The 72,089-nt window shown below is 33.7% G+C and overlaps 5 protein-coding genes and 1 long non-coding RNA gene across 12 annotated transcripts in view; 4 read left to right on the top strand and 2 right to left on the bottom strand.

Moving 5' to 3' along the window:
* Positions 1-486, top strand: part of LOC108319797 (nonsense-mediated mRNA decay factor SMG7) — a 6,602-nt gene extending 6,116 nt beyond the window's left edge. For both annotated transcript variants that reach the window (XM_017551052.2, XM_052879756.1), the window contains exon 8: positions 1-486. This exon is cut by the window's left edge and continues 111 nt beyond it. The gene's annotated coding sequence lies outside the window, so the exon portion shown is untranslated.
* Positions 487-16,465: 15,979 nt separating this feature from the next.
* LOC108319795 (non-specific phospholipase C2) lies at positions 16,466-29,146 on the top strand. Of its 4 annotated transcripts, XM_052879038.1 has the most exons (7): positions 16,468-17,042; positions 17,435-18,042; positions 20,952-21,128; positions 26,830-26,961; positions 28,186-28,343; positions 28,583-28,728; positions 28,847-29,146. In XM_052879038.1, the coding sequence occupies exons 1-5, from the start codon at positions 16,576-16,578 to the stop codon at positions 28,194-28,196; spliced, it is 1,395 nt and encodes a 464-aa protein (XP_052734998.1). In that variant the 5' UTR covers positions 16,468-16,575; the 3' UTR covers positions 28,197-28,343; positions 28,583-28,728; positions 28,847-29,146. The 4 variants fall into 4 exon arrangements, with proteins under 4 accessions (XP_052734999.1, XP_052734998.1, XP_052734997.1 ...); XM_052879037.1 differs by lacking the exon at positions 28,186-28,343; XM_052879039.1 differs by lacking the exons at positions 26,830-26,961; positions 28,186-28,343 and having other exon boundaries at positions 16,466-17,042.
* Positions 20,665-31,070, bottom strand: LOC108319796 (hydroxyproline O-arabinosyltransferase PLENTY-like). Of its 2 annotated transcripts, none has more exons than XM_017551051.2 (11): positions 29,935-31,070; positions 29,262-29,329; positions 28,976-29,177; positions 28,791-28,888; positions 28,619-28,688; positions 28,462-28,533; positions 28,209-28,322; positions 26,732-27,974; positions 26,176-26,284; positions 25,762-25,966; positions 20,665-21,078 (listed from the first exon to the last, which is right to left on the bottom strand). In XM_017551051.2, exons 1-8 carry the CDS (start codon positions 30,280-30,282, stop codon positions 27,903-27,905), a joined length of 1,044 nt encoding a protein of 347 aa, XP_017406540.1. In that variant the 5' UTR covers positions 30,283-31,070; the 3' UTR covers positions 20,665-21,078; positions 25,762-25,966; positions 26,176-26,284; positions 26,732-27,902. The 2 variants fall into 2 exon arrangements, with proteins under 2 accessions (XP_017406540.1, XP_052735000.1); XM_052879040.1 differs by having other exon boundaries at positions 26,176-26,279.
* A 21,145-nt stretch (positions 31,071-52,215) lies between these two features.
* Positions 52,216-55,847, top strand: LOC128197334 (uncharacterized). Of its 2 annotated transcripts, none has more exons than XR_008249741.1 (2): positions 52,216-52,634; positions 55,533-55,847. It is a non-coding gene; the product is annotated as an uncharacterized LOC128197334 (long non-coding RNA). The 2 variants fall into 2 exon arrangements; XR_008249742.1 differs by lacking the exon at positions 55,533-55,847 and adding an exon at positions 55,041-55,294.
* Positions 55,848-65,329: 9,482 nt separating this feature from the next.
* Positions 65,330-67,563, bottom strand: LOC108319779 (ABC transporter G family member 23). The gene has a single exon (XM_017551027.2). The coding sequence runs from the start codon at positions 67,509-67,511 to the stop codon at positions 65,538-65,540; it is 1,974 nt and encodes a 657-aa protein (XP_017406516.1). The 5' UTR covers positions 67,512-67,563; the 3' UTR covers positions 65,330-65,537.
* Positions 67,564-72,058: 4,495 nt separating this feature from the next.
* Positions 72,059-72,089, top strand: part of LOC108319762 (AT-hook motif nuclear-localized protein 19) — a 759-nt gene continuing 728 nt past the window's right edge. The window contains exon 1 of the mRNA XM_017551005.1: positions 72,059-72,089. This exon is cut by the window's right edge and continues 728 nt beyond it. Coding sequence (XP_017406494.1) covers positions 72,059-72,089 — 31 coding nt within the window.

Here is a 72,089-nt window from a genome sequence, read left to right as displayed (position 1 = left end):
GATAAATAAAAGACTACTCAGTTGTCTTGGAGCTATATATCTTCTGGGATTGGTGGTGTTGCAATGGTTTGTTCACTTTTATAGTGGAAACGTCATATAATGTTGCACCTGTAAAAATCGTTGTTACCGACATTTGGTTGCAAGTGGTCCATAGTGCTAGCCCTTTTTTCTGCCGCAGTGCCTCAGATTTTATGTAGTTGGAAAGGTTGGTAGATAAGAAGTGGGTGTCAAAGTTGGATAATGGTATATTGACATTATGGGGCTCACTTGTTGAGCGCATGTGTTTAATTGTCGCGTCTTCGTTAAGGTTCTTATTATGTGTTGAGTATGACGAGTGGTATAATGGTTCACTTTCTCTTTTTCTAAGTCGAAGGTTGACTCGAACTTCAAAATAAATTGGTGGATTGTGGAATGCATATCCATCTTGGTCTGTATGAATACTATGATATATCTATCTATCCTTAGTCGTATATTCCAGTTCTCTTATTTTTACTTGTTTCGTATTTTGGAGTTTTAAGTGTTTCTCATGTTCTTAATGTGTTGAAGGAAGGGAAGGGGGCATATTCTTTAAGCGAGTGATGCCTGAGTTTGTTGGTTTGTTAAAATCAAGTAATTACTTATTTTGTGGGAGCCTTTACGCGATGTTCGGTTAACTGCTTCCAATGTTCTTTTTAATAATTTATTGTTTCATAGCAAACGCTTTTTACTGGCTGGTTTTACAACAAAATATAAATGTAATCGCTAAATAGGGAAAATTTGTAGAAAGCTACAAAGATTTTTGTTATGCAGGGATGGCAGCGGTGGAGTTTGATTATACCTTGTTATTTAAGTAAAATGTTATTTTCATCATTGTTAGATATTGAATTTGTCATCTGTTTCCGTTTTTTGTCCTTGTCTTCGTTGAGTAGTAATTATGCTCAGACTCATGTAAATTAAACGATCTTTAAAAATGAATATCACTATTATGAATGTCAAAGTTGAAGAACATTAATGAATTTTAAAATATAATATCGAATACCAATTGTATGATTGAAACATCACATCATAAAAATAAAGAATTAAATTTGTTTTTTTTTCTCTCTTAATTAAATTATATATATATAGTCTCTGTAAAACATTTTCTCGTATTACATGTGTAAATATACTATAATTCATTATGATTTTCTCTTAATACTTGACATATTTGAAATGTTTTACATCATTTTCATAGTGTAGGGATAACATAAAAAGCAAGTAATATTTATATCCTTGTACATGTTAATATGAAAATTTATTATTAAAATGAGTATAAGTTCAAATAAAACTCACAAATGTTATTTATTTGTCACTTGTCATTCCAAAATGTGTTAAAGAAAAAGATAAAAAAAGATCCCAAACATTTTCACTTTGGAATAAACTAAAATAATTAATTTTCACGTATAGAAATTTCATAAGAGATATTGAAAAATTAGGTGAAAAATATTAATATTACAACTAAAATACATAAATTAGAATAGGTTAGAAAAATTATATATATATATATATATATATAAGAATTAAAATTTAAATTCTGTATAATTATAACTATAAAATTATATATTAGATGTTAGTTTAGCTGATATGTCATAATACGTAATAATACTTAAAAGAAAATTACAAAGTATTTAGTTTTAGAAGATGATAATGTTTTTTTTTAAAGTATTTTGTTTACTGATTATAACATAACAAAAGGTTTAACTATATTAGCTAACATAGTTTTTAAAAAAGAGGAGTATATTACAAAATTTATAATATATCGTTTTTTATTATACTAAAACTTATACCACCGACAATTACTTTTAATTAATTTGAATTAAGTTTTAAGTGTATGATAAATTTGGATATTTTTATTTTAGTTTTTATTAATATTTTTTTTATTAAATATTCAACATTTATATATTTTGAATATTAATTTCATCTTGTAAAGCATTTTATTTTCAGTTATTTTTACCGTCAATAACTGTGTGGACAATTAGGTTTGTGTACGCATAAAAGAAAAAATGAATATTTCATCTTCAAGATTGTAGACTCCCTTGTCCTTAAATCTTTTCTCTCTCCTTCATAAAAGAAAAAAAAAACTTCTTTTCTTTGTAAATTGAATTTTAATTTTTTGTTGATTTTTTGGTATTGTTTCTGTGTTATGTATTTAAAATATACTAATTTTGATGTTCTAAAATATATTAAACAAAAATAGTGTATTTTGAAGATACAATAGAGGATGACTTATCTCTCTAACTTCTCCCTATTTTCATTATTTTATTATTTTACACTTTTTCTTTTATTTTTATAATCTGATCACACTTTACAATAGTTATAAATATTATTTTCATTTGATGACTTTTGTAATCAGGATAAGTGTTTATTTACTATGAAGATTTTTTTTTAGTGTTTCATAAGTCTTGATGAGTTAGTTGAGATAAACGATTTTCTCAACTTGATTATGCTTATATTACATTTTTTTTTATGTTTGATTGCTTTGTTTTATGTTTTTTACATTTTGAGCAACTATCTATTGAGTTGGAAGTTTCTTTAAAGCAAGAAATTACAAAAAAAGAAAATTATTTATGTTTTTTTTTTCATAGTACCTTACGCTAAATGATTGCAATATGAAGGTGACTTGGTCATACTTTATTTCGTGACATGGATTATATTTTGTTTGAACACAATTTGAATGTTTGAAAGTGAGTGAGAATGTTATTTGCGTTTGGTGAATAAAGGATTGTTTCAAAATACTTTAAATTTAGTACATTTATTGAGATATTGATATGGTGAATAAATTAGACGTGCCAAGGTATAAAGTTTCTTAAATTGAATTTTGAATATGGTTTTAATGAGTAAAATTATCTTTCTATGGTCTTCTATATATCTTAATGTGAATGAAAATTATATATTCAGTTTGAATGAAAAAGGTTAAATTGAAATGAGTAAATGATGATATTTGAACGAATTATTATTCTTGTATTGATCATTTTGAATTTGTTTGAAGTTCTATTTGTTAAAATGGTTTTGGACAAAACTCTGGGAAACAAATTGGCCGTACAACTTAAAGTTGATATTATAATACTTTTGCTTATATAAACAAACTCAACATTTTATTTTGGACCTATTTTCACTCAATTGAAGGATTTGTTTTTTTCTTAAGTGAAAATTGAAACTCAACCTTTTCTCTTGCCTATTCTTCGTGAAGCAAAAGATTTTTCAGAGTTAAAACAGAGTTAAAACTTAACCTCTGAATCCTACTTTTTGTTCAAATGAAAATAAAACTAAAACTCAGACCTTTTCTTTCGGTCTTATTTTCACTTAAATGAAAGATTTTTCACTTAAGTGAAAATATAGTTAAAACTTAACCTTTATTCTCAACCATATTTTTGATTTAATGAAGAAATTCTTGTTATAATTTTTGAGTGACAAACACAAGATTGTTATCTGATTGGTTAAAATTATAAAGTGGTCTGTCATGGGCATCGTAAGATCTAGAAAAATAAGAATTTTAAAAATAAAGCAGTTTTGAGACTTTGAGTTTTTGTTTGGAAGTTAGAATTGATGAGTGTATATTTTTGATAGAACATAATTGTTATGTTATTTCTTTATTTTATATTTTTTTTCTAGAAAAAAAAGATCTTTTACTTTTATTTAATTGGTGTAGAAAGGAAAAGCATGCAAATTAAATAATCTGGTTATTTAGTAAAATGATATTATGTAAATCTTTTAGAAGATTTAGTTTTTGTTATTTTAAATATTAGTTAAATGAAAATAAGAGATATAATCTTGGTGGGTTTAAAGATTAAAAGAGATATTTTTATTAGAGAAAATCAATATTAGATATTGTTTGATATTTTAAAAGATTAGGTGGATTTTAAAAAGATTTGATGGTTGATGATATTTTAGAAAATAGTTAAGAGAGAATAATAGAGAAAATCTTAGTAGTTTTAGAGATAAATTGAGAGATTTTATTAAAACTAAAAAAGATAGAGATATAATAGAAGAAGATAAAAAGGAGAAGAGTAAAAAGGGATATGCATTTTGTTACCCTAAAATAAAAAAAACGAAAATTAGAAAGATAAGGGAGAGAAAAGACGTTTTCTAGGAGAAAAAGAGGAAGAGTTGCAGAAAAAACACCTCCATCATTTCTTTCTTAAACTTCTCGACAAGCCTGGTGTTGCTTCCTATTACAAAGAGGTCATCCACATAGAGTGAGATGATAAGAATGTCAGCTCTATCATGCTTAACATACAATGTTGATTCAGCTAAGATTTTGACAAATCCCAAGTTCAGCAAATGATCATCAATTCTGCTGTATCAGGATCTTGGGGCTTGTTTCAGCCCATAAAGAACCTTTTTGAGTAAATAAACCTTATCTTCATCTCCTTCCTTCACAAAGCCTTGGGGTTGTTCAACATATATGTCTTCTTGCAAAAAACCATTTAAAAAAGCTGATTTAACATCAAGTTGATAAATCTTCCAATTCCTTTAAGCAGCTATACCAAGTAACAACCTAATAGTGTCCAATCGAGCAAATGGTGCAAATGTATCTTAGTAGTTTATACCAAAAATCTATGCATAACCTTTCACTACTAGTCTTGTCTTGTGTTTGTTGATAGAACCGTCAACATTTAATTTAGTTTTATACACCCATTTGACCCCAATTACTTTTCTGCCTTGAGGTTTTTCCATAAGAATCCAGGTTTGGTTCTTCTCGATCATTGACAACTCCTCCTTCATTACACCCCTCCAATGTGGACTTTTCTTTGCTTCTTCAGAATCTACAGGTTCACACATAAAAATATTGCATCTTTCATAAATTTCAGATAGCAATCTGGTACCTCTTACTGGATCATCATCTAGTAATTCATTTTGCCAACTTTCATCTTCATTTTGTCTTGTGTTTAAGGTTGAAGATTTGAACTTCACATCTGTAGAAACCAGATTTGCCTTCCTTTTATCATCCTAATTCCATTCTTCATCTTCCAGAAAGTAAACATCCTTGCTAATAGTTATTTTTCCGGTTTGCGGCTGAAAGATTTTATAGGCTTTGATGACTATATTGTAGCCTATAAAGATACCCGGTCATGCTCTTTTATCTAGCTTATCTCACTTGCTCTGTGGAACATGAGTAAAGCACAAACAACCAAATATTTTAAGAAATTTCATAGATGGTTTTTAACCATGCCAAACCTCAAATGGTGTTTGATCGTTCAATGCTTTGGTGGGGAGTCTATTATGAAGAAAAACAACTGTACTTGCTCCCTCTGCCCAAAATTCTTTTGGTAAATTCTTTTCATACAGCATGCATCTCGTCATCTCCAAGATGTATCAGTTTCTCCTCTCACTAACCCTATTTTGTTGTAGGGTATAGGGAGCAGTTAGTTGATGTTCAATGCCAAAATCCTCACAAAATTGATTGAATCTTTCAGATGTGTACTCAATGCCATTGTTTAACCTTAAAATCTGAATTTTGAAACCAATTTCGTTCTCAACCTTGGCTTTGAACTTCCAAAAAATTTCATCCACCTCTGATTTGTTCTTGAACAAAAAGATCCAACACATTCTGGTAAAGTCATCAATGAAGAGAACATAATAAAGATTACCTTTCAATGAAGGTGTTCTTTGAGGCCCTGCAACATCTGTGTGAATTAATTGCAGCTTCCTTGATGCTCTCCATGTTGTCTTTGAAAAAGGTTTTTTGTTTAGCTTCCCAAATTGACAAGCTTTGTAGTTTGAAGTTTGATCCTCAAGCACCGGAATATCAAGTGCTAACTCTTTTCCACTCATTTGCAGTAGTCCTTGATGATGATAGTGCCAGAGTATCTTGTGCCAGATTTCTATGACATTTTCCTTCAAAGAAAAAGCAACCTGCTCCTCCTCCAATGGATTTAGAGCAAAGCTTTTTCCTTTTATTTTTACCTTAAACATATCTTGACCAGCTACATCTTTAATCAAGCAATATTTATCTTTAAAAATAACTTTAAATCCTTTTTCAATCAGTTGACCAACACTTAATAAGTTCTGGTCAATTTCAGAAACGAAAAAAACATTGTGAGTGAACTTTGTGCCTATACAACTTGTGATTGCAATTGTCCCATTTCCTTTGACTGAGATATGATCACCATTACCTATTTTGACTTTAGTGACATTAGTTGGCCTCAATTCTCTGAAAAGAGCCTTGTTAAAGGTCATGTGATTGGTACAACCACTATCTATCAGCCCATTTTCACTCGATTCACTGCTCAATAAACAAGTAGCTACAAATAGTTGGTCCTCCTCCTCCTGATCAACAACCTTAGCTTATTTCTCTTGTTGATTTTTTCTCTTGCATATGATTGCTTCATGTCCCATTTGATTGCACTTCTTGCATTTAGAATTAGGTCTTTGTCAACATCTGAATGGAGGGTGACCCATTTTGCCACAATGCTGACAAGGTGGGTAACTTTTCTTTCCACCTTTTCCTTTATTGTAATTATTTGTATTGCTCTGACTGCTGGCTGGATGATTCTTGTAGTTTTGGCTTGTTGGCTTTTGACTAGAAAAGCACCTTCAACAACATGATCTTCCCTCATCGAACTTCGTTGCTCTTGGGCTTGAAAGGCATGTAGCACTTATGTAAATGTGATTTTAGACAAATCCCTTGTGTTTGAAGCAATAGATGCTTCATACTTTTCTGGCACCGTTACCAGAATTTTCTCAACAATTTTGGAATCAAGAAAATTGCTGCCCAACAACCTTATCTTGTTGGCAATACCCAACAATTTGTCTGAGTATTCTTTGATTTTTTTTCAGACTCTTTCATCCTTTGCAACTCAAATTCCCTCATTAAATTAAGCACCTGCATGCTTCTTATTCTTTCATCTCTAGCATACTCTTCCTTTAGATAATCCCAAATTTCTTTAGCTGATTTAAGAGTCATAATTCTTGTAAAGATGGTTTGAGAAACACCAACAAATAGACATGTTTTTGCCTTTGTTATTCTGGTTTTTCTCTCCTTGTGAATTTTGATCTAGGCCATGGTAGGATTATTCGGCAGCGGAAGAACTTCATAATCTGCTTCTACAGCTTCCCAAAGATCTAGAGCCTCTAGATACGCCTCCATTTTGACAGTCCAAAGATCGTAATTTTCTCCATCAAAGACCGGAGGTGCAATTTGTGAGAAATTTGATTCGACATCCATTTTAACAAGTCCGTAAGAGAAGGGATCTAATACCAATTGTTGGTTTAAAAATGAGAAAACCAACAAAAACAGAGAGAATAAAATACTGAAAGAGGAAGAGTATATAAATTGGAATGAAAGATGAGTGGGAATTCATTTTATTTGATTGTCAATTGCAATACATTTATAATATTTGTAGTAACAAAAAAACTGACTAAGGTAAAACAGAAATGCTTTCTCCTAAAGTTTAGGAACATAAAAGACTTATTCAATCAACAAAAACTGTAAAGATAAACTAAATAAAGATGCCACATGCAACAACGTGCAGTTCAAAAACAAATACCTAATAGGTAGATCAGACAAACAACAAAAAGTAAAACAATAATATAGATTTTCCAGGAGTGCAATGCCATGATTATTAAGTTTCAAAGATCATTAAGCAGGATTCGATGGCATTTTCAGTGAAAAAGCTTTTATTACACGAAATGTATGTTAAGCTGTTACATGATCGTGTTGAAGAAAAGATGTCACCATGATATATATGAAGTATGTTAAACTGATTTTTGTAAAATCAGAACAAAACTCTGGTCCCCACTAATGTAGTATAGGGATGACCAGAATATCAATCCAAGGACTCAGTTTGTTAAGTTTCAAAATGTAGAGTCAAATCTTGTGTTATTTATTTACTATCTAAACTACTAACTAGGTGGGGACAAAGAAATGAAGTTGAAAGAAATGAAACTAAAAAGAAAATCTATTGAAAAGATAGAAAGAAAATTAAAATGAACTGAAATGAAATAAAAGCAATGAGTATTCTAAACTACCTAAAACAGATACGGAATCTTAAACTAAACTAGTATGATCTACCTAAACTAATAGTAAACAGAAGCAAAACTTTATTTAAAATGAAACATTCAAAATAACAGGAGATCACTACCTAAACTAAAACCAACATTCAAATCATTCAACAAATGTAAAGGAATTAAAGAGTAGAGCTAAAGACATACACAAAATTCACAATCATAGACAAATGCAAATTGATTTGGATGAAAAAGTCACAATTGCACTTCAGGAAGACATCCTGTAAAGATTTAAACTCACTTTGGAGTATTTTGGTTCATATTGCAGAACCTGTTTTGGCAATTCACACTCATTCACCAAACCAATGTACATAAACCTAATCATCAAACAATTTTATTTTCACATTCAATCAAAACCAGCAACAATAAAACCAAACCTATTCTATACTATAATGCAATGCTAAATCTATAAGGTAAACTAAACTAGCAATTCAACTCATCACAAACAGCAAATGAAATCAAGTAATAAAACCTAAACTATTATCAACTAATCAAAAGAATCTATAAAAGGAATCAGAATTGCATTAAACTTTGAAGATAAAAGTACATGATACCAGAAATCACCAAAAATCACAGCCTGTCACCCTCGCAACTCAATGAAATCTATAATCGAAGAAAAGCGCGCTATACCCTAGCCTTTGAAAGCGATAAACCTAGAACGTAGTGTCTATCACCCGCTACTCTCTACTCTATGAAACTAAAGAATGTAAAAGTTGTCTCTCGCTCTCGCTCTCGCGATCTCTAAGTCTCGTGAGTGGAGTCTGTCACCCTCCACCCTTCACACACACTCAAAAGCTATTTACATCCCTTTATATAGGGTCAAAAAATAGAAGGAAAATGAAAGAGAACCTTGACAACTTGGACGCTTTGCGCTTCCCATCAAACGGCCTCCGCTTCTCATCCTCTCCAAGCCCTTCGATCAACTTCAACCTCTGATTTAAGTGCTCACACGTGCATTGGGAAGTAACTCGAGCTTACTTAATCTTCTCATTTCTTCTTGCGTAAAGCCCTAACTCCTCTTCCTCTTTCATTCTTGCCAAACTTAGCTCGAGGGAGTGATTCTCTCAAAATGATATGCTCGAGAGAGACCCCAAAGCGAATTGCAATCCTTTGCTCACTAAAACGCTGTCTTCCACTAATTAGAGCCCAACCCAACAGCAACAGCCCAATTCTAGCATATCAGCAAATTCTCCAAGGGTATTGCTCCCTCCACCACCACCCTATACTTCCTCCACATCTCCATATTATTTTAAATACAATTATATCCTTAAGTTAAAAAGATTTTTACTTTTACCTTATTTTAAATAATTTGAAACCCTAATTTTACTTTCTCAGCACCCACCCACGAAACTCTCTTCCCCTTTCCCCATTTTCGTTTCACCTCCCCACCTCCCGCACTTCCATTCCTTTTTCTTCCCAGTTTTTTTTTTGGTTCGAAAGCTTTCATTGCCGCCGTGGTGTGAAGGAGCGTCGCCGCCGTGGTGTGAAGGAACATCGAGGAGCGTCCAGAGTATCAACTAGCGTGAGGAAGTACACATCAATGGATGTCCCATAATAAAACAAATTCTAAAATAAAAAACGTAACCTTTAAACGGAGGTGACATCTTCAACGGATGTCAACATCCGTTTAAGGTAAAATGGATGTCGACATCCGTTTTTCCTTAAACGGATGTTGACATCCGTTGAAGGATGTCACATCCGTTTAAAGGTTACGTTTTTTATTTTAGGGTTTTATTTCAAGGTTTATTCGAATACGAGGAAGCACGACACACACTGCACCACGAGAGCGACATTGCACCACGAGAGGGAGACTGCTTGATAATTCTTTTTACCACCACCAACCTTTGCAACTTGTAGTATCTCACAACGACGAAAGAAAGAGAGGAAGAAATATAATGTTAAAATGAAAGAAAAGTATTTTACTTATGTACGGGACTAGAATAGGTTATTAGTGAAATAGGCTGTGAATGGGTGAAATTAAAAAATAATAACCCTAAAAATAAAATTTTACCGAGGGACAAAATAGTAAAAGGAAGGTGGAGGGAGAAAGGTGCGGTGGTGGAGGAAGCAACACCCATTCTCCAAACGTGGCAGCAGCGCCAATTCCATTGCATAGCAGCCCAATCTACTACTCACAGATTCAACCTTGCAAAGAAAACAAATGCAATTTAATCAACCCAATCTTTCAATGTAGAGGCCCAATCCTAGAATTTCAATTCAACTATGAACAAAAAGAGCAATTAGCAATTAAAGTGAAAGAGGGCAAAAATTAAAAACCTATTGAAGCAAAAATAAAGAAAAGGATTTTTATTAAAATATTTTCCAAAAAATACTAATTTCCTATTTATTAACAAAGGCTAAAAAAATACTTCTAAAAACCTATTTTTAACTACAATTTTATAAAACTACAATTTTAAAGAAAAAACCTAAAACTAGCCTAATTCTAAACAATTAAAAAGAAAAACAAGCTAACCTAGACTCCTAAACACCTAAAAGAATGCAAATTTAGGGAGTTATCAAAGTACAATGGGATATTAACAAGATTTGCATTGAGAAAAAAAATGGTGTGCTTAAGCCTCATCCATGATATTCAATCAATAGGAAAGCATCAGTCCTTATGCTGCCAAATCTCTTTGATCCACGTGGGGATGTCGCTGGTGATTTTGGGAAATTTGGTTCGGTGAATGATGAGCTGAACTATTTTGAAGGGTCAATGCCTGTGGAGGTTTCGTCGCTTCCGAAGCTGAAGATATTGTGGGTTCCTGTGAAGGTGTCGACATTGGCGTGATGGAGGAAGTTGATGTTGGTGAAGATGGCGAGGTAAAAGACGATGGCGGCGAATAAGAATTTCTTTGTAGTGGGAATGTCGAACGCAGTACATAACCCACCACCACCCCGTTTGTCAAACCTTCCGCGTGAAAAAAGTAGACAGAGTTGACTCAGTTTCAGAAAAAGATAAAATTATGTTGCAACCGTTAGCCAGCTCAACCTAATTTTAACATCATTGCTTTTGGAGGACCAAAAGTTACAGTTTTCTTAAGGACATGAATCAAAGTGTATCAAAGTTTAAAAGAGAGACTAAATCCAAAATCGCATGATAGTTGAGGGACTAAAAACATATTTATTCCTATGAAATTTAATTGCAATTTTTTGACCACATATATATTTATGCTTTTGATTATTACATTTTTATTGTGTATACGCATATTTATGTGAAGTTTATATTCTGTTTTTATTTTATTCGTTACATTACATTAGTGTTTGACGAATAAGATTCATATTTTTTTATTAATGTTCAAATTTAAATTAGTAATAAAAGATGTTACTCATAAGAAAAATCACCAAATCATTAAAGAACCTGATGACATACCCCTTGCTATGACTTAGCACATTCATGAAGTGTTGGAGACATCTATGGAAGATGGGCCTAGACTCATTCTCTTGGGCCATCTTAAGTCATCATGAAGATGTATTAGAGTAAGAATAATTTTTGGGCCTTGTATTTTGGGTTAAGTACTCTATATTTTATTTAGGCTTTGTATTTTGGGCCAAGTAGTCTGGATTTTATTTGGGCTTTGTATTATGGGCCTAGTAGTGTAGGATTTCAATTGAGCCTTGTATTTTAGGCCATGTAGAATAGGATTTTGACCAAACAAGTCAACAAAGGGCCAAGGCCCAAAGTTGACTATGCTTGGATGTCCAAAATGGGTGTGTTGACCTAGGGGTCAACATTTTGGCTAAGCTTGGAGGACAAGGGAGCAAGATTTCGTCCTAGAGAAGTGAAGGCTTCCCATTGGAGAATTTTCCTCCTAGTTAGTTGCCGTGTGTCACTCTAGGAATGAAGAGTTTTTCCATAGGTAGTGGCCACATGTCACTCTCTCATTTGAGAGGATTTTTGCCACTTGTCTCTCTCTTATTGGAGAGGATTTCTCCTTGCTCTCCAAGCCAACCAAGGAGGCTCTTTCAGGTTAAAGTTTTAGCCAATTTTTGAGACACCTTAGCTTATAAATAGAGTTGGTCTCCCTCATGTAATCACCTTTGATTTAGAGTAAAGTTATGCTGTCATTTTTGTGCCATACTACTCTTTTAAGGCCACCCTAGGCAAGAGCAACCCAAATGGCCTCCTCTAGCCACCTTCCACCAAGAGATGACCCAACCTCTCTTAGAGAACCATTAAACACATCTTCCCTCACCATACAACTCACCATAACCATGGGCTATCAACACCTTTCACCACCACCAAATTCCACAATCTTCATCCATGAACTTATGACTTGATTTGCTTCTAGATTAGTGGAAGGTGAAAAAGAAGTTGAAATTTCAAAAGTAAAAAATGGAGTTATGAAAGATGGATGGATGTATTGAGAAAAGTTCAAGGATTGTAAAAATCCCTTCATCATCTTAGTCTCAACCTTAATTGTGGGAGTGGTAGGGGACTTTAGTAACTCTCCCTCTTCTTCTTTTATGTCAATCTCTTCTTTTTCTATCTTTTCTTTCTCATTCCTTTCTTTTATCTTTTTCTCTTCATACTCTCTTCTTCTTTCCTCCTCCTTCTCTCTTCTTACTTGCTCCTCTTTCTCTCTTTGTTCTTTCTCTCTTTTCTCATGCTCCTCTTTCTCCTTTTGTTCTTTCTTCCTTCTTTTGTCTTTCTCTCTTCTTCTCTTTATCTTCCTTAAATCCTTTTGGACTTTTTCTGGTTTTTCATTAAGAATTCTAAGCTCTTCTTCCAACTTAGAAAGATACTCTTCTCTTTCAAATTTTTTTCTTTTTCTTTGAGAAGGGTTTCTTGCCTCTGCCAAATTTTAAGTGACTTTAGCTCTTTGGCTAAAATTTTCAAAGTGGGTTTTACATCCTCACTAGAGTTACTTCCAATTTCAAAGGAATTAGTCTTAGACATCCTTAAAGATTTTCAAAAAGATGCAATACAACAAACAAATACTTAAATTTCAGAGATAGTTCCTTAAGAGATTTAAGGAGGCAAAAGACACCCATATTCACTTCCAGGAAAGGGAGGTGAATCACAATAGATTTCTTAAATACCAAACCTTTCTTAGCCAAAGTTTACCTTAGACACTCTTGAACCAAATTTCTCAAAGGGAATTAAAGTTGAAGTTAAAGTTGACACACACTAAGCTATCACAATTAAAGAAAGTAAATAAACTAGTTATGCGGCCTAATGATTAAGTTATTAGACTTTGGTTCCTCCAACCAACCAACTAAAAATGAAATTTACTAAGAAATAAAGGTTCTTGTTAGGAGATGAGATTGAGCACCAAAAACTCCCCCAAGACACCTAACAAGGGTGTGAGTTATAAGAGAAAAAAGAAGAAGAAAGATTACAAAGCCAAAAATTACAATCAAATCAAAGCTACCTCCCAAGGTGTTTCTCTCCTTTCTTTTTGGCTACCACTCTAGACTTCAAGCTCCCTTTCACCACCTAGAAGACTACCTCTAAGATATTGGATCACCTCACAAAGAGAACCTACACCAAACAAAGTAACCAAAATCGAAATTGTACAAGAAGAAACAAGGAATAAAAGAAATAAAAAGGTCCAAAAACAAGAAAGGCTTTGCAAAAGGAATTTAATTATGACAAAACTAAGAAATCCAAGAAGACAAGCAAGAAATTAAAGGCTAAGAAAGAGAGGATAGCACTCAAAAGAAATCCTAATGAAAGGTGCTAGAATAGATTCACAACACAAAAGTTACTACAAGAAAAGTGGGTGCTTCTTGTCTTTTGGCAACTTTGAGCAAATGGGGCACTAAGGCCACTCTTTTAACATCATAGCCAAGAATTTTAGCCACTGGAAATTGAAGATAAAAACCCAAAACAGTGAGCAAAACACGTTCCAAAACAGATTTCATAAAAATAGTGGTAGTGGTCTACACACACAATATTTTTCAGCACTTTTCTAGACTCTCTTTAGTACTCTTTTGAGGCCTTTTGCTTAAAAGCTTTTAGCACTTATTTTTCCACACTTTTAAGGTGAAAAGTAAGACCACCACACACTTGGAACAGAAGTGATTTATGGGTTTTAAAAGCCACAAAGACAAAAAACACAAAATAGAAGAGAATCCTACTAGAATAAAAAATGGAGTTGAAAACTAGAATCGTCAATAGGGAAATTTTTTTTAAGAGCTTGCCAATGATCTAATGGCAAGTATGAACCCAAAACATCAAATATAAGACCCTCAAATGGTTTTATATGGTGCAGTTTTGCAAACTAAGTTATATATATTTTTTGATGATTTTTCAAAGGTTAAACTTGGAAATAAAGACATGTAAAAGACTAAACATGACTCTAGACAACATGGATGGATTCAAAAATCAAAATGACACAAAATAAGCATATAAGACCAAAAAAAACAACAAGGAATGACTCAAAAAGAAAAAGCACAAAACAATAGCTAAAACTACAAAAATAAAACTTGAAAAACGCTAATGACAACATTGTGACAGCTTTGACCTTTGCTGAATGTTTTACTCATAACTTTCTCCCCAAAACTCCAAATGAAGTGATTTGTTTTTTGTTTGAAACTAGACTCAAAGGGCTTTCATTTGAATATTTTTGCATAATTTTTGGACAACTGGGCTAGATGCTATTTAAGTTTGAAAATCGTCACAGTTTATTGCTAGAAAACAATGATAGATGAAAAATAAACCAACAATACAAGTAAGGAATAACATCAACAACACGAAAATTTAAGGGATACATAAGAACCAAAATACTTAGCTCTTGAAGAACCTAGCTCTGATACCAAATGATGGCAACGCTCTAGCTAGGACAATCCAAATCTAGAAGTAAATCAAGCCATAAGTTCGTGGATGAAGATTGCAGAATTTGGTGGTGGTGAAATGTGTTGATAGCTCATGGTTTTGGTGAGTTGTATGGTGAGGGAAGATATGTTTAAGGGTTCTCTAAGAGAGGTTGGGCCAACTCTTGGAGGAAGGTGGCTAGAGGAGGCCACTTAGGTTGCTCTAGCCTAGGGTGACCTTAAAAGAGTAGTATGACACAAAAATGACAACATAACTTTACTCTAAATCAAAGGTGATTACATGATGGAGAACACCTCTATTTATAGGCTAAGGTGTCTACAAAATGGGCTGAAACTTTAACCTAAAAGAGCCACCTTGGTTGGCTTGGAGAGCAAGCAAGGAGAAATCCTCTCCAATAAAAGAGAGACAAGTGACAAAAATCCTCTCAAATGAGAGAGTGACATGTGGCCACTAGCTATGGAAAAGCTCTCCATTCCTAAAGTGACACATGGCCACTAACTAGGAGGAAAACTATCCAATGGGAAGCTTCCACATCTCTAGGACGAAATCTTGCTCCCTTGTCTTCCAAGCTTAGCCAAAATGTTGACCCCTTGGTCAACACACCCATTTTGGACATCCAAGCATAGTCAACTTTGGGCCTTGGCCCTTTGTTGACTTGTTTGGTCAAAATTCTATTCTACTTGGCCTAAAATACAAGGCCCAATTGAAATCCTATACTTCTAGGCTCATAATACAAAGTCCAAATAAAATCTAGACTACTTGGCCAAAAATACAAAGCCCAAATAAAATCTACACTACTTGGCCCAAAATTATTCTTACTTTAATAAATCTTCATGATGACTTAAGATGACCCAAGAGAAAGAGTCTAGGTCCATCTTCCATACATGCCTCCAACACTTCATGAATGTGCTAAGTCATAGCAAGGGGTATGCCATCAGAAACTATATAAATTTATCCCACAAATTTATACATTTTTACTTGATAAAAATCGTGATATGTTATTGTAGGGAGGTTCAACACACATATAGATTTTCACACTGGTAAGATATTGTCCGCTTTGAGCTAAGCCGTCTTTTGTTATCCTACCAGACTTGAGTTATGGGCTATGATTCCATTTGTAGGGAGGTTCAACACACACATAGATCTTCACACTGGTAAGATATTGTTCGCTTTGGGCTAAGCCTTCACATATTTGTTTTTGGTACCATTCTAAAAAAAGTGTCTTACTAATGGAAGTATCTTATGTGTATATAAACTCATGCCCAACAATGACATTTATTTATTTTATACAAAAATTAAAAGATTGAACTATGATACAAGGTATATAGTAATTTTTAATGATTTTCAGTTCCTAAAAATTATTTTAATTTCAACCAAGGTTATTTTTAGCAATGTTAAAAAGATAAAAGACGTCGAAAAATTAACAAAGCTATCACTAAATATAATAAAATGCTACTCAATGATATGTGAAAAATAAATTAAGTTCATTGATGGTCTAAAACATGACATGCTGATAATAACTAAATTTTACTTGATGTACTAAAACCAAAAGTATATTCAATCTTTTTATTTTCTATTGTTATAATAATCCAAATAAACAATTAAACCTTGATTATAATATTATTTGTTAAATGAGTATTCAATTAATCATACTTAAAGGAGCCCTGAATTTTTATTTGGGTCTCACTCCCACATACACATTGTAGCATCATCTTCCTCATCCCCAAAATCCAAAAATCTCAAATCCCAAAACCTCGTTCTCACGAGCCAAACCAATGTGCTTCCAAAGATTGAACCATTTCCCTCTCTTCCTAACCTTTTTCCTCCTCTTCCACCATGCCACTCCAAACCCCATCAAAACCGTCGTCGTTATGGTAATGGAGAACCGCTCCTTCGACCACATGCTCGGCTGGATGAAGCGCCTCAACCCCGCCATCAACGGCGTCACCGGCTCCGAGTCCAATCCGCTCTCCGTCACCGACCCCAACTCCAAACGCTTTTTCTTCAAAGACCAGGCTCACTACGTCGACCCGGACCCGGGCCACTCCTTCCAGGCCATCCGCGAACAGATTTTCGGCTCCAACGACACCTCCGCCAACCCTCCGCCCATGAACGGCTTCGCGCAGCAGGCCTTCTCCATGGACAACACCTCGCATATGTCCGAGAACGTCATGAACGGATTCCTCCCCGACCTCCTTCCGGTCTACAAAACGCTCGTTTCGGAGTTCGCTGTTTTTGATAGGTTTCTCTCTTTTGTCCTCTTCCTAACCCCTTCTAATGCATGTGAACATCTTTGGATTTTCTATTCTTGTTTGGTGAGGTACCTTCATTAATGTGGATTTACGTTAAGAAACTCCTTTTTCTCTTTCAATTTCCCATTTCACCTTTTTCTTAATTGAAATTGGTTGGGACCGGTGTATTAATTTAGCATTATTATTATATTTATATTATTATTATTATTAATAATAATGAATTTAACTAAAAAAAATAGACAGAAATTGGTTCTTCCTTTGCACTAAAAGAGAAATATAAATATCTAGAGACAGCTACTTTACGTGTCGTATTCATGCGTATATCATCACCGTGTTTTATTGTTTTAATTTTAAACCATGATTTCCATTTTCATGTTGATAGGTGGTTCGCCTCCGTGCCGGCTTCCACCCAGCCGAACCGTCTATTCGTGCACTCGGCAACATCAGGCGGCGCCACCAGCAATGTGGCGGCCAAGCTGGCGGCTGGGTACCCGCAGCAAACGATCTTCGACAGCGTGTACGATGCAGGATTAGACTTCGGGATATACTACCAGAACATCCCCGCCACACTTTTCTACCGGAACCTTCGGAAGCTGAAGTACGTGCTGAAGTTCCACTCTTACGACTTGTCGTTCAAGCTGCACGCCAAAGAGGGGAAGTTGCCGAGCTACACTGTGATGGAGCAGCGGTACATGGACACGAAGTTAATCCCTGCCAATGATGATCACCCATCGCACGATGTGTACCAGGGGCAGATGTTTGTGAAGGAGGTGTACGAGACACTGAGGGCCAGCCCGCAGTGGAACCAGACCCTCTTTCTTATCACGTACGATGAACATGGAGGATTTTACGACCACGTGCCTACCCCCGCGCGTGGAGTGCCCAGTCCTGATGGGATTGTGGGTCCTGAACCGTTTAACTTCACCTTTAATAGGTTGGGAGTGAGGGTCCCAACCATTGCTATCTCGCCTTGGATTCAGAAGGGTACAGGTATGTCATGCCCTAAACTAGAGTAAAATATCCATTTCTTCATCACTATAATTCATTTGCATTGCACTTCATATAATTCATACTTATGGTTAAATGTTATAATAGTTTAGATTTACAACAAAAGTATTCAATTATTACGTAAGGTTACTTTTAACCGGGAAAATTAATTATAAGCTAATTTAAAAATAGAGTTAATAGAAAAGATATCAAAGGAAACAGACAACTAAAAGAAAAATATGGACATAAAGGAAGATAGCTTGAGATTATTGAGATCTTTTAATGAGAATAGTATCTAATGGAAGTGTTATTTCTTAATTGGTTAAAGTTTATTAAATGTTATAAAAAAGTACGGGTTTCCCGTCTTATTTAGGAATTTTTATCATCATTTAGTATATTTTATTAACTTCTGTCCGATAAAGATAAATATTTTTTATCTATTTTTAATTATGATATTAATACAAATTATTAATATGGTTATTTTCTCATATTTCCATTCGTTTATTTTTTTTCTATTTTATTTTTTCATCATTATTAAAGTGGTTTTAAAAATACGTAAAGAAATAAATATTGAAGATGTTTGTGTCAGATAATGGAAGTTAAAATCAGATGACTTTTATTTTCTCTCTAATTTGTGTGTCACTAATTACTACAACAAAAAAGAGGTTATTTGATCTGCTAATTTCCCCCTTTTTTACTATTATTTAAAATTTTAGGTTGTTTTCTTGATTTTAGAACTGTTAAAGAAATGATGCTAGAATGATTTTTGTTATTTGTTTAAATAATTGATGATAAATATGATTCTATTATATAAATATACGTGTCTATATACAAAAGCAATATTTTATTCTAATATATAAATATTTTAATTGTAATTTTATTTTTAGATTTGCACATAATTTTATTATTTTTGGTTTTTTGCTTTTGGATAAAGTAATGATATATGTAGTACTTTTCAAAGTCACATCTTGTTTATTATTGAGTTATTTTGACATGTATAGATTCTACTTTATATCTGGCTATTCTATTCTGTGCACAATTGATGCAGTCATTAAATCTAAAATACAATCTTGCATTCCAGTATGAACAGTGTATGGGCTTTTCTCTATGATACACCTAAACCCTTATCATCTTGGGTGCATAAATGTTTTGAGTTAGACAGCACTATTGGTATGAGAATTTATTGGTCAACGAACATGTAAGAGAAGATTACTAATATTTTCAGATTCTCTCATCACACTTTCCATGCACCATACGACTTCACATATGGTGCCTTCATGATCTTAATAAAATGACTTGCTTTAAGTTAGGCACGACTCATCCATCACATGCTCACACTTAAGAAATTGATTCTCACACTAACTTTGAAAACAGACAATATACATAAAGTGTGATGTGGTGCGCTGAGTGGGACCTTTTACTTTTTTTGTGTCTATCTTCAGTGTCAAAGAGTACAGCGTGAAACCTCATTATTATGGATATTTCTAAACGATGACAAATCACACACCCCCACAAGGAAGAATCTGACCTTTGATATCGTGCTAGTTCATTGTGTGTAAGCAATGTAGTTGCCAATGTCTTAAAGCAAAACCAAGGAGCAATAATGCTGGGATATTATTATGGATTTATTGCTTATCTGAGGTGTTTTTGGTGGATTGATTTATCACTTTTGAAATGTAAGTTGATAGCTTAGTATGTGTTGTAGGCGAAGATTAAAGAAACAAAAAACAAAATAAAAGCTTCAAGTGGGTTGAAATATGTGATCTATTGTTGAAAAGATAGAAAAAGGTCCGTGCAGGCTCAAACAACTATTTTTTTTCAAGTACAAAGATTTATTCTTAAGCTGAAAGCCAAAATGGAAAGAAATTGATTTTTGGTGCCTTACAGCTAATAAATTATTCTTTAGTTGGTTGGTGAGATGTTGCCAGGGAGGAAACTTCAAGGCTCTATCAAGAATTCAGGACAATTTAAGATCGGTTAATAAATTTGATCATAATAATTGCTCAAATTATCTTAGGTATATATATATATATATATATATATATATATATATATATATATATATATATATACTTGAAAAAATTATTCATATTTTTTATAATATATTATATATTATTATATAAGAGGGTTTTCTCTTTTGGTAAACATAATTTTTATAATTTTATTTTTTAAGTTATCGTTTTTAAATTAAAATAATTATCTTATTATTTTTATCTTTTAAAGTAACTGATAATTTAAATTTAATCGGTTTTATATTTTAAATTTATCTTTAAAGTAACTGTTAATTTTAAATTAACCGTTTTTATTTTTAAATTTTGCTCTTTAGTGATTATTTTGTTAAATTAAAATAATTATTTTATTAATTTTATTTTTTAAATGATCATTAATTTAAATTTAACTGTTTTTTAAATTAAAATTATTATTTTATTTTTTAAAATGATTATTTATTTACATTTATTATTTTTAAAATTAAATTAGTTATTTACACTAAAAAAACAGGGACATATGAACATAGGTGGATTGTGTTTCCACTAGGAGAGTCCTGACGTGACGGAAAAGTTGTCTCAATGACGGTTGATCTTGGGTTGAATATAGAAACAACCTCTTTGTATTTGTAGATGAGAGTCCATAGAATGACGCTCTCTTGTATTTCTTTGTATATCAAAGAGCCTTCTAGGCACCGAGGTACATTGTTTTTGTTTATAAATTTTAAAAATTATAATTAATGAAAAAAATGAAACATGTGAGTAAACAACTAACCGTGTATGAAGAATTTTTTTTCTCAAATTAACGTTATATTGGACAATTATATTGTCCACTTGAATGGAACCAATGAATCTCATGTGTAACATGTATGAGATAGTGAATTATTGAAAACTGTTCAAGCTTTTCTGATTTTTACGGTGATACAGTTGTTCATGGGCCAAATGGGTCACCAACTCCTACATCCGAATATGAGCACTCATCCATTTCAGCAACAGTGAAAAAGCTCTTCAATTTGCCTTCATTTTTGACCAACAGAGATGCTTGGGCTGGAACCTTTGAGGGCATTGTTCAGACAAGAACAGAGCCAAGGACAAATTGCCCAGGTTAGTATCCTTCATCAACTAATTAGACTATAATCGCATTTATGTATCAATAAGCAACAAAATCCCCTTTGTTTAGAATATTGAACAAATACTAATCACATATCATTCATATGTATTCATAAAATTATATACGTACATGAGAAAAATGTAATTTAAATAGGAATATAAAATTTGCAGTAGCTTTAAAACCGAATCTAATAGCTTTGACATGTATCTTGTTTTTCAATTTCTCTATACATATACATACATATATATATATATATACATACATATACATACATATATATACATACATATATATATACATACATATATATAACACCTAGAAACTATTTAGGCATGAAATAAATAATAATAAATGTGAATAAAAAAACTCACGTAAATAATTTACATAACATAATATTTGTTGTACATTTAGGTTCTCAAATCAACCATACAAAACAAACTAGAAACTAATCCATATGTACACGAGTTTACAAAACGTAAAACAATACAAAGATCTTCTTAAAAGGATAACTAAGCAAGTCCAAAGTTACATGAAACTCAAAACTGCTTCATCCTTCATACTATATGATAGCAATCTCCTAGCTAGGTTGGGTCAAAGCTAGAAGGATGCAATGGAGATGGGCCCTTGAAGAAATATGGTGTAGAAATTGTTGGGTATCCAAGTGTGAGTCCAAGTCCCACACTGGATAGAAATGAGAAAGTAGAACAGTATATAAAGATAAAAGACTCATTAACCCATTGCCTTAAGGTTTTGAGTAAAGAGTGGTGTCGATCCCTTATATAGTTGACTCAGATGTTATTGGTGTTTGTGTAACTCACAGGGTAACCTTCTCCTTGATAGACCCAACTCTGGTGTGTAACCCACAGGGAACCTCCTCCTCGATAGACCCAACAGAAATGTGGTGGATCATCAAGGATGAGAGCTGAAATGTGAAAGTTATGGTAAATGTGAGGCTAGAAGCTCCCGGCCATATGGTGGTGGTGTGTGAAGTACCTAAAAAACACTAGAAAGGGGATGAAGGGGAGTTGAATAGTGTTTATGGAAAAATTATTTTTGCAACCCTTTTGATATAGCACATAGTCGAGCTCTGAATGTATCTTATGAAAGCTTAGATGCTCGACCATATAAGAGTTGTAAACGATTATTGCTTTTGACGTGCTATTTAGAATGCACACTACAGAGTTTTATAAGAACTTCCGTAATTGAAGAGTAATCGTTTAGCTTCGAGAGTTCTTCTGTTTAGAAATAAAAACACAACTATAGGTTTTTATAAGAGGAGTGTTTAGGTAAGAGAAGAGATAAATGCACAGTTATTTTTATACTGGTTCACTCCAATTGTGCTACGTCCAGTCTCCTGCACAGAGGGTTCTACTATAATCTTCACAAGATTACAACTGAGTTTCTCACCAGTCCTGGTCTGAGTATTCCCACCACTCCTGATACTAGACTACCACGCCTAGATTTCCTTTCAGTATTTGCACCACTACTGGTACTATACTACCGCGCCTAGATTTCCTTTGAGTATTCACACCACTCTTGATACTAGATTACCGCCTAGATTTCCTCAAGTCAAAATGAGTTTAGTTGCAAGTGTTTGAATTCTTTCCAGAACTACAATCAGTGGTTGCTTACAAGTCGTTCAGACTATTACTCTCGCAAAGAGGATGTGAATATAATACAAAGTAGTCTAAACACTTGCAGGTATTTCTCTCTTTTCTCTTCCCTCTTTCTTACAATCAATAAGCAATATAACAATAAAGCTTGATAGTATTTCTTTTCTTCTCTTATCTTTTCTCTTCTTCTCTTTTTCTGCACAAATATGATATTTTTCTTGAGCTCTTTCTTTTCTTCTTCTGAACTCTTCTCAGGATAGATATTTCGTTGTAAGCTTTTCTCTTGCTGCTCTCTAGACTATTATCCTCTTGATTTTTCTTTTGAAAGCTCTTATATTTAAAGAGTTCTTAAATAAATGTCCGTTAGACTAAGTGTTCGCCTTGATTCTTGTGCTTTTTCTTTCTTCGTGTACAACAGTCGTTGGATAAGTCAACTTGTCAGAGTAGGCATGCTTTTTCAGTACTTGGCTTGAAGTAGATAGTATGTCCTTTTAGGCATGGCTTCAAGTGAAGAACATTTTGTGAATATCTCTTTAAGGTCGACTTCTGATATTTTGATCTGAAGCTCTGTGGATGTGTGTAGAATACCTTATCTGGAAAGAGTAGAATAAATTGTGCATGCAACAGATAGGTCTTTTCTTATCACTTTTGTTATTTTTGAACGTTGAGCATTTAATTTCATTTAATGCTTGCTCAGAACAACAAAGTGTTTTTTGATTTCCTACCATTAAGGTAGCATTTGACAATTAAGCTTTTCTTTTAAAGATACCAAGCGTTGAGTAAGACTTCATATTTGGAGCAAGTATTGTTTTAGTTCATGGTATCGTTTAGGCAAGTAAACGCTTCTTTTGATCTTTGTCTCTTCTTTAGACAGATAGAGTTTAGCTTGTTTATGTTTTCTTTTTGTGTTTTATCTTTTAGTCTTTTAGTGTGTTTTGTCGAAGACATAGTCTTAACATTGTTTTGTTTTCGAGAGCTAAATTGAATACCCTTTGAGTATGATAAATTTTAAGCGTTTAGCTTTATCTCTCTTAGACGCTTTAGGCATAACAACTGTTTAGCATAGTGTCTGGCTCTTTTTGACCTAAATGTTTTTCTAATTCCTAAGAACCTAAGTGTTTACCTAAGATTTTCTATGTTGGGGATTCAGGTTCTAAGTCTTGTGTAGGTTTTCTATGTTGGGGATTCAAGTCTTAAGTCTTTGTGTTTTCATCTTAAGTTGTTTTCAGATTATTATCCCGTTTTAATGTTATTTGGTAAAACTTCAATATATGAGAGCATTTAGGCGCATAGGCGATTTTGTCTTAATAGTGTGGTGTTTGAAGGCTCAAAGAGAGGTTAGGTCAACTCTAAGAGGAAGGTGACTAGAGGGGCCTCATGGGTTGCTCTAGTCTTGATCTTAAGATGAGTAGTATGGTTAAAAATGGGCAGTATAACTTTACTCAACATTAAAGATGAATACATGAAAAGAGACACTTCTATTTATAGGCTAAGGGTGTCTCCTAAAAATCCTAAAAACATGATCTCCCACCTTTGCACTCCTTGGCAAAAAATGAAGCTTTCTAAGGAGTGAACAAGTGTCCACAAATCCTCTCCAATGAGGGGAGGACATGTGGCCACTCATAAAGCACAATCTTCTCCGTTCCTAGAGTGTTATGTGACCACTACTAAAGCTAAATCCTCTCCAATGGAAGCATGACACATGACACATGCTTTTCACATGGTTTGGATGTCTAGCTTAAGGAAAAACTCTATACTAATTATGATAGACTTCTTTGGTCAACCTCCTAATCTATTTCCTTCTATTCTGCACACCTTATATCCTATCAAATTAGGTTTTAATACAAGCCTTAAACAAACCTACCTACTTGGCCGAAATACATGTCCTAAAGAAACCTACACTACTTGGCCAAAATACATGGCCTAAAGAAACCTACACTACTTGGCCAAAATACATGGCCTAAAGAAACCTATACTACTCCAAGCTAATGTCCATGATGGCTTCAAAAGTGATCCAAAAGGTAGAGTTTAGCCCATCTTAATGGATGACTTCAACTCTTCTTGTAGATGCTTGATCATTGCTAGTGGATATGATATCATTCCCTCCCTCTTGAAAAAGATTTGTCCTTAAATCTTCAACTTGGGATAAGGCAAACTTCCTCATCTTCTTTAGACTCATTATGTCTCTTTTCTGCCGGGGTCAAATACCCATCTTATAACACAAGTTGGAACAAATGTTATGATAGTGAGTAAAGGAAGAATATAGCTCTTAAGAATGATACACCTTAAATCAAATTAATGATCAAAGTCTTGGAGAGTAGGAGCATCTTTGAAGCTTTTATTTGTCTTGTGTTGGATGTACATGTTTGAAAGACTATCCATTCCAACACAAGAGTCAACTTTTAGGGATATGTCATCATACCGTCCCTTTTGAAAAGGATTTGTCCTCAAATGTTTATGTTCTTTTATGACAAAAACCTTTTTGTTATTTGAGTGATACTTACTTTTGAGTGATACTGCATAGACAGGATCAATTTGAGTGATACTTACTTTTGAATTTGTATACTGCATAGACAGGATCACGTTTATCCTGTGGAAAGAGAATTTAGCTCTCTTGGAGGTTGTTTTGGCTGTGCAGTTGCTATAATGAATAGAAAAGTATACCATTTATACTTCTTTTCTGGTTGTTACGTGTGTTAGTGCAATTTAGATAGGTTTCCAATCCAGAAACCTATCATTATCACTCTAAGAACCATGTTTTAAATTCAAGGTAGAGATAACTTTCAACAATTCTCATCAAGCATTTCATAAGATGTAATACTATTATCAAATATCTCTATCTGTAAGAACTATTGTGTTTATAGAAATATCTCATAAAAAAAGGTTCAAAAGATAACATATCTCTCTAGATAATGATTCCAAGGGTTAGGGTTTCATAATCCATAAACCTATATTTCTTCGATGCACATCTCATACTATAAAAGGAGGAAAATGATGGAAATACGAGAACCACCTTAAGGAGAAAATTGATTGCTAGAACTTGAAGAGAATGAGAAGTGATGGAGAAGCAAGGAAAGAGGGAAGAGAGAAGAATCTCTTGATTCCTTGTGTCTTAGGTGGTAAGAGAACCTTTTATCTCTCTGATCTCATCTTTGTTCTGTCAAAATACCAAAAGAAGACAACTTCGGGCTAGTTATACTCAATTGGCACGAGCCAATCTGCAAAACAAATCACAAACGGCTGAGTGGATTGTTAAAAATTGGATTGCAGCTGCCTTAAATCCATTAAGTGTAGCCCCTGTGCAGTCAGTGGATTCACTAGTAAGGATGGAAAATAGACATTCAAAAGGAAAAATTTGTGCACTCAGTGGATTCACTCCCAAGAGTAAGGATTGAAAATAGACATTCAAAAGGAAAAATTTGCTTACTCCAGGCTGCAGCTCCTGTACGCTGAGAGGATAAGCTGCAAAGAGAATTTTGGTGCAGGGTGAAAATGACTGGGCCAAGCTGAATATGGCTGAACCAATCTGATCTGCACTGAGGAGATTGAAAAATGGCTCAGCAAACTTCAAAGGCTAAGTAAAAAAAATTATGCATTAAAACTTCCAAAATTCTCTAATGCATAATTTCGCGGAGGGAACCGAAACTCGCTAAGAGGATTTTTTGCAGTGAAGATACTCTGAAACTAAGCTTAAAAACGCTAAGTTAGTGTCTTATCTAATATCCTAAATAAAGATTGTTAGTCGTTACATATGTGTGTGTATGTATCCATCTATGACCATAGTGACGTTTGCTTGACAAATGTACTAATCATACAAATGATTGCTATATACCTATTCAATTAGTATAAAATTAATTAAAGACCTCGCCTCTCTCTTTCCGACGTTAACAAGTTCAATTACCTGGTTTATTCAACAATGTAAGAAAAAAAACTATAAATGTCCAAATACGAGTAAAAGATAGGATAATTTGTTACATTCTAACCTTTGAATGCTCACACGAAAGAGTGAGTAGAGGCAAATGACATTCACCACTGCATATTTTACAATTTGTTGATTCCTGCTGGTGTTATTTTGGTGCAGAGAAACTTCCAACCCCTGTAAAGATCAGGGAGGGAGGGCCTAATGAAGATGCCCAGATGAGTGAATTTCAGCAGGAATTGATCCAACTTGCAGCAGTGCTTAAAGGAGATAATATCCTCACTAGTTTTCCAGGTAAAATAGGGAAAGACATGACTGTTAAACAAGGGAAAGATTACATGGATGACGCAGTTAGGAGGTTCTTTGAAGCAGGCCGATATGCAAAGAAAATGGGAGTGAATGAAGAACATATAGTCCAGATGAAGCCTTCTTTGACTACGAGATCATCCAAATCTTCAAACAGAAACCCTTAGAAATACAATAAAGCATGTAGCATGAAATAGATAGAGAAATGAAAGCAATCATTTTAATGCATATAAAAACATCTATACATAATTGAAAAGGAGGCGTCTGTTTTATATATAAAATATTGACAACTTTTATGGTATCCCTTTATTGCTCAGATTCTCTCTTATTTTCTGAGGCATTATAGAGGTCTCCACTGACCAATATCCAAATGATATGAAGTTGGAGTACGTAAGTTGAAGAAAGTCTATAACTTTATAATAGAGTTCATGCATGATGGTCAAGTGACCTGTACTTTTATCGCAGAATTTGGAGTCTCTTTTTTTGTCTTCTATAAAACTGATCTATTGATTTTTCTTAAACATGCTCATTGGAAATCACTACCATTTTAAACTGAGATGTATAATGCACAAATATACTATCACTCAATTCAAAACTCTGGGTGGTTACTTCCGTTCTCATTTTTCACTGCATATTTGATACATTGAACTCTAGATATAATATTTTGATAATAAGTTGTTTCCATTGATTTTCCTCTGACAAAGCCTACTGAACTGACAAACTATAAATGCTCTATACTTCAATACCCACACTTGACTTGCTACAGAAAAAAACATCTATTTTTTAGATCTAGCACAAAAACATCTTTTTTGTATTAATCAGAGATCTTGGGGTGAAACAGGTCTATTTTTATGTAATCCAAATTGTTGGTTGTCATCTAGTAGCCATAGCATGAGAGGCCTAAGGATTTGTGGTTTATTTTCTTTTCCTCAGCTTCTATTTAATGAATCCCATTTAGGTAAGTTAGCAGTAGCTTCATTGATCATCTTTACAAGCTGCACCTGCAAATGATCACAGTATCTATTAGCTGCCGAAACAAGCAACCGTAAAATGACCATAGTATAAATCAAGCTTCAAATAAAAACAAAAGTTGATCACAGTATAAAAGTTAGCCATGCCGCTAAAAGATCTTTAACACACCAAAACAAAAGTTAAATGCAATTTCAAATTGCCAAGATTCACATTCAACTGAAACTTGGTTTCCTTTTGCAGAAAAATTGTAGACTAAGACATACCACAGTTTCAGGAACTCCAGGAGGGGGTAAGGAAAGGTTTTTGGGTGGAGGACCTGAGAGATAAGCTCTCTTGTTAAAACGCCATTCTCCAATCTTCCCATATGTCAATTCCCCCTGAATGGATAAGTAATAGGAGTAAGTAACTTGTGCTACAAACAAAGTTCAACTTTTAATATTAATCACCAAAGCAAAGGGAATATTAATCAAGGACAGCATAATAATAATATAAAATAAAAAGAAGAAATCCCCTCACCTTTAAATTGTAGTCACATGCATAGGTATAATGGATTATAAACTTGTTCCCAACATCCAAGTCCCATGGTGGCTGTAACAGTTCATGATGCATGCCATTAACTTCAATGCTACTTCCTTAGGTAAAGATGCAATTCCTCATTCACAAATAAACAAACCTGGAGCATGAAGTTATCATGAAGAACATGCCGTACACCGTGCAATGCCGAAGCCACAGCGTATGCATACCTGAATTCAAAAGAGTTAAAGCAGAAATGAATAGTGACAGGTGCCAGGACAAAAATTGATAACTGAGTTTAAGTTCTAGAAAATTTATGCAGTACTACTCACATTTCAAGTACCCATCCAAAAGTTTCATCAGCTTCTTGATCATCTTTCATTTGCAGGGAAACATTCACCCATGTGGGAGCTATTTCCTCCAGCAAGGACTGATGTTAAAAAAAATCAGTTCCTCTATAGAAGCTATCATGCTTTGTAATAACTATAACTGTTAACTATATTGATTGAAAATTCACCTTCTGAATGATTACAGGAGAATTTCCAATGGGGTCAATATCTGTAATAGGACCATTCGCCTTAGGGTAGAATTTTCTAATTATTTTTTCATGTTTATCTGGTTTTATGTAGAAAAATGGATACCCTGCTGGTTGATTTCCATTAGCCAAATTAGGCAAAGGTTTTACAAATATGTGGTCGGGTTCTGCCATCAAAATATATCTGCACCAATCATGAAATTCCTTGTTGTTAGGTTTTGCTACTGAAGAGCATAACATCCTAGAAAACCAGAATAAAGAAACTTACTCTTCCTCAACATTTGCTTTATCCAGCCACTGAAGAAAAGCCCATGGTCTATTCATCACAACATAACCCTGAAAAAATAAACAGACAAGTGTTTTTGAGGCATCAAATCAATAGTAAGGAATACTAAAAAAATATCACAAATAACGAAACTGGGGATAAACTTTCCAGTGGAGTTAATTGTTTCACTTATCTCACCACTTTGTTGTTATTATATTCTGCAAAAGGATTTGAAATGTACAATAGCATTTAAATGCACAGAAACATGAGTCAAGCTACTAGTAATTCAGCTAAATAAAGTTCTTTTTAGTTCAGCTGAAAAACTTCAATATCTGCTTACAGATTGAAACTTTCTGAAAAGAACTAGTTAAAATGAAAAGGATGGGAAGATAATCTTTTAGTATGACTTTACCTAAAAGTATATCAGCAACCAGGTAAGAGAAAAAGAGATTAAAGTTACAAACTTTCTTATGAAGAATAGAAATAACAAAATGTAAGTGGGGGCACATGTCTTCAGACATGAATGTGTAGAGACCAAAACTCACACTTACTTCATACAGGAACTAAAAATTAAAATAAGAACAACTATAGGGATGAAGTGAAAAATTTAACTTTAAAGTTACATAGGTTAAAAGGATATGAATTCTGACAGAAGAAGCTGAAAATATTAATGTACCCTATCCAAGCCTGCAGGAAGTGGATCAACCACAAAAGTAGGAATCTCATCCATCAACTGGTCTGGTTTACCTGAATGGACAATTCTGGTGAACTCTCCCATATCTGATCCAGGTATTTCCTTTACCTTCTTATACCAGTAGTACATAATTCGGCATTGCCATTGAGAATAAGCTGCATCAGTAGCAGTGACCACAACATGGAATTTTGAATGGGAATTTTCTGATATCCAGCTTCCACCCTTATGGTGTTTGATCATAAATACCAAATTGTAAATGACAAAGAAAAAGGCAAGAACCATAAAAAGGAGCACAAGTAGTGACTTTGTCTTGGTTTTTCTCACAATCATCTTTAAATCTTACTCTCTTATTCAAATACCACTCCCTAAAGCTCCAAAACTAAATCCAATTCAATTCAACTGTTAATTAAACCCATTAACAGCTACTAAAGCTAACCCAAATATAAGTTATATTCATAGAAATGTACACAATTGAAATAACTCCTTGCCTCAAGTGTTGTCACTGGTGATTTGTGCAGAATAAAAAGTCCTAGAAACTGAAAACCATGTATATATAAGAACATTAGCCCATACTTGAACTAGAATAAACTTTCACATGAAAAGCCTGATGTTTTACTAAACTCGTTTTAATCAGAAAAAAGAGACAGAAGGAAACTTTGGAAAAAAGAAATAAGAAAAGTAGCTTGAAGGAAAAACATATGCAAGAAAAATGAAATAGCAACAAACAGAAAAAAGACTGGTACTTTGAACAGTGCCAACATGTGCAAACCTAATGCAAAAAAAGGAAAATTTTGAACTTTGAAGAGATTGCTATAACTAGCTTTGTGGAATCCAAAGCTGAATACTCTACACTACATGCATGCACTGAGACAAAGTGGAGTTGGCAGTGAATGAAGAAGATGGCAGAATAAGTGGGATGTGGAAGCAATGTGGTCACTGTTCATTATTGAGTATGAATGAAAGTGACAGCCCCAAAAGATGAAAAGATCAAGGATTGCTGATTAGGACTGTCTGCACTCAAATCTTGGTCAGAAACATTCCATTTTGTGTGCATTAAAATGAAAGCAAATTATTGTGAATATTCAAAAAGAACTCTCCACTTCAGGTGCAAGTTGATGCCATTGTCATTCATGGTGTAACTGTTTGCCAACTCCAAACCCTTTAGTTGCTTTTGTTTTGTCTTTTGCCTCAACTTGCACCTTTTGGCCAGGTTGTTCCTTATTAATCATGAAGTTTAATATAATCTTCTTTACTTTCTATATTAGAAAAGTATTAGTAATGCTTTTAACAATAAATAAATAAGAACCATACCCATAAAAAGCATTATACTAATACTTTTAAGAATAAATAATATTAGTTGGGGTTATAATGTTTGTCCTAAAATAATATCTGTGAAAACATTAATTATTAGTTGTGTGTTGTGAATTATCTACATAAAGAAATTCATCTATTTAAACAACTCTTGTGTTATTATTCAGTTATAAGATAATTTTTTTAATTTATAACAATTATTTTATAAATTATATTAATAATCAGTTCTGATTGGTTGATTGTAACTAATCTTTTGCTTGAATACATATTTAATGACTTTTTCTAACATATTTATTTTAATCTCATTATTCAAAAACTTATAAATGATGTTTAAATTTTTCTTTGAGTGGACCTCAAAATCCACTTTTTTCAGTCTATTGTCACTGATTCTGCTTATTTATTTAACTAATCTTGATTATTGGAATGGTTTTGCTTTACACTTTATCTATTATTTGATAAAGTTCAAATGAATGCTATACAATAAGGGCGTTTTATTATAAATAATAACAATTTTATTTATCTCTGTTTGATTACTTTTCACACATTAACTGATTTATGAAGTGAAAATATTTTAATTTTGTATTTATATAAATCTATTACTTGTTTAATAAAAAAAACATTATTTCATATATACTTTGAAGAAAATTAATAAAATCTGAAAATACTGTTTGTATTTTAATAATACAGGTATTTCATATGTGCACAGTATTAAATAATAATAGCATATACGGTTTGAATAATAAGAAGGTTTAATATTCTTATGCTATTTATTTTTTAAGTTATTACAAGGAAATATTTCAAATAATACTAATACTAATAATATTTTAATAAAATAATTATTTAATTTATGGTACATACACTATTCATATTATTATATAAAGAAGTGTCTACATTTTTTTCAATTTTAATCTTTAATATTTTTAAAATTTAAATAATTACTCATAATAAAAAAAATATATTATAATTTTATCTTTTTAATAATTATTTTTTGATTCAAAAAGTTATTTATAATAAAAATTTATTTATATAATGAAAAAATTATAGGAATTATTTTTTTTATAATTATTTTTAGTAAAAATTATTTTAAAGTTTAATAAATTTTTATTGCAACAAAAAAAGAAGTCGACATGTGCGTATATCTTTTCAAATTGTCGCAAGATATATTCATCTTATTATGTACGTTTTCTGTTTATTTACATTTTAAAATAGGAAAATGATACTCGAACAATCAAATTTGACAACATTTCGACACAGCACACGTGTCAGCGTTTGAGAGGGTCACGTTTTAAATGAAAAAAGCTGCTGCAATGTGAGGAAATCTGATCAAACCTGCTTCAAATGTGACGTGGCGAGGACGGGCACGGGCAGTTTAGGGTGTGCGTTTCAAATTTGAATTTTATTTTATCACTTCGTAGAGAGAGAAGCGGCGCGAACAACCAAAACGTTTGGAGAAAAGGGTGCACGAGCGACAGAGAGAGAAGCGGCGCGAAGACGAGAGAGTTGGAGAAAAGGGTGCACGAGCGAGAGAGAGAGAACGAGTCCTAGCCGGATACCGTTCTGCCAGCCAAGCGTTCGACCGTGCGTCCTCGCAGATTGAACGTTCGGATGTTTATTCTCAAACTGAACGTTTGGTCTCATAGTGTTACCGTTCGACATAGGCGGTGCTGTGTTTTAAAATGGTCTGAGGACGCTCCTCCTCATCTACCGCTCGTCCGGCGTTCGGTTTTGAACGATCGGCCAAACAGTAAGTTTTGATTACGATCGTTCCGCTCGTCCTGTTCGTTCCTCCTCATCTACCGCTCGTCCTTCTCTTCAGCCGTTCGTCCTTTGCCTTATTCGACCGTTCGTCCATTCAACCGCTAGGACGTTCGGCTATTCTCAGTTCAAACGTTTGACCGTTCGTCCCCGCAGCTTTACCGTTCGGTCATAGTGTTTTGATGAACGTTCAGTCTCCATGATATTTGTCTTCAGCGTTCGTACTATTTGTGCTTATTTTCTCCAGCGTTCGGTTTTGAACGTTCGGCCTATTGTGGTGTTCAACAAATAGCGTTCGGTCATTTTCTTATGTTAGTTGAACGTTCGGTCTTGATGAGTTTATTCTCCATTGAACGTTCGGTCTTGTTACGTTTTTTCGTGTCCATAGTGAACGACCGTTCTAGATGTTTTCTAGTACTCGTCATAGGCGTTTGGTGTTTTCGAGGCATTCGTCCAACAGTGGGGCGTGCGTCTTTTATTTCGTTACACTTTATTTGTTTTAATAAAAAATATATAATAATAAAAATAATAAAAATATATAAAAATAGAAATAATAAAAAAAATAAATAAAAAAACAAAAAAAATCTGGAATCAGGAATATGTCTCCGAATTCCTGGAAATTTGTCGAAAAAAAAAAGGAAAAGAAGAGAAGACAAAACAGATCAGGGAATGTGTTTCAGTGTCGGGAACTCCTAGAAAGCAGTGAGGAGTTGGTTTTTCTTCAAAAGGGTTTTAAACTGCCCGTGCCCGTCCTCGCCACGTCACATTTGAAACAGGTTTGATCAGATTTCCTTAGATTGCAGTAGCTTTTTTCATTTAAAACGTAGCCCTCTCAAACGCTGACACGTGTGCTGTGTCGAAATGTTGTCAAATTTGGTTGTTCGAGTATCATTTTTCTTTAAAATATAAAAACCTTATTAAATAACTTGTTATACTTTTACTTTAGACTTTAAAGTATGCATTTCATCATTTTATTATTTTATATAATTTTTTTTCATTTTTGTTTGATATTCTTATTTAATATTTATATAATTATAATTTTTTATAATATTTAAGATTAAAAATACATATTCTTTTGATATTTACTATTTAATAACATAATAGTATTTTAATGTAATTTTTGTTTTCTATAAAAATTATTTAATTAATATTTAAAACAGTAAATATTTAATAATAAATATCTATTATATGATAGAGATAAGAATAAGAAAAAAATTAATATAAGAATGAAAAAAAGAATCTACTTTGAAAACCAGATTTAATAGTTAAACGTCTATTTATCATTCTCAATTAAGGAAATAATAATTCTAATTAGTTTTAATATATTTGTTAGTATTTAAATGGGTAAGATTTAATTTCAGTTATAGTTGTTTTTTAATACTTTTAGCCACTTTGTTCATATGTGAGGATTTGTGGGTGATGATTTCAGCGAGACTAATTGAATGGATTTGAGGGTAAATTTTTTGTGATTTATTTGAGTGGATTTGGAGGTAATTGAGGGTGAACTTAGAAGTAAAGTTTGTGAGAATTAGTGTAGAATTTGATTGATGTGATAAATTTAAAAAATTTGTTTAATTGGTAAAAATTAAATTACCAAAATGCCCATTTTATTAAATTAATATAAAATGTTATTTGTTAATGTTATATTTAATTGTAAAAATGTTTATAAAGAGTAAAAAATTTAAAATATTAATTAAAAGTAATTTTTAAAAAGTAACAAAATTATAATTTAGTAAAATGAATTTATTTTTAGATGTAGTATTTATTTGTAATATAATTTTCTACCAAGTAGTATGAATTTATTTGTTATGGAAGTGAGATTGATTAATTTTGAAGAAACAAATAATTAAACGAAGTTATAATATTACATAAAATAAAATAAAAATGCAAACATAATAACATACAAATATATTGTAATCGTTCATGACGAAGATGCTTTAATGAGGTATGTAAGCAATCTATTGAAACGATATTGTATTAGCATCCCTATTAGACGTCTTGTATGAGATGGATGTGAAGATAGAAAGTCGAAGTTGTGTCTGAATAAATTATCATCTTGAATGTTCATAGTCCGTAATAAGTTATGAATTTCTTCTGAAGTTGGATTAGATGATTGAATCCTAGCCATTAACAGGGAATTTCGACGCTCCTATGCCTGAATTTGTCATTCAAGAATTGCACATAGTCTTCTTCTTTGATTAATTACTTTTTCCAATTCATCCATGATTCGAGAATCCATCTGATTTGTAGTTTATTAAGTTGACAATAAATACAAGTATGAAAACTAATGTCAAACATAATAACATTCAAAATTAGGTAATGTAAGTTATCAAACACATAAGTCAATTTAAACAAAAAAGTCGTGTAATACATTCACGGAATTGTAAACAACTTAATCATCTAAATTTCAAATGTCAATTTTCATACATAACTATCACCCTAAACCAAACACGCAAACATAATTATATGAAATTATTATCTAATAAAATGATTGAACAATGCACAGAAAAGCATAAAAAAAAGTTTCAATCTTACATTAAAATGGACCACCTTGCCACTTAAATCAATGATGCAGGACAATCCCCCACCTTCACAAGCAACCAGCCACCAAATGTTCTTTTCTAACAATGCAACTGTATGAAAACTTGTTAAGAAGGGTTTCTTACACTGCCAAACTCATCATAAATGTTGATGAACCTCAACCACCGTGCCTAGCCTACACAACACACAAATGCTCCACCTGCTTGCCAAATCTCCACCACCTTCACGCACGTAGCTCGACCACGCTGACAATACCTCCAACCATTGAACACCTGTATCACAAACAAAAGGTTAGGGATGCTCATCTTTCACCCACCTACATCGACTCCAATGCATGCACGTGAAATGATTCACTCTTCTCTACACTGTCTAGGTTCGTCTCCTTCTCCAGCGTCTCCTTCTTCATGTTCGCCAACTGCTTCAACAACCATGGAATAGAGCTCTCTGCAATGCCTCCAATGGTGGAATGGAGCTTCTCCAGGTTAAGCTCTCTGCATTGTCCAGGTTCATCACACTTCAGGCGGCCTCCACCTCCATGCCAAGCTTCCCTGTGATGCTGGAAGGAACATCACGGAACCGAATACAGCGCGTCCAAGTGAGGGCACCGAATACGGAGGTGTTGCCAAAAGAGGGAACCGAATACGCCGTTGTTGGAACCGAATACGGGGCTGTGCGAGATCTACAAGAATGGGGAACTGAAAAGAACAAGAAAATTGGACAAACAAGATACTGCAATACTAACCTCAGGCGTTGCTCTTCGTCGTCAATGGAAGAAACCGACATTGCTCTTCGTTGTCAATGGAAGAAACCAAACATATTACACTTTGAACACTAGCTACATAGAAACCTCAGGGCACCAATATATTAACTCCTTCTGATCGCTCAATAAACACAACAACGTACCCAACACCAACCACTTATTAATGGTTGCTCATGGTCAAAACCACTTTCAAACATTGTGACTATGTGTGCAGGAATCTTTCATGTGTAACGACTGTCTCAAGCAAGCTCAGCTTAGGGAATCTCTACAACCACGCCAAGCCAAATAACTTTGCTCGTGAATCTACAATACCAGTAGTAAAAGTGTATTCAAATGTTCTTCTTCACGTCTTTTTAGTTTTAACTTGTTCGAAACGGTTCTGTAGTTTTGCGAATCGATTTTCTATGTTAAGCTCATATACACACAAGGAATTGTATAATAGGTTGAGGGTACATCACTACAGGAAATGCACTAATTACCGAAGACCAAATACCGACGACCTTTTTGTCGTTGATAATATCAATTTACCGAAGGATTTACCGAAGGGCATGTTAAGGTGGTGATTATCGAAGGATTATGACCGTCGATAATGGCGTCGTGAATTTATCGAAGGATTACGACCGTACCTAATGAAATGCAAATTTGGGATTTCCCTAACCCATTCTCCGAAATAGTTTTCGCGTAACTTCCCCCAAGTCTTCCTCTCTCCCTCTACCCCAAGCATCGCAGACTTCACCTACTCGCTTGTTCAGAACCCTAACTCTCTTTTCTTCAATCGTTGTGTCAACGTGAGGAGAGTACAGGTGAGGAGGGTGGTCACTCACGGATTACATTGTTGTGAGGGGGTTGTTGGAAGGTGTTTCTTGACGTGGTTGTTGTGGCAGCGTGTCGACGTTGTTGTGGCGGCGTGACGACGGTTCTGTGGTGGCGTGACGACACTGTTGTGGCGGCATGACGACGGTTCTATGGCGACGTGACGACAGTGTTGTGGCGGCCTAACCAGGGCTTCCACTTTCGCAGGGCGAGGCCAATCTAGGGGCTGTAGGTGTTCGACATGGGATTTGTTGCGGGATTTTGCGCCGAAAGGGGAGGGAGAGAAGGAGACTTACGTGGAGTTGAGTGCTACTGATGAAGATGAGGACGAAGAAGAAAAGGAAGAGGAGGATGAGGAAGAAGGGGACGTTGGTGGAGTTAAGGTGGAGAGAGAAGAGGAGGAAAACGCGGAAAGGATTGTAGATATTGTGGATGAGTTTTATGGGTTTTCTACTTCGAACGAAGATGATTCTTTTAGCACTACCACAGGTCCTAATTCTAGTAATATATCTCCTAATGGGAGAATCAAGCATGTGATTACCGCGGGTAACTGGCAGAAGGGTGAGCTTTTGGGGCGTGGTTTGTTTGGTTATGTCTATGAAGGGATTTCTAAGTAAGTGCTTTCGAGCCTATCACTTCGCTTATACTCGCTCAAAGTTATTGTTAGAAATGAAAGATAAGCCTTATTGTTTATTTCATTGTTTACTATGGTGTTGGAGTTAGAGAATAGGGTTAGGAGAAAGAGAAACAATTATAGTAGGGCTAATGAGAACAGTTTTAGGGATTCGGTTCATCTATTTTATTCCTCTCTTTCTACTGAAATTTTTGTAGGATACTATGTAATGGAATGTTAGTGTTAGAATTAGGAGATTGGCAAGTTAGTTGTAGAAGGTTTGGATATGAGAATATGTTGGAAAAGCATATGACAGTATGTGAATGTCAATTTTGTCAGAGAGTGCTTACCAGTACGCTATAACTGATAGTGAGGATAACTCTTTCTACTTAATATCAGCCCAAACATCACGGTCCTATTGTGACTTGGCTCACCTAATTTCACCTTGAACAATTGAGGAGGATCAGTTATTGTTTCTAGTTTTTGTTGTCAACATAAATAGTAACTACTTGTTATGATGGGCAGATTAGGAAATGGAATGAACCTTGAATTCTTTTGGCCAATATTTATCATTGTTTTCAGTTTGTGGACTGAAGCATAGCCGTGGTTGTTGGGAAAATGTCTTGCTCCTTAAATAATATAATCAATAATTTCCTTTCTTTTCAAAATAGTAATTTTTTTGATAGTGAAGAAGTGATCGGATCTATTGAGATGAAAGGAAAGATGATTTCTTGTGTTTTATTAAGTTATTTCTACACATAAATATTCAGGAATTATGACCAAGCTATCTAAGGAAACTAAATAAATTAAGGAAATAAGGAAACATGCAAATAGAATCAGGATGATATCTGAACATATATAACAAAACTTTTAAACTGTCTTGTACTTTTGGTTAACAATCTATTGAAAAAGACTATGATTAGTGCATCCCTTTTTTGCATGTGTTGGCTCGTGCCATTACTCCTTGGGCTGTTGATTTATAAGTAATGGAAAACATAGTTAATATTGATTTAACTTTTTTTTTGCCAAATATTATAGATTATTTTATGTTTGTTGCTTTTATGGTTTAAGTTTTCCTCTAATATGGAGCCCATGTTGGGGCTTTCCTAAACTGTCATAACTCTTTAATGCTAAAATATATTTGTTTTGTTGCTCTTCCGGATTGGGAAATACCCATAAGCATTATATGAGTATTTTTTTTGTCATAGAATGGTCAAACTAAGTTTATTAGGCCACTTAGTTAAGTTATCATCTACTATCTTTTGTATATCTTGTGTTCAAATTGCTTCATTATATGGGTTGGTTTCCCTGCAAAGCACCTATTGCAAAACTCTAAATTAATTGAAGTTCACAGGGTTTAATATTTGATCCCATTATGGTGTCTTTTAGAAGTTACTTAAGTGTTAACTGCTCGTGCACTTCTTTTGTTAATTTGTTTATATGTTCTGATTTCCACTGCAGAGATGGATTCTGTTGTGGAGTAGATTTTAAGGATGGATGTTTATATATTATATTAGAAATCAATATTGCACAAGGTTAAGATTGAGAGGTTGAATGTGTACATGTCACATGTGGGTTTGGTATTGGAAATTTAACTATCAGTGTTTTCTTTTCTGGGGTTGTGTAGTATGCTCATATTTTCTATAACTTTGTTTTATGTATTTCTGTTTCATTAATGTAATGTCATGAAAAATCTTTGCATATATTACCTAATTATTTCCATTGATTATAGGGATATTAAATGTGTCAAATATATTGGTGGATGCGAATGGATCTGTTAAGCTTTCAGATTTTGGATCGGCGAAGGTGGCTCTCAGTTCATGACTTTTCTTTGTTCTTGTCGAGCTTTCATTTCTGAACAATCTTCTGTTGTTTATCTTTCCATTTTCTAATATTGTGTTATTCTTATTGTTTTTAAGGCAATCAAATTGAATGATGTTAAATCATGCAAGGGAACAACATTATGGATGGCCCTAGAGGTTTGCCTTCAATATTCTCTTATAATTAAATTTATTGAAAAATGGGTATGGGCCGTCATTTGTATGAATGAAGTGTAGACATGGTTGTTAGTAAGTAACATTTAAAATGTAAGTTTGTTGTTGGATCCATGGTTCTAGATTGAGTTTATACTTTTTTTCCAGCCCTTCGATAATTACCGAGGGGCAAAGGCCGTCGGTAAATTTTAGCGATAAGGGATTTACCGAAAGTAATCTAGCCGTCGATAAGCTGTCGGTAAAAGGTCATTACCGACGACTTCTGGCTGTTTTCGAGGGATTGTGGCCTTCGGTAATGCCCTTCTTTTTGGTAGCGGATGTTAATGGGCTTGTTCTTATTAGTACAAAGTTTGCATGAAGCATTTTCAAGATCAGGTGTTAATGGTTTGAGTAGTGATGTTATTATCTATGAGTGGGATGAAAATGTGTAGCGTTTTTCAAAGGTCAAAAGCGAGTTTATGCACGAAGGAATAAGTGAGAGTTAGCAAAGACAAAGTTAACTTACGGTTTCAAGTTGTAGTGTCAACCTTAAAGTGAGAAAGTATTATTGGAGGTGGGAAAGAGAAAGTGGGTCAAGAGATGAAGAAATGAACTAAGCTATGAGTTTTAGTTGTAGTGTCCAACTTGAGGGGAGCAAGCGTTAGTTGTGATGGGAAGTTGAAAGAAGATTCAAGTTTTTAGTTTGGTAAAGATTGAGTAAGAGTTGGTTGAAGAGTATGAAAATTAATATTATGGATGAAATTGTAAAGAGATTTCATTAGTATAGTTGAAATGGTGACAACTGATGAGTTTCTCAAAATGGTTGAGAAAGAGCAGTTTGGACAATCCTAGTTTGATACGTATCATAAGTTGGTCTGATACTGATCAATCTAGTGATCTCAAGTCGAGGAGGATACATATTTAAAATTTGACTTTATGCTAGTAGGTCAAGAGATGTATATGGTTTAGATTCAAGAGTTAACTAAGTGAAGATAGAGTGCTCAAATTGATTTTTGTTGACTGCAGCGGAGAAGAGTTTTACTTTGGTCATAAGATAGTATAGTTGGAAACTATGTTACGCAAGAGTGGAGATCAGTATAATATTGTGAAGTTCTTAGATGGATGTGGTTAAAGGTGATCAAGAGCATATTAGTTGGTAGTTATTAGAAGAAGCAAGAGGAAGGGAAAAAGTGTCACTCAAGGGTTAATTTGAATTCAAGACTAGAGTAGATTTTAGAAGAAATTCACAAGAAATAGCGGAGGATGGATAAGGGTTCCGATGGAAGTATATAAGTGAGGGTAGCCAAATGCCATACTAAGCAACCTAGAGTGATGAACATCCGTCTAGCTAAGATTTTCTAAAGTTAGGAAGATATGAGGGAGTCATATCCACCTCTTTTCTCTGGTCAATCTAATTTTCGAGGTCGAAAATTTTTGTTGTTGGGGAGAATGTGAGAACCTAGAAAATAGAGTATTAAAGTTTGTAAGTGTATTAAAATAATGGGACCGAATATTTTATTATAAAATAACTTTATAATATAAATAGAATTTTCTAAGCTCGTCTCATTATTTTAAGAACACTCTATCTCTCTAAAACCTTTTCTCTTCGCTCTCTCTCACTTCTCTCTAAGAGTTCTTGATTTCAAGTCATCAAGTTGACGATCAGGAAGTGTCTAGGCGATCTTGGCATCGAGGGCTACAATTCCTACCGATCAATTTCAAGTTCTGAGTCGGTAAGTTGTTTCTCCTTTTTCCGTACATCTTTAACCGTGGTCATGCATCGATTCTCTGTTTGCATGTGTTTGGTTACTTTCCTCTTCAATTTCTAGCTCAAACTAGCTTCTAAGGTTGTTTTCCTATCACCAATCGGTGAATTGTAGGTTTCCATAGAGTTTCCTTACAGCTCAAGCTTCGTTTGGGGTTTCTGTGAGTTGTGCAGTGTTTAACTGAGGTAAGCGAAGCTAGACTATTTTGAATTGTTAAACTTAGTGTGTAATTAGTGATTATGTGATTATTAAACTGTTTGCATTGAATTGATGTTTGGAATTGATAAAGAATATGTATGTTGATGAATTGATGTTTTAAAATTGGTAAGATCATGTATGTTGATTTCTCTTGGGTGAAAATGATGAGTAGACGAATTTGAAATTATTTAAGAATGATGTTAGTCTGTTATTGCATATATTAGAGGTTATAAATATGTGATGGGGTCATTTGCTTGAGAATTAAGGCATATTCTAGTAGTTTTTGGGTTGCTTTGGAATAAGTGAGGTAGTGATTTTGAACAATTGAGGTTTAGAGTGCAATTGAGTTGTTGGGGCAGTTTTAGTAAGCTTATTGTGACTTGTTTGAGCCATTAAGTCAGTCAAAGTTGTGCCAAAATTAGTAGGATTGGAATTGGGTCCCTAAGTTCTGAAAATTGGTGTTTTAGAGTCCATTTGAGTCTTAATCACTCTAGATTTGTAGTAAGGAGGGTTGGGATCATCTAGATAAGTTTAATTAAGTATGAAACATGAATTAGGGGTGTTAGAAGTTGGGGAAAATGACTAGAAATGGTAAAGGGTGTGTGAGTTGCACAATTCTGCAGAATTTGCATTCTACGGGTTATGCAGACTCGTTGAGCGAATTGTTTCACACAGCGAGTCACCCTAGCGAGATCCTCTTTGTCAGGGCATTTGCACAATGAATTGGTGCGTTATGCGAATGGCTAGAGAGGGTTGCTCTCTGTTTGGTGATTCGCATAGCGAATATGGGCGCTGTGCAAATGGTGGTTGCCTAGGAAAATGCTAGTTTAATTTGAATAGCGAATTTGGGGCGCTATGCGAGGGTTTAGGGTCTGATAATGTGTGAAAAAAATTTCAGTTTAGCTAAGCGCACAGACTTGGTGCGCTGAGCGAATGAACTTTAGCTGAGCGCACAGGCTTGGTGCGTTGAGCGAATGTGAGTGAGTAAAATCCATTGTTTCTGTTATTCGCACAACGAGTTTGGTGCACTGAGTGGCTTGCCCAGAACTTGTTTTTATTCTTTTTATCCATGTTTTCTAATAACCTTGAGCTTTGTTTTGATTATTAGAATGATGTATAAGTATTCATGAGATTATATGATCATCGATAGTATGCAATGTGGTATGGAAATAAATATATGAATATGATTATGGATGAGATGTGGTGATGATGTTTGAAATAATGTATGAGGTGTGAATTTCAAGTATCATGTGAAAAAGGAATTCCAAGGAGGAATATCCTAAGTTGGTGGTGTTGTTCTATGTATTGAGGTAGGGGCTCCTGGATTGGGGAATGATCTTGACACTTTCAATAACCCCATCTCATGTAGAGATGGGTGATTATGTTGTGGAAAGTAGCAGGAGGTCCTAGTCTATGGTCACTAGTTAGTTCCATAGATGTTTGATGGATTAACCTTGGTGTATGGTATTGTTGGTGGTGGTTGAGGATGTGGATTATGGTTATTATTATTTCTGAGCAAGGTCGCTCCACCATACACGGGTGCAGGTTCCCCATGAGTCCGATGTCAATACATTTTTCCGGACAGTAATGAAGGTTTTAAGTGGTTTTGAACTAATCATAGTGTTGTATGATTTATAACATGCTTGTGTAATATTCTTATTTTAATTGTTATGTAAAATATTTTGATACTCTAGCTTACCCTTGCTTCTGTGTTTGTTTGTCTGTGTATTGTTTTCTCTTTTGCAATGATCACCTTAATGGTGTGAGCTTAGGGATACAATATTTTCACTTGGCTCAGCGAGAGGTTAGAAGTGAAGCTTGCAGTATAGGTTGTCTTTTGTTCTTCAGGTGAAGAATTTTTATTCTTCAAAAAGTTGTAGCTACTGTTATATCATTATTAATGTAATGCTAATTTTTTAGAAGTTCTTTGAATGACCTGTGAGTTACGGGTTTGTCGTGTCTTCCTAGTGAAGATTTGAGTCTTATGGTAAAGGTTACCATGTTTTCCAAGTCTAGATGGTAGAATTGTGTATTTAACTGGATGTTTTGAGAACAGAAAATGTCTTGATAGGAGTAATGAGGGTGCACACTCATGATTATATCAGAAATGTTTTCCTTTCTTAATTTCGAAGGTGGAAAATCTAGTGAGAATGATGGTTATAAGGCTTGTTTCTATAGAGATTATTGTTATGTTCTTGTCTTAGTGTTAGAATTATAGGATTTTTGCTGAGTTTGGTTAGTATGTCACTCTTTGAGCTAGACTGATTGCTTATGTCTGTGTGGGCAGAGTATGGCACATAGGCCTTCTTCTTCTTCATCACCCACAGATCCAGAGGTACCCAATATGGTAAGAGTGATGGAATCGTTTGTGGCAGCAATGCAACAACAGAATGCTTCATTAGTTCAACAGAACAATGTGGTTTCTCAAAAGTTGGAGGCTGCTAGAATATCAGCAGAAACATCGCAACGTCAGTTTATGGTGGCTATGCATCAGTTGAGTGAAACTCGTGCAACATCAGAATTGTCTCAAGTTCGGCGGAAAGGTCAGTGAGATAACAAAGTAAAGATAGGGTGCCCAAATTCGTTTTGTCGTTGCGACGGAGTAGAGTTTTAACTTGGTAATGGGATAATATTGTTGGAAACTACGCTACTCAAGAGTGGAGATTAGTAAGGCAATGTGAAGTCCTCATGAGTGTGATGGTAGGTGATCAAGAACATAACAGTTGGTAGTTAAATCAGAAGTGGTAGTGAGCAAGTCAGTGGTATGGTGGTTCTTAAGGGTTGATCTGAAGTGAAGGCTAGCAGAAGTTTTAGAAGAGAATTTTTGGAAGTAGCAAAGGATTTATGAGTGGTTATCGGTGTGGCAAACACAATAGGGTTGGTTGTGCGAAAGAAAGATTCTCAATAGCTGAAGTTTAGGGGTTCAGATTTGTTTTGAGATTAATGGCTAAACCAATCTACACTATTGAACATTAGAGCATTTTAACATAGAGGCATGGTTTTTCATGTTAGTAAGGTTGTTGGGGAGTAGTATCTTAGTCAAAATAGGTGGTTGTACTAGAGAATGTGATAGGAGTAGGGTGTTCCTTCTATCTGATAAGTGAATTTTCGAGGTTGAAAATTTTTTATGTGTGGGAGAATGTGAGGACCTGAAAAATTGGAATTAGAAAGCTGATAGGTGTATTACATTAAAACACATTCACCAGTATAAATATAATTTTAGAACATCCTAGTTCATTATCCAAATCCTTCTATCTATCTCTAGAACTCAGTTCTTCAAGTTCCTCTGCCTTCTCTCTACCATTCTTCCTCTCTGAACCATTTGATTTCCAATCAGGTGGTGCCCAAATATCCGTAGTGTAAAGGACTCCACAACTAACCAATCACTTTCCTCATTCGGACCAGTAAGCTATTTTTCTCTTTCCTCTGCTGTTTTGGACCTAAAACATTCCATCTCTGCTGGTTGCATGCGTCTTATGCTTCCTCTCTTGCATTTCCTGTCCGATTCTAGCTCTAAGAGTTGTTCTTGATCACCAAGTGGTGGCGTGTAGGGTGTTGTCTAGGTTTCTCACAACTCAAGGTACTGTTGAGGCGAGTCTTTGAGCTAGGCTGTGAAGTTTTGAGGTAAGGGAAGCTAGAATAGTTCTTTAAATTTGTGGTATGATATGTATGTATGCTGAAATTTGAATTTTTGTGCTGTTTTAGAGTGGTATTTGAGGTCTAAATTTTGTGGTGTGGTTTGTGCTAAAATTGAAATCTATGAAATTGTGTTGTGATGTTTGGAATTGATTTGGATGAGTTTAAATTGCTATAATTGATCAAATTGGAAGTGTTTGAAGTGTGAAATCTGTTATAACTTTGGTTAGATAGAAAATTTGGAGTTTTGATACTGTTTTAGGTTATTATAAAGGAAGTGAAGTAGTGATTTTGAGAAGTAGTGATTTTGAGAAGTAGAGGTCAGGGACTATCGTGGTCTGTTGGGGGAGTATTAGCAAGTGTATTATGACTTGTTTGAGTCACCAAAGTGGTCCAAATAGGTGCAAAGTGTTACAATTGGGTTTGGGGTCCTCAAGTTGTGGAAGTTGATGTTGAGGAGAAAAAGTTGAGTTGAAATCAAGTTAGAATTGTAGTAGGAAGGTTTAGGAACATCTAGACAAGTTTAATTAGGTGTAAAACATGAATTAGAGGTTTTAGAAATTGGAGATAAGGCCTATAAATGGTAAGGGGGTGTTTGAGTGCATAATTCTGCAAAATTTGCGGTCTATAGATTATGTAGACTCGCTATCCGAATGGTCTCGCATAGTGAGTCCCTGCCGAGGGTACTCTCTGTTTGAGTCATTCGTTGTGCCAGCTGGTGCGCTATGCGAATGATTGGAGAGTGTTGTTCTCTGTTTGGTGATTCGCATATTGAATCTGGGCGCTGTGCGAATGGTGGTTGCCTAGGAAAATGCTAGTTTAATTCGAATAGGGAATTTGGGGCACTATGCGAGGGTTTAGGGTCTGATAATGTGTAGCAGAATTTTCAGTTTAGCTAAGCGCGTAGACTTGGTGCGCTGAGCGAATGGACTTTAGCTGAGCGCACATGCTTGGTGCGCTGAGCGGTTTGCCCAGAACCTGTTTTTATTCTTTTTATTCTTGTTTTCTGATAACCTTGAACTATGTTTTGATTATTAGAATGATGTAGAAGTATCTATGATAGTGTATGATCAGTGAGATTATATGTTTGGATTCAATGTGATAGTATTATGGTATTTGGTTGTTCATGTCTTGAGTTAAGTTTCAAAGTGACAGTATGGTTGATGGACGTAATTCCATGGATCTTAAAGGGAGGTTACATGGTGGTGCCTTATGTTATGGACGTAATTCCATGGATTTCAAAGGGAAGTTACATGGTGGTGCCCTATGTTATGGACGTAATTCCATGAACCTCACAGGGAGGTTGCATGGTGGTGCCTTATGTTGTGATCCACAATGAATTCTCTTGTTGAGATTCAAGTATGTTTAGAATGAATGCAGAAGCTCAGTCTTTGGGGTTATCCTGAAACTCCACTAGTCTTTCATTCTCAAGTAGAGATGATTGATCCATGTCGTGAGGAGTAGCAGGAGGTCCTAGTTTTGGGTGCTTCCAGTATGGCCCAAGGTGAGTGATAACGGACTAACCTCGTGAGTGTGGTAGGGTAAAACCCATTGGCAATGGCTTTGCAAAGCAGTAGAAGCCACCACGAGTGCACGACCCGCCATAGCTCGGCAATCATTCTAAGTCCAGACGAGTCAAGTTTAAAGTATAACATGTTATGATGTGTGATCCACTTTACTTGAATTAAACATGTATGTTATGTGTTATTGTAATAGTATGATCTTTGTATATCTAGCTCACCCTTGCTTCTGTGTTTGTCTGTCTGTGTATTGTTTTCTCTTTTGCGATGATCACCTTAATGGTGTGAGCTTAGGGATGCAATCTTTTCAGTTGGCTAAACGGGAAGTTAGATGAGAAGTTTGAAGTGTAGGTTGTGCTTTTGGTCCTTCAGGTGAAGAATTTTATTCTTCGCAAATCTATAGTTTGTTGTATCATTATCTATGTAATGTTCATTTTAGTAGTTTCATATTACTAAATTGGGATGTTATATTTATGCATGTGACATTTCAGTAACAATCCCTCTAAATCTCTTCACTTTCGCGGGTGATGAAAAATCATGGCATCCGCAAATCCGTTTTTAACGTTCCTCGCGTTTCCTCTCATTCGAACACAACTTCATTTTCATTTCGTCGCTCGTGTTCGCCTCTAAACAGTAAAATCTGTTCAAGCGAACACTGCGTTAGTCTTCTAATTTTTTATGGGTAAAAGGGTGTTTATTTGAACATAGAATATGTCTATATGTCACATTATTCTTAAATAATTTAAAATCAAATATAAAAAAAACAATTTTACTTGAATAGGAGACACGTTTTCAATCTACCTTTTATCTAATAGTACAAGGAATAGCATGTAAAACACTTGATAATTTATGTAACGTAAACTCCTTTTTAATTATAAATCTATTTTATTAAAAGAATAAAAGCTAGTTATTCAAAGTATTAAAAACCCTAATACTTTCCTAAGTACATTCTCTCCATATCTATATAATGTTAAACACATTTTCGTCAAACACTGTTTGTAATCTATATAATATCTTATACAAGCTTGTCTTAGATGATTCTTTTATGTTATTTCACACTATTTTTATCAAGCATATCTTTTAGACAGTTTAATCAATAAACGTTATTTCGTTAAATATTCATTTGTTAGATTTTAAAATAAGAGTTGTTAGATAATTTTGTCTCTCTAGACAATCTTGTCTTAATAATCTCCCTTTTTGTTATGTTAAACAAATATTCATGCTAAACGAAATATATTTAAGAAAGTTTTTAAAGGATTAAAAGTTATAGATTAGAGTATTGACAAACATATCATTTAGATGATTAAACGATGTAGATCAGAACATTTATTATTGAACCAAAGTAGACTAGAGCATTTAAGGATATCATATACAATACAAATCTTAGCAATTTACAAATCATAGCAGTTTTTTAGAGTAGAAAAATTTGATCAAAACAGTCACAATAGTGTAATATCAAAGCAAAATAATATGTTATGAATGATATATGACTTCCCATAAGTCATAAACCATTCATGCAATGCATTAGAGAAATTATTAAGCATAAGCATATAATATTTATCAAAGCTAGATAATGGCTAAGCATAAAGAAAAAAAATTTACTTTAAGAAATGTGCATCAAAGTTAAGGAGAATAAAATCATATGAATCTTTAAAGAGTTCAAAATAAAGAAAAATTGGGTAAAATCCCCTTGAATGTAATGTCCTAAAAATTTTTTTGCCATTATTACTTTCTCCCTCTTGTTTGGTAAACACCGAAAAGGGTTTGGAAGTATAGCATAATGGCCCGACGAGAGGAGATGGTGGTGGTGGTTGGTCGGGTTTAGGGACAATTTGGTGATTATATTGTTTAGGGTATTGATGAGAGTTTGGAAGTTGGTTTTTTATTCTTCCTTGTTTGCTTGAAACATTGCGACAATACGAGCTTCTTAGCGCACATTATTCTCAACAGTTAAGTGATGAATATGGTTCAAGAGTTTGGGTTAGAGGGTAATTTTGGAATGGTTGTGGATGGTATTATGGCTAAGGGTTGAAGAATAGAAGCGAAAAATTGAATAGGAGGGTTATATGGTATACGCGTTGGCTTAGGGGATATGGTGATAGGGTGATGTGATCATATATAGGGCAAGGATGAAGAGATTAAAAGAGTGACAATAAGCATAAAAAGGCATAACATATATTTTATGGCATGTATTTTGGCCTTTAGTAGCATAGGTTGTTCATAGGCTTGTATGTTTTCCTTTCTTGTTTCTTTCTCTTAGTTTGGTTCTAAAGAAGCTTATATATTCTTCTTTTCTTTAAGGTGCAAGCAATGTGAGACTTCAACCTAAAAGAAAGAAGAATAAATAAGTCTTTTATCCTTTTAGTTGCTTGTATTGCAAGTTATCTCATGTATAAGTTTAGTTTTGATCTTTAGACTAGTTACGTAGCTTATAGGAGGTTGTTGAATTAAGAAATGTGGGACTTGTAAGCCTTGAGAGCTTTGTCCAGACTTGTAGGCGTCCAAGTCCCACATCCTTTAGTTTTCCCCAATTACTTCATCTTTAGGGTTATATAAGCAACCTAAGGTTTTCTTTGTACATACACCTTCAAATTTGAATATAAAAGAGTGTTTTGCATTCACTTGCATTACTTCTTTGAGAGATAATTTTGTCTCTTAGTCTAAAATTTGGGTCTTCTCTTGTGAAGAACAAGTGATGATCCTCTTTGGCATTTGTCTTGGATCGTTTCAAGTGACATACCTTCTAATTCATAAGTTTCCTCTCCTTCCTCTCTTTTATTTTTAGTCTTTTAATTCCATTTCTTAATTGTTCTTATTTAGTTCTTAGTTTTATTTCTATCTAGGCATGTTCATATGCTTAGAACGTCCATAAGCACCATGAGCACCATCCTTGTGGAAATTCAATGCCTCTTATCAAGTTCGAATTCCTTTACTTTCATGGAAGAAGATCGTGACATTTGTTTAGATTAATGTAGACCAACTTTTTGTTTTGTATAATGTAGATGAAACATTTCATGTAAAGTTAGTTTGTTTAGCTTTAGAAGGATATGCCAAACAATAGCTACATAGGAGTGATGTTGAGGCTGTAATCGATCAAATTAAATGTGCAAATTAAGTGTAGTTACTAAAAAGTGACTCCTAGGTCATCTCTTAAGGACCATTTTGGTTCCATCAAAGGATCAAACACGTAGTAGGGGGAGTGGGGGTTGAGCAGAACTAAATCAACTCAACAATTAACGTAAATAAAAAATTGAATCAAGACAGATTGGTCCCTAGTTCGATTGCAATGCTTCCAACACAAATTAACCAACTAAGCGAAGACTAAAACAATTTTCATAAAAGCGAATTAAGCAAACACTATGTACACATTTAATCAATTATGCGCCACCGTAGATTAAGCAACTGCAACTCTAATCAACTAAGTGAAGATTAAACACAAATTAAACCACTAAGCGTGAACTAAAATGCAAGCACTAAACCAATTACATATCATGCAGAGGAAACAAGAACAACAAAATCACAATGACAGTGTAATAATCTTAAGGAAGCAATGCAATAATTACCAACCCAGCAAATTCAAGCTTTCATTAAAAACGAAATGCAACCAGAGAAGAACACAAAATGTATTAAACTCAGAGCAAATACATAGAAAAGCAAAACAGCAACAAAACGAAAATGGAATTGAAAAACGAAATGATAAAACGAAATTGGAAAACGAATTGCAATGAAATGATTAAGCAAGAGAAGAAAAACGAGCAACAACAGTAAAATGAACTACTAATTAACCTGGAATGTGAATTCACAAACAGAGGAATGAACAAAAGAGAAAAACAAGAAAAACCTAAACCCAACAACTCTCTCCACATCCTAGCAGAATGAGAGCCCTCCAAAATGTTTTCAAAAGCTACCCTTGAAAGAGTGGCTGCATAGGCACTAAACCCTAGGCCATCAAGTCAGCCCCTAAAATTGGGCTTCTTCCAAATATTAAAAATGAGCCCAAAAAGTCAAAAGTCTGACCCAACAATACAAAAACGAATTAAAAGAATTATAAACTAAATTAAAATAAAATGCTGAGGTGGAAAATGGTAGACGACATGGTAGCCCCTCATGAAGTCCTAATTATAATTCCAAAATTTGCCCTGAAAATAATAATGGGAATAATTAAGCCCAGATAATTCACATTAATTAAAATATGAATTACTGGTCAAATTAAGCCCAAATAGATAAATTGAGAAAATAATGGACATTAAACACAATTCACTAATTAAATTTGGTGCAGAAAGTTAAGTGAATAGAAGAAAATAATGATTCATCAAGGAGGAACTTGACCACCATGGAATCACCTGCGAGCACATGGGACATGGTCATATAACTTATGCCTACCCCTAACAAAAAGACAATGTGCATTGAGGGTGAAACAATTGTCAATAATGAGTCTACCTCTTCCTTATCTTCACCAACTTATAGCTTTTCTTCCTCATCAAGTGATGCAAAATGAAGGTCATGCTTAATTTTTTAAATGAGAACCTACAAGATAGAAAATATGAGAGAGTAAAAGAAGAAAATGTGAGGAAAGAAAGTGAGGAGAGAGTAAAAGAAGAATATGAGAGAAAATAAAGAGAGGAGAGAGCAAAAAACAAAAAAGAAAAACTTGTAAGAGGAAAGGATAAGGCACAAGTTTTAGAGAAATTTCTACTGATGGCACCTTCTTCTCCCATCATTCAAATGGATCCAAGCCACATTAAGGGACTTTTTTAATCCTTCTACTTTTCTCCTTTTCCTAAGTTTTCTTTCTTTGTTCCAAAAGTCTTTTCTACAAATCTTCCACCTCTGTCTTTCATTATTTCTAGATCTTCAATAACCATTTTCGATCCACATCTCGAGTTAGTGTTACCCCTTTGGTTACATTCAAATCAAGACAAAAATATTTTTTTTTCTAAAAAAGGTTTCCTAGTTTTCCCCAATAAATACAAAAAAAGTCTAAGGAGACTTTCTTCTACTATTACTTGTCTATATAATTTGTTTGGGAAACATAAAATCATTCATACAATGTTTGATGTTTTTAGTAGATTGATATTTGATCTAGGAGGAGTCCCTTTGGCTTACAAAGAGCAATAAAAGCCTTTCCATAATGGCATGTGTAAGAACTAAGAAAAAAAAAATAAAATAATAAATAGTAAGTTAATATTTGAAATGTGTGAATTTATATACTTTATATATTTATTATATGGTCAATATATCAATAAATTCAGCTTGGTCTTGTGGTGTATGTGTTAATTGTGTATGCATAGCTTGATGGATGCGCCTTCGAACCTTCAAGTGGGCTAACTTTTACATATATTTTCTTAAAAATGTATTTTTTTGGAGGTTTCAAGAAATAAAAATAAAAAGGAGGACTGGTAGAAAAAGGGGGGGGAGCGTTTTTGAGAGGGAAGAGAGAAGACCAGAGAGAGAGAAACTCACCCATCTTCATTCTTCTTCTCCTTCAATTATTTTTCTTTGTTTCTTCTTTAGAATCAAAAGTTCTTTTGACCCAATTGTTTTTCTTCTTCAAATTTGGGTTTTTTCCTCTTTCTCGGACCAAACCCTAGAACAGTGAGCAATGAAGATTGAAGGCTTAGTTTTTTTTTTTATTTTTTTGTGCGAGGGAGAGCACCAAATGTTGAATCCGAGTAAGATCGGTGGTTAGTGTGAGGCACTAAGAGAATCAGTTTGCGAGTCAAAGAGAGAACACAGGACTGGGAGAGCAAGATACATAATGTTCGAACCAAGGGTTACCGTAAAGAGGAGGAACAGGTATGGGGAACTAAACTGCTTCTAGATATTTAACAGTGTTTTCCTGTGTGCATACTTGCAATTTTGATTCAGGAATAAATGGTGTTTCGGATTGCTTGTGTTTGATACTTGAATGATGGGTCTGAATTGCATATTGAGCAATAACATGTGCATATATATTTTTTTTAAGATGATATACTTACCATGTGAAAACAAGGTATATAAATCTGTGATTTAATGTCTATATGTTGTTTTCGGTTGCTACAATGGGGTTATTTACCCGACGGGAACTTAGTGGGGTAAGTTTAGGTTAGAGTTGAGTTATTGTGCATAATATGACTTTTCATTGATGATTCACTTGGATCAGTGTATCAGAACCAGTATAACGTTAATGAACTAAACATCTAATACTCTAAGGGGGCTGATGGTCGTGTAATCTTAATTATATAAATTGTAACAGAAATAATGGGTATGTAATTATCTCCGCAATAGGTATAAATGGAAATAAAGGGGAGGAAGTCGTGCTCTGTTTGTTATTGTGACTTGGTTTTAGAGTTGGTTATATATATGTTTTGTTAGTATGATAAATGAGTTTCTTCTTCCTTAATTTTAAACAATGCAATGTAAATGAGATAATTACATACTTAGAAATTGTTGGGTATGTAATTCATATTCTATTTAACTTGAAATAACTGGTCCAAACATTAGAGAATCTCACTCTTAGAATGGTTGTGCACACGATTTACATTTCTTGATGATCAAACGTTGAGAAATTTGCATGAATGAGTAAAATAGATATAATGTACGCATGATGTAATACAATGTATTGTTTAAGTGTATTTAGAGTTACAGGTTACTGTTTTGAAGGAATATAGGAATTGGAAATGAGTCTAAAGTGATTGAACTTAATTAAATTAAAGAGTTATCTTAAGGAATTACACTTTGTGGCTGAATGAATGTGACTAGTTGGTAAATCTGGTTTAGGAAATGCAAACTACCTAAATACCGTGCTGTCCTGCTATAAAATTTTTTCAGAAATATCTCAGTGTCTTTGTATATAAACTATTTAAATACCTTGTTGTCTTGCTATAAAATTATGCAGAAAATACCTTGTTGTCTTGGTTGTATAAACTACATAAAAACCTCGCTGTTTTGTTGAAATATTTGCATCAGAATGTTAATGTTTGCACAGTTGTTGGGCTGTTAATATCTCTCCAAATCTTTTAACACACTTGAGCTTTGAGTTAAGTTGTTTAAAGCTTGTGTTGGTTGTTGATATTTGTACCGTTAATAACTTTAAACCTCGACTAAATATTTATTTAGAGCAAAAGCAATTAACATTTTCTTTTCATTCAATGGCTTATTGGAGAAGGTCATAGAAAACGCGAATTTGGAGAAATTAGGACAAGTGTTGGGATTTTGGACAATTTTCAGTCCAACATATGTTTTAATATTATATTACAAAGTTCTCATGTGATGGTGCAATATATATTTTTTTATATATTGAGTGGTTTGAATCATAAGGCATTGGTTGAGTTTAAAATTGAAGTATTGAATTAAGTGGTAGGGCCGTTAGTATCTTGTTGTATCTCATTTCCTTTTGTTCGTCCAGTGTATTTCATAGATTGAAAATTCTTATATTATAAACAAAATCTAGAAAGACTATATATATTATGATATGTTGGTCATGATCGGTACATCATTAGGTTATTATATGTTATAATTATTATGTTATATATTATACAACATGCCAAGACGTGTTTTGTTTAAGTATGTTGTTTAAGACTTTGGGTATATAATATTATAATGTAATATATATGATAAAGTTCCTTAAACTTTTCTAGTGGAATATTTAAAATATTATACTAATATATATATATATATATATATATATATTAAATAACTTGTAATAAACTTTTCCAATTTTAGTTATTAGGATATTATATTAAGTATTAGAAAATTGTTTGGGATTAAAAGTATTAACTACATGGTTAAAATATTTTAATTATATAAAGACGTATGAACCTGTTAATGTACTAAACTGTTGTTTTAATTTGAGTTAAGCAATATTTTATTAGATTATTGAAGGCTGTTTTGTAGTTATAGTTAATTTGGTATGCCTTAAAAAAAAATATGAATTTGGAATGAATGTTTAATTTGATTAAGTTGTTGTGTTGTAAAATATATTGTTAAGTTTGATTAGTTAGTTGTTGTAAATAATGAATCATGGTTGTTGGGAATAATGAATCATGATTTTTGGAAATAATGAATCATGGTTGTTTTGAATGGATTCTAGGTTGTCAAATGGTTTGATATGAATTAACGGTTTAATTAGTAATTTTACCACATGATTATAAATTAGTAGAATTTGAATTGTATGTTAATTGATTTTCTTAGCTCACCCATACTTGTGTGTTTGCGTGTTAGTGTATGTAATTATACAATGATTGTATAACATATGTTATATGGAAGCTCAAATAGGAACACAGACATTGCAGGAATTATAAGGGTGACGAGAGAGGGATTGGAGAATATAGGAGTTCATTTAAAGTTTATCCAATTTATGTAAAGGAACGTATTAAACTTTTTACGTTGGTGATGAATTTGGATAATTTATATATTGAAATTGTAAAAGTTTTATTTCTTTGGAAAATTTATAAGAGACATGTATATTTAATGTATGAATTGGAATCGTCTTGTAGTCGTATTCTTTCATAATAAATCTCTAGATTGTAAATATTGAATAACCATGACGTGTAAGATGAAAGAAATGTCCTGTGTAGATATTAATCAATTAAAATAAAATGATTTTATTCATGATTGTGAAAATTTTAAATTTCTACACATTTTTATGAAATTAAAATTGGGGGTGTTACAGCATGTTTCCACAATAAGTCACAAATCTCTCTTTTTTTGCAGGTTTTTCAAAATTTGAAGTTGAATTTTCTCCAACCTAAGGGAGATGATGCGATCATATATAGGAAAATGATGAAGAGATTAAAAGAGTCACAAGAAGAATAAAAAAACATAGCATAGATTTTATGGCTTGTATTTTGGTGTTTAGTAGCATAGGTTTTTCATAGACTTGTATTTTTTCTTTCTTGTTTCTTTCTTTTAGTTTGGTTGTAAAGAAGCTTATGTATTCTTCTTTTCTTTAAGGTGCAAAAAATGTGGACTTCACATAGTTTGGACTTAAAAGATTGAAGAATAAATAAGAAGTCTCTTCTCTTTTTAGTTGCTTGTATTGCAAGTTATCTAATGTATATTTTTAATTTTGATCTTTAGACTAGTTAGGTAGCTTATATATCCTTAGGAGGTTGTAGAATTAAGAGATGTAACACTTAAAACAACCTTGAGAGCTATTGTCCAGAATTGTAGGCCTCTAAGTTCCATATCCTTTAATTTTCTCCACCTACTTCATATTTTAGTGCTATATAAGCAACCTAAGGTCTCCTTTGTACACACACCTTTAAATTTGAATAGTAAAAGTGTTTTGCATTCAATTTCATTTCTTCTTTGAGATAGAATTTTTTTTATCTTATTCTATAGTTTGGGTCTTATCTTGTGAAGAATATGTGGCGATCCTCCTTGGCATTTATTTTGGATCCTTTCAATTGGCATGCCTTCTAATTCATAAGTTTCCTCTCCTTTTTCTCTTTCATTTTTAGTCTTTTAATTCCATTTCTTAATTGTTCTTTTCTAGTTCTTAGTTTTATTTCTATCTAGGCATGTTGTTCCATATCATAGGGTCTTGTTGTTAGATGATGTGGCTAGGTGATCTGGGTGGTGTAGACAGTTTTCCAAATCTCATTATCAATAGATTCCATGAAAATTTGCATTCTCACTTTCCAAAAAGCATCTGGGTGATATGGGTGCTCTATCAATAAAGGTCTATTGATAGAGCACCTTCAACAAAGGTTTAATGTTGCCCCGTCATTTTGAATTACTATCAAACCAAGCTCTGATACCAATTGTTAGAGCGGTGCAGCGGAATGGTTATTGTGTACAACAAACCAAGATGGGGTGAATTGGTTTCTTATAGCAAATAATACCTTTAATAATTTTCTCATAAAATATAAATTCCTTAATAACAAATTAAACAAATTAAAGATTAAGGAAGATAGAAAATCGCATAGGTGAGTTTTATGTTGGTTCGGATCACATAGATCATACATCAATCTCAAACGAGAATTAACGTTTTACTATCACAAACCAAAAAACTGTTACAATCATAAAGAAAATTAAACAGTTTAAGGTTAGAACACCTCTCTTATTACCCCAAGAAATGAAACTCACTTCCCTTGAAACCCACAAAGGATGAAAACCTCCTCCGAATTCTTCATGAAGGATGAACACCTCCTTTGAATCTTCATAACGGATTAACACCTCCTTTGAATCTTCACAAAGGATGACATGCTTTCAACTCAACAACAACAACGCTCAACCACAACTCCCGTGAACGTTCTTGCTCTATGTCAACACCAAGTTCTCAAAGCCAAAGCAAAAGGGTTACACAAACCCTAGAACACACTTATCAAAGCATACAACTAAACAGATAAGATTTTCGAAATAAACGTATTTTGTATTTTAGAATGAGAGTATCTAATTTATAGAGATCTCACTCAAGGATACCTCCAAAAATCCGTTGTCAGCTATTAACGTGTGATAATCGATTATCCATTTATGGTAATCGATTATGCATTTAATGAATGCACAACGGCCAAAATCTTGCTTAAAAATTCTCATGATTTCTAGTGATAATCGATTATGGTAAGTCATAATTGACTACTGATAATCGATTATTATAAGTTGATAATTGATTATCTTGAGTATGAAGTGAGGTTTTCTTATTCAAAACAAATTTTAATGCAACTTAAGGCAAACAATACATAGAATCAAAGATAAACCACATCCTATACAGAAATCTAATAAATTACAAAAGCTATAACAAAAGACAAGTCTTCATGAAGATCTTCTTGCAACCAGAGCACTTGAGACATCATCAAATCTCTTGAGCTTTATACAAACAGATTCAGTTGGTGGTTTTGGGTGGTCTCTACGGTGGTAGCAACATTGACATAGGAGATGACGGTGACACAAGGTGAGGCAGTGACGGCACAAGGAAGGAGAAAGACTAGGGTTTTTGGAGGTGAAAGATTATGTGACGTGGCATTTTATGTTACAAGATAATGAGGTGACAACATGTGTCACAATCTGGTTGGTTATCTGTGTTAGTGGTAGATTGTCATATCTTAGGCAATCTAACTTAGGAGTGGTAGGAGGGGTATGTATAGGGAATTAAGGTTGTAGGAGAAAAGACTTAGTGTTTGGCCCATTTCAGAATAAGGAGTTGTATTTGTAAAAGTCGTGGGTGTATTTAGTAAAAATTGATGGGTGCGGCCCATTTTGTAACTTGGACTTTTAGTTCCACACTTTAGGGTGTTGCTCCCTCCACCACCACACCATGCTTCCTCCACCTCCTCAAATTATTTTAATTTCAATTTTATCCTCAGGTTAAAACCATTTTACTTTAACTATTTAATTTTTTTTAATTAATTTAAATATTATATTTGTACTCATTTATTTTTACTGGGCAGCTACACCCCCACCCATCTCTCACGGATTCTACTATCTTTCTCATTTCCGTTTCACTTCCTCTCCTTCTCCATTTCTGTTTCTCACCCATTTTCTTTTCTCCCTCATTTCCGTTTCACTTCTTCCTTTCTTGAACCCTACCCTTCCCTTGTTATTGTATTCTTTTTTGCTTTAAATATATCTGGGACTGGTAGCGCAGGAGGCATCGGAAGCGGCGGCGCATGAGGCGGAGGCGGAGGAGGAGGAGTAGCAGGTGTCGGTGATGATGAGGAGACTGATAGGGAAATGGGGCTTGAAGGATCAAGGTATATATTGAGTGATGATGAGGATTTTGATGAGGATGCAGATGATGATGGTGGTGAAGATGCAGATGGAGGGGGTTCCATGGAGCAGACTTGTTTTATTTGCATGGTCAGGCATAAGGCTGCTTCTTTTATACCATGTGGCCACACTTTCTACAGGATGTGTTCAAGGGAGCTTATGGTTAGTACAGGGAATTGCCCACTCTGCAACAATTTCATTTTGGAGATTCTTGAAATTTTTTGACTTTTCTTTTTAATAATTTCTAACAAGTTCTTGGAAATTCTCTGTTAATTTTTCTGTTTTACTGTTAATGCTGTTGATTTTGCTGTTATTATTATTACTATTTTTGTTTGTTTCTCCCTTTTTGAGGTGTGAATTGCAGTGCTCCCCTTATTTCTTTCCATGCACAGAGATGAAGTTTTCATATAGTTTGTTGTTGTGCTTCACTTGATCATATTTTTTCTTCTGTATATGATAGAGCATATGAAATCTCTGAGATTTTGTTAATGTAATTTTTCCCATGAGAGTCGTTACTAGTTTTGTTTAGCTTCCTTAAGAAGGAAAGCAATATTTCCGTAATTCAAGTAATTTACTTTAGAGAAGAATTTCTATATTATATTCCATTCATGAATGGAGCTGAAGATTCTCGGTGATTTATGATCCTCACTGGCTTATATTGCTTGTATATTTTTGAATCCCATAACTGATGAGAATGGAGATATAATTAAAGCAAAAAAGAAGACAGTAACATGGGAAGGGGTAGGGTTCAGGAAAGGAATAAGTGAAACGGAAATGGGTGAGAAACAAAAATGGGGAAGGAGAGGAAGTGAAACGGAAATGAGGAAAGAGAGTAGAATCCGTGAGAGATGGGTGGAGGTGTAGTTGCCCAATAAAAATAAATTAGTAGAAATAGAATTTTTAAATTAATTAAAAAAAATTAAATGGTAAAAATAAAGTGGTTTTAACCTGAGGATAAAATTGAATTTAAAACAATTTGGGGAGGTAGAGGAAGCATGGTGTGGTGGTGGAGGGAGCAACAGCCCGCACTTTAAACTGATAAAAATTTAACTTTAGTTGCACAAATAAACATTAGACTATCCAAAATAATTTATGCAACTAAGAATCACATTTTAAGCATCTTTAATTTCCAAACTTGATAAATCCAATTATCACAAATCCTCTTCAAATTAACCATTTAAACACAATTATTCCCCTAAAAATTTGAAATTAAACCTAAAATTTGGGCATCAATATACACTCATTACACCCCCACACTTATCTTTTTGCACTCTTGGAAAATTTATTAATTCCAAGACTTTGTTTTGGGTCATTTTATTCGATATTTGCTTTTGGATGAAAAGAATAAACAACACCAAACACAGATGCATCATCTACTCATCAAATTTTCATGGACATGCAAATGAAATCACTTCATTCTTTACACATGAGTTGACCTTTTGAATTCACAAGAAAATCAAATACGAAAGATATCATTCAAGTCAAAATTTATTTATTTCTCCCCAACTCTCTCAAGTGTTTTTGACTTGTGTTTATGCTCAAAATACCTAGTAAGTAGACAACCTTGATATTTAACAAGACCCTAATATTCACATACTTCATAAAAACATGCAATTAATGATCATGGGGACTTTTTAAAGGTTATATTGAGGCCAAGGAAAAGGTAGGAATTTTTTTGGAGTTTCCGAGTTTCTGAAATAGATATATAGAAAGAGTAATGAAACTTGATTTCAAAAACAACTTTATTATTTGCTGATCTTTTAAGGAAGATTTTTCTTTCCTTTCTCTTTCTTCTATTCTTCTTTTTTTTTAATTTTATTTTTCAAAACTCTAACTTTTCATCTTCCTTTTTGTCATTTTTATTATTTTGTGGGTGAGGTATTCACCCAAACACATATTCATCACTTACTTCTAACACAATTCATTACTCCTTTTTTCTTTCTAAGGTAAGGAACATATGATTTTTCTTCTTTTCACATTTGGCAATGACTAAAAACAAGGAAAATAGGTTTAAGGCTCAAAGGGTTTTTCAATGGATTATTATTAGGACAAGTTTATTTGGTCAAGTAACTAAAACAATATATGCCTCAATCATATAAAATCATTAGGGGTGGGCAAAGTATACTGCACTGCATTATACTATAAAAATTTGTAGTTAACTATAAACAGTTCTCCTAAACTAAACTGAACTAAAAGTAGTTCGGGTGAACTGAACTGCACTGGTTTTTAGTCCACTCATAGTACAGTGCAGTTCAGTAAACTAATTTTTAGTTTACTTATAATGCATGCAGTAATCCTGTTGCACAACACTGCTTTTCATTCCAAACTGGACTAGCCAACGAACTGTAAAAAGCACAATTGAACTTTAAAATAGTTATCGATCAAATCTAACACTTGCGAAATATTAAACTATACGCCAATACATTATGATTTATGTAAGTGTAGATTCAGATTCTTAGCACCATACCTTTACAGTACTCAGCACCCTGGTTACAAGCATACACCAGAGCATCTACCAGAGCATTGACCTATAAAAGAGATTAATCAAACCAAGATCATACTCTTGTGCAATTATATAGATCTCATTGGTCAAACTTGAAAGCATAGACTTGCATCATACATAGGGATATACAGGATTCCCTCAACTACTGGAAACAAAGATATGATATAATTTAAAAACTGAGAAGAATGAGAGAGGAATGAAAAAGCACAATACAGATGGTTAGCTACAAAGGATTTTGTGGTGCCATTCAACCGCATCAGTTCTTTCGCAGAAGCAAAGTAATATTTCTGTATAAAAGAAATGATTAGGCTAATAAGTATTTTTACTTTGTAATGAGAGTATTTAAATCTATGAAAAATTGTTACGAAGTCATTAAAAGAGGAAAAGATAAAAGAGCCTCCATATTGTGAATTTCTTTGTGAACTGAACTATATCTTTATGCCCTTTTGTAGTAAACAAGTTTCCTTATTTTATAAGTCAAATCTTGATTAAATCAGATACTTCCCAGCTATTTTAAAATTCAAACACCACATAAAATGGTGGCCACCCTTTAGGTTACAGAGTCCAAACATCTAAATGTTCCAATATAAGAACCTAAGATTGACTTATGAAGAACAAAAAGAACATTTATTTTTCTTGCTAAATCAATGATAAATGATAATGCTCAGATCAATGAATTTTCATTCTACATTGTATCAACAAATCTTGTTAACCATTCCAATATACCACAAAGAGTGAGAAAAGCATTCATACCACAAAATTCAGCTTTCATCCCAGCATCTCCCCTTTCCTTGCAGCTCTGACTCAGAGGCAACAAGATTTATTAGCACAAACATTCCAATATAAGCATAATTTTTTAGCTAAAGCAAAGATCATTCACAGATACAATGACTCCACAGTAAGGTCTTAAAACAAACACTCCTTTATAATGCAAGAAAGTCATAACATATATCCCTTTTGAAAGGGAAAGGGAAAAACATTATTACCTTTGGGTTGCACAGTTCTAGCTAAAGGAGAAGTGTTACGGCAGAGTGTGGCAAAGCTTTCGACGGTGAACCTTCGACGGCGGCGAGCCTTCGACTGCTTAAAAACTGAAAAACTATTATCTTCTAATCACCATCAAACTGAAAAAGAACCTAGAGTAACCAAAACTAACCCCACAGAAAAGCTATTATACAACTTTTTTTATAGAAAAACTAAAGGAAGGAAAAAGGGAAGGGAAAGAAAAACCCAAACCATGCTTCGCGCTCCTCTTCGAGTGACTTCGCACCAGCTTTAATAAAGGGTTTTGTTCGCGCCCCTCAATCATCCCCTTTTGTAGCTTCAATCTTTGTAGGCAGCCTCTAGTCCATTGAATCGAGCCTCCTAGTCCATCGTCGCGAAGGAACCATGGAACTCTCTTCCAATTTCTCTCAATCCTCTCGAACCCTAGCTTCAAGGGTTTTCAATTTGGGGGTGAAATTCTCAGTTAGGGAGAAACTGTGGTTCACAGTTAACTGCACTTAAATTATGTAAAGTTCAGTTTGTTTTAACTGAACTGTAGAATAGCTTAATTAGTTTTAGTTAAAATAAGTTTAGTTTTTTTAAGTATAATATAATTCAGTTAATTGTAGTTCTAGTACAGTTTGGTGAATTATGCCCAGCCCTACAAATCATGCATATTTACTTTAGTTGAAAAATAAAGAATCAAGCCAAATATTAAAGTATAAACAAAAATTGGGCAACTCACTCAAGAAAAATAGGTATGGCACATGGTAGACCATCCTTAACATTTGACCCAAAACTCACAAGGTTCAAATTTTTTTCACAAAATATTTAATCAAAAAATTCTCAAATAAACTCAATAAGAAAATCATAGAAGCAATCCACTCATATCAACATGACCTTTTTTTCTTGAATTCATGATCATCCTAGTTACTAATTCAAACTTTCAAATCCATTGCAAATATTTATAGAAAGAAATATTATTATTATTATTGAAAAAACAAAATAGGGAACAAATAAAATTGTTTCCCTAAACCCCCACACTTAAACTATGCATTATCCTCAATGTATGCCTTGTATATAGAATGCAAAGAAAAAGTATGAGGGTACTTACCTCCTTCATGGTGGAAGGAATGCTAGAGTGGTCAAATTCACCACTAATACAAAAATATTGTATAACATCGTTGTTTTTTGGCCTTTCACGTCGAATTTGAGGTCGATGTCATATCGAAAGACGTAAAATTGACATTGAATTTAAAAAATTCGACGTTAATCAAATTAACATCGAATTTTGTTAATATTCGACATTAAGCAATTTTCTTGTTTTTTTTAATTAATTATAATCCTTTTTTACAACTCTACGAGACCTGAAAAGTAAAAAAACAACAAATTTTAGTTTTTGGTATTTTATAAAGCATGAACTATGAACGTGTAATATAGTATCAACAAAAAACAACAATAACAAACAACAAACAAGTTTAATCAAACAACAACATCAACAAACAAGTTCAACTAAATAACAACACCAAACAAGTTCAACAAAAAACAACAACAAACAAGTTCAACAAATAAGTTCTTCAAAACGAAAACGAAAATGAAAACTAACCTTCAAAAGGTGGGTTCGTCGGAATAAAGTGTTTCCACTAGTGAGCAAGAAAGCAGAATGCGCCTATGAAGGACAAGAACACGAAAATAATCGGTCAAAAACAAATGAAAATTATACATAAAGTAGTTAATTAACATGCATTTGTATCAAATGAAAGAAAGATTACATGTGATAGTCGTCAAACCTCGTTCGACAAAAGTTTGAGAAGAGAAGAGGGTCTCGCGTGCTAAGATAAAGTGAATGAATTTTCAATCTCCCGCTCAAATTAAAAAGGGGAAACTTTTGGCTGACAAATAATACGTCGAAGCTCCTATAAAATTTGACGTATTATATGTGATTTAAAAGAAAAAAGAAAAAAAGAATTAAAAAGGGGTTACTTTTTGGCTTCTGGCTGACAAATAATACGTCGAAGCTCTTACAAAATTCGATGTATTATTTGTTGTTTAAAAAAAAAATTAAAAAGGGTGACTCTTTGCCTTTTGACTGACAAATATTACGTCGAACCCCTACAGGATTTGACGTACTATTGGTGGTTTAAAAGAAAAAATAAAGAGAATGACGCGCTGGATTAAATAATTACCATCATAGAACGTCGAATTGAATGGGGATTCAACGTTCTACAATTGCATTTATTTACAAAAATGTCACCGGTCATTTTTAACATTGATTATTCAGTGGTTGGATGTTGAACGCGTGATGTTATACGCTGTTTTTGCACTAGTCCCCATCCATTGTCTTGTTCAACATGTCTTTATTTTCAAGATTCTGTTAGAAGATTCTTCCTTGATCTCCACTACTCCATAGGGAAATACTTGTGTTACAATGAATGGGCCTTCCCATTTGGATCGTATTTTACCACTCATAGGCCCTACCTGGACTTGTACTATAACACTTTTTGACCTATGTTAAAATCCTTTTTAGTCACAAGCTTTTTTGGTCATGAAATTTCTTGGTTTTCTCCTTGTAGAACTTGGAGTTCTCATAGGCTGTGAGCCTAATCTCCTCTAGTTCTTGCAATTGGAGCTTTCGCTCTTTCCCTGCTCCTTCCATGTCTAAGTTACAAGCTTTCATAATTCAATAGGCTTGATGTTGGATCTCAGGTAGATGGAAAGCCTTACCAAAAACAACCTTGAAAGGTGACATGCCTATTGGTGTTTTGTAGGTCGTCCGATGTACCCAAAGTGCATCATCCAATCGTGTGGCCGAATCCTTCCTATTTTGCTTTACCAGCTTTTGCAATATCTTCTTGATTTCTCTCTTAGAGACCTCAACTTGACCATTAGTTTGTGGATGATATGGTGCAGCAATGCAATGCGTCACCCATATATAATTACTTGCGAATTTAAAATTTGTAAGAAAATTAATTGTGAATTTCAAATTTGTGAAAATATTACTTGTCAAATTTAAATTTGCAGGAAAGGTATCCGTTGTATAGAAAATTTTTTATAGAAAATTTTTCATGAAATTTCTTTTGCGAATTTTTAAATTCTACAGTAACTAATTACTCACTAAGAAATTATCTATTAATTGAAATTTGTAAGAATAATATAGGAAACACCTTCTTTGTTTGTAAACTTTTGTAAGAAATTTGTAGGAAAATCTTCATGGAATATAAATTTTTTAGTAGTGATTGCTTTTCAAGAATTAAAACCAAAAGTTGACAACATAACAGAACCTAATAGTTACTTTCATCCTTTACATTGCAAGAGAAAGGAGAAGAGGACATTTATAATAAGACAGTAAGACATATACTCATACATTATTCCTAGAATAAGTTTGTAGCATAGAATTTCATATCATACATTAACAATAGGCATATGGGAACAAGTCTTTTCTTAGTGTGAACTCTGATGACCTGCCATATATTTGAAGCTTATGTTTTTGTTTTCAAGTTTCAAGCAACGACTGTTATTAATTATATTGTTGTTTTGGAGGCCTTTCTTGCAAGAATTATCCAACAAAGCACACGATACAACAGAAAGAATGCCAGCATTATTCCCACGTTGATCCACCTGTTATCCCTTTCAAGTCCTCTACTCTTCAACACATCAAACCCTGTGATCAAGCACTGTGATCCCTCTATTTGATGAGAGAAGCACTCATTTCTAACATTCCAGTACTCATTTGTGAGGAGTGCATCCAAAGGGTACCTATAGAGGGACACATAGTACAAGAAAAGCCAATACTTTGGGATGCTTTCCTTTGGAATGAAGTATCCTGAGAAGAGGAAGAAGGCTCCAAGAACTGTGCAGATGAGAGAGTTCCCTGAAATGAAATCAGGAGACACTGCACTTAAGAAGAGCACAAGAGAACTTGCCATGAGCACAATGAGCCACACCACAAAAGTGAAGAAGGAGAAGGCAGAAAGAGAAGGGTTGAGGCCTACAAGCCAGTACACAGGAACAGCAAAAAGTGTAGATACCACAAACAAGAAAGGAAGGAAAACAAAAGTGTTGGCTATCATGTAAGAGGAAATCCTATAGGCTCCCCTTGAGGCTTCTTTCATCAAAACACTCCTCTCTTGAAGGTATATTGGAAGTGCTTCAACTGTAGAAGAGAGGAGAAAACTAAGACTGAATGCAAATAGACCTAATCTTTCTGCAATTCCTTCTTCATCCCTTGTTACCTTTATATAAACACTTCCTAGACCAAAGCCACCAACTAGTGCTTGCATTGTTCTGGCCAAGAAAAGTTGTTTTGTTCTATAAATGATCTTCCAAAATCTTGAGCACAAAACCAGTATCTCTATCAAGTATGCATAGCAAAGACTGCTAAAACTTTCCTTGGTAAACTGTGATTGGACAATTTGGACTCCACCACAGTTTTCTTCCTCTGGCCACAGGAGGTGTGGAAATGGCTCCTTTTCCTCAATGATGGAAGATTCATATTTGGAACTGGAATCTTCCAACCCTCGTATAATTTCCATAGAGAATTCTAAAGCATTCAGCTGTGTTGGGATTTGAAATCCCAGTTTACTTATGGTTTCCTCTAGTTGTTCTAGGCTACCATTGTGAACAACTGAACCATGAGAGAGGATCAAGAACTTGGAAACACACTGCAATATTCTATAGCTGGGTTGGTGGATTGAAAGAACCACTATCCTATGATTTGCCTTAACAATTGATGACAGTAACTCAATGACTTGCAAAGCTGAAGTGCTGTCTAGACCTGAAGTTGGCTCATCTAGGAGCAAAATTGGAGGATTGTGAATCATGTCAACTCCAATTGACACCCTTTTCCTCTCTCCACCAGATATCCCTCTATTATCTTCATCCCCAACAAAACTATCAGCAACATGTAAAAGTCCTAGCTCTTGCAACAAGCTTTCTACCCTCAACTCTCTATCTTTTGGGGTCATTTCTTTTAGCCTAAACTTTGCACTAAACAACAAAGTTTCTCTCACAGTCAGCATAGGAAGCAAATTGTCCTCTTGTGCCACAAAGCCGCATGTCTTTCTCAACTGAGCTGGACTAGTCATAGGCTGATCATTGATTGAAATACTTTTAGGATCAAAGTCTTCATCTTTTACCCTTCCTGCCATGATTCGCAGAAGGGTAGACTTTCCTGTTCCACTAGGACCAGCCACAGCAACAATCTCAGAACTTCTGGCAACAAAAGAGATTGAGTTGAGTATACTTAAGGGCTCTGGTTTTTTACTCTGGTGACAAAATGAAAGGAAAGTTCTCTTGTTAGGCTTCAAAGTGTAGGAGAGATTTCTCACAGAAAGCTTATATGCAGTTCTGAATTGTTGCTGTGATGGTGGCGGTGAGTGGTGGAAAGAGGAAGAAGAAGCACTAATGGATTCCTCAGGAGAATTAGAAGTTGAGAAGAGTATCACAGAGTCATCTTCAGTGGTAGATAGCCTAGGTGGATTCAAGCACGCTGCCATTGGTTTATGTGGTTATTCTGTGGGAGAAAAGTTAAACTAAGAATGCAACCTTTTATGGGAGAATTTCAAGTTCAGAAGAAACGGAAGTTGCAACAACCAAGTTGACAGTTATGCAGTTGTAGATGCTGACATGTTTGGTAGAGGTAGGTTATCTGCAACATTAACTTATCAAGTTCAGACTTTGGCCTATACTTAATTGCATTCCTATCACTTCCTTTCATTAACTTAATTACCAATTTCCTAGCTAGATTTTCAAACTCTTCACCCTGTAAATTCTATCCAATCTGAACTTTGAACAAAGAAAACGAAAGAGACGTGCCATTCATATAACAACTCATGATTTATACAATATTATGTCGTTTTTTTTTTCTCCATCGCATTATTTGTTATGTTTTATACTTTTCATTTTTTTCCTACCATTTCTAAACTTAGGAAAAAACTTTTTAGAGCAAGTTGGGTCTATCGAGGAGAAGGTTTATGCGAGAAACACAAATATTAATGACTATTCAACCAAATCATATAAGGGATTGACACCATTCTCTACCAAAAATCTTAAAATAATTAGCTAATGAGTCTTTCACTTTTATATACTGTCATATTTTCTCGTTTCTATCTAATGTGAGACTTAAACGTAGCAATAGAATAATATAATAATTTAAATTTTCATCAAATAGAAGACATGATTTGTCAGTTGAAAAACAAAAAACAATATTACATGAACAGAGAGCTAAAACCGTATTATATGTAATTTGGGGAAGTCCCACCTAGAGCTTAAAAATGATATTCAACAGTTTGGATGAATGTAAATATTTAGCTAGGTTTTGAAAAAATATTAATTTAGTTTAATTTAAGTTTTTGTAAACATGTTAGCGTCTTGCTTACCTTAGGTCAATTTTAGGTGTCAATTGAAGCATGTTTGTTCAGACGTTTTGCCCTATGGGTTAGTCAACTTCCATATGTGGATCACTTAGTTGACAGTTGGAACCTCTCATCAACTTTCCCATCTCAAGTGTAAAGGGTTGATATATGATTGTTAAGCTCCCTCAAAAATAGGTAAATTCTCACCAAAGAAAACTGCTGAAGGGTGAAACACTTATCTGCCATGTAAAATTTTAAACTCAATTTATTCATTTATTCTCTAAATATATGTCGATATTATTGCTACTTTTTGGGATTTTTTTAAATAGTTTTAGAAACTAATGCAAAAATGTTGCACACACACTTTTAACAATAAAAAAACAATTTTTTTTTCATCATAAATGATGAGAATATAGTTGTATATTTATCAAGAACAAATATGTGATTGAAAAATGTTGAATTCTGTATACAAACACATTTATAGGCAAGGGAATACATGGCATATCCGAAAGAAAAAACAAATGCAACTTTTAAGACAACACAGTTTATCTTTGTTCTCAATGAAACCTCTAGCTTTCAAGTCGTTGATAGAACAGTATGAAAAAAAATCTCAAATGTGCTACATTTTGGACTATAGCAGATTACGAAAGTGTTCCATAACAAAATAACTATTTTTGGAGTTTATGAAAACTATACCATGAAAAAGGTATTACGAAAGTGTTCCACAACAACACAACTATTTTTGGAGTTCATGCAAATTAAGCTACCATAGTCAATCCCTAATGAACTTCATAGGTAATATGTTAAGATTTTAAATTAGCTTCCAAAGATTTACGGATGTGATTGAAATAAGGATAAAATATATTTTCGGTAGGGGAATTTGGAAAAAAGAAATTCAGAAGTGATAGGTTGCTGGAAGAAATCTGATGGACTGCAGAAAGTAATAGCCCAATATGTATTTAGCAGTCCAGGACTAAAAAGTTCTTGTCAATGTTAAAATATAGAGACAAAAACAAATTATATTAATCTCACATACCTTATCCACTGATACTAAAATCAGTACAATATTGACGCTTGAAGTTACAGAACTAGCTAACAAATTGAGGACGAAAAATCGTGAAATTGCACACTATATAATTTCTACTATGATCATAACTCCTTATATACAAGGATTCAATTGAAGCATTTTATCGAACATTTAGCGAGTGAAATGAAAAAAAAAAATATTTCTATTTTAATTGGAAATTTAAATTCTTATACCCACTTTCCCTCACTTTTCCACCTCCCAAACAGGGAATTAGACCATAAAGTGACCCCACAAGGAGACCCTGATTTTAGTTTTTGTATATTTGGTTTTGTATTTATAAGTAATCGCATTTTTCACTATGTGGAGTATTTAACAGATGAAAATGTAGATAATTCAATTTCACTACATATATATATATATATATATTCTTTGACTGAATTGTGTTGTGGTAAAATGAGGTTTTGATTCATAGTTTCGTGATGGGGGACTGCATACATGTTTTCTTTCTGCATCCTCCTATTCTTTAAAATTCCAATAATACTCTCTTACTTGAAATTAATAGAAAATAATATATAAGATTTTTTTTTTCAAGTTTTATTTATAGTTTTGGATTCTGCAATATTTAAGTGAAGTCAAGATAACTAAATATCATGTCAAATCAAGTCATCTATATCTAAGGTCTAAAATAATCAGTTCGGGTTAAAGATTGAACTGAGTCAGTTTAAGTGGAAGATTAATTAGAATCATCCTAGACTAAAGGTCGAGTCAAGTTAGTCTGACTCAATGGTTGAGCCGAGTTCAGGCCAAAGGTTGAACTAAGTGGATTTTGTTTGAGTCAGCCCAAGCCGAAGGTCGAACCAAGTTAGCTTGATGAAATTCGAGTCAAGTCAGATCAAGTAACAAGTTGAGTCGAGTTGGACTAGATCGGAGGTTGTAGAAATTGGTATTGCGCATTGGAATGCTCAAAAGTGTGTAAACGGATACAAAACCAAGAGGGGAGGGAAATGATTCTAATTAAAAATTGCTTCTTTTTAAGAGATTTTTGCTTTCAAAAGTTTCTTTGATAAATAAGAAAATTTTTGTTAAATAAAAGCAAATAAACAACACAGAGAAGAGAAGAAAAAAATTACACAAGTAATTTTTATACTGGTTCGGATAAAAAAAGAAAATAAACAACGCAGAGAAGAAAAGAAAAAAATTACACAGGTAATTTTTATACTGGTTCGAATAAAAAAGCCCTACATCTAGTTGTTAATCTCTCTAAAAGAGGGATTAACATTTCCACTAAAATAAGTAACATATTACAATAGAGAATAGAAACCACCTCTCTTAACACATAAGAGATGAAAGGCACTTCCTTTTGATGCACAAAAGGATGAACGACTTGAATTTGCTTTGTAAGTATACTTCACCACTTAGACACACCAAGAAAGAGCACTTCCTCCTACAAGCACCAAGTTACAAGCTCCCTTTTCACAAACACAAAGAGTTTCCCCGAGACACACAACTCTAATACTCTTAAGTGAAAAGTTATTTTCTAAGAACTTTGGAAAACACTATTTATAAGCCAAGGATCAGAAACTAAAAAGGCATCTCCTAAATGCCAATAAAAATCAATTATCAAAAGTGATAATCGATTATTTTTTACTGTTATAAGGTTTTTGAAATGGTGATAATCGATTATCATTAGTGATAATCGATTATTGCCAAACCCTAGACAATCATAACTTATAGAAATAATCGATTATTGCCGATTTGAAGTGTTTTCTCGTTTTACACATGATAATCGATTATCTTTCATGGTAATCAATTATTGTCGTAACATAGCTATACTAAAAAACAATTTACAAGTCTTCTTATGAAGTACAAGTGAAAGCAAAAGCCTAATACAAGGTTTTTTATAAAAATGCTTTAACAATGTATGTAAATAACTCTTCAAGACTTCAAGTCCATTATCATCAAAATCTCTTCAAAGCATTAATGTTTTTCATTGGTAAGAAAGTCGATTTGTCCTGGATATAGCCTAGCCGAGTCAGTCTTAATTGAAGGTTGAGACATTTTATCCTAGATGAAAGTCGATACATGTTCGTCTTGGCCAAAGTTTGAGGTAGTTGACTCTGGTCAAATGGTCGAGTTAGGTCATCTAGGTCCAAGATCTAGTTGAATTATTCTAAGTCCAAGGTCGAATTGAGTTATCACGATCTCAGATCAAACTAAGTTAAGTCAAATTAAACTAAATTCAAGTAGAATCAAATTGAGATGTAACAAGTAAAGTTAAATCAATCCAATTTTAAATTGATTCTAATTAAGTTTGATTGAAAAAGACGGAAAATTTAAGTGGTCAACTTAATACACTTCCAAAATAAAGTTTTTCTATTTTGGGTAACACCTTTAAAATGTATTCATTTCGGTAAATTTCAAGTAAAACTAAATCATTTTTTGTAAAAAAAAAAAAACAAAACAAAGTTTTCTGGAGTTGAAACCTAGTTCCTCATTCTCATCACTATAAATTCTCCCACAAACAAAGCTTCACATCATCACAACAAGTATCTTACATTTGGTTCTTTGAATCAATCTCTCTCTCTCTCTTATTCAACCATTTGGGTCTATCTTTCCCTCTTGTATTTAAACTCGTCTTCATTCATACATATTTTGTAGTACAATGACAAACAACTCCATGCCAATCTCAGTAT

This window comes from Vigna angularis, chromosome 6, assembly GCF_016808095.1.
Source record: "Vigna angularis cultivar LongXiaoDou No.4 chromosome 6, ASM1680809v1, whole genome shotgun sequence".
Lineage (NCBI taxonomy): Eukaryota > Viridiplantae > Streptophyta > Magnoliopsida > Fabales > Fabaceae > Vigna > Vigna angularis.
The sequence above is the reverse complement of the archived record's forward strand: the minus strand, read 5'-3'. Positions and strand labels throughout refer to the sequence as shown.

What these genes read in the sequence shown, in the direction of transcription:
- LOC108319796 (XM_017551051.2), bottom strand. Translation starts at nt 30,282, where the DNA reads ATGATTGTGAGAAAAACCAAGACAAAGTCACTACTTGTGCTCCTTTTT. An exon ending in AAAGCAAATGTTGAGGAAGA is followed by an intron (nt 29,178 to 29,261) that starts GTAAGTTTCTTT and finishes TGATTGGTGCAG; the next exon opens with ATATATTTTGATGGCAGAAC. An exon ending in ATGATAACTTCATGCTCCAG is followed by an intron (nt 28,534 to 28,618) that starts GTTTGTTTATTT and finishes GAACTGTTACAG; the next exon opens with CCACCATGGGACTTGGATGT.
- LOC108319779 (XM_017551027.2), bottom strand. Translation starts at nt 67,511, where the DNA reads ATGGCAGCGTGCTTGAATCCACCTAGGCTATCTACCACTGAAGATGAC.
- LOC108319795 (XM_052879036.1), top strand. Translation starts at nt 16,576, where the DNA reads ATGTGCTTCCAAAGATTGAACCATTTCCCTCTCTTCCTAACCTTTTTC. An exon ending in TTGGATTCAGAAGGGTACAG is followed by an intron (nt 18,043 to 20,951) that starts GTATGTCATGCC and finishes ACGGTGATACAG; the next exon opens with TTGTTCATGGGCCAAATGGG. An exon ending in GCCAAGGACAAATTGCCCAG is followed by an intron (nt 21,129 to 26,829) that starts GTTAGTATCCTT and finishes ATTTTGGTGCAG; the next exon opens with AGAAACTTCCAACCCCTGTA.